This window comes from Crinia signifera, chromosome 2, assembly GCF_055691185.1.
Source record: "Crinia signifera chromosome 2, ASM5569118v1, whole genome shotgun sequence".
NCBI lineage: Eukaryota > Metazoa > Chordata > Amphibia > Anura > Myobatrachidae > Crinia > Crinia signifera.
The window spans coordinates 364,682,242-364,754,330 of record NC_139218.1 but is presented as its reverse complement, the minus strand read 5'-3'; the positions used below and the strand labels follow the sequence as shown (position 1 = coordinate 364,754,330).

The window sequence follows — 72,089 nt, the reverse complement described above, 5'->3', positions numbered from 1 at the left end:
TTTGTCCATCTAAGAAGGATTTTGTCAGAAAGAGTGAATGGGTATGGGTGATAGGGGCGACAGAACTTAGGTTGACCACTATAGGTCAACAGTCACAATGTCGACACATGAAATAGGTCAACATGTCATTAGGTCAACATGGAAAATGCAGACATGCAAAAGATTGATGTGAATTTTTTATGTTTTTTTGGTGTCTCTGCCGACATGGATACCATATAAGTGTACAATGACCCAACGCATGGCTCGCTTCGGACACACTATTATATTCTTACTCTACACCCACTTGGATGGTAAAGTATGAAAAAACCCCACCTTTTTTGGGAAAAAGCATGAAAAACTCACGTCGACCTTTTTCATGTTGATCTAATGGTTGTAGACCTGGTGGCCGCATCCCATCATAACATCTTTAGCGCTGGAAGCTACAGTAAAGGGTTATTCTAACTCACTGCTACTGTATATATATATATATATATATATATATATATATATATATATATATATATATAGTGACAGAATTATACTAAGCTGGGACTGGCCCTCTGGTATGTCTGACCCGACACTCACACTGTTCTATAGTTCTGTCAATTCAAAAGCCAACTCCTGCCAGATGTTTGCTGCTTGTACCACTTACATCTAGAACCTCTATCTTTGTGGAGGTACCACATGATGTCCATTACATCCGGTTGTGCTTAGACTTTCGCCATGGACTATCGATGATTTGAAATCATTGATGGTTTATGGCCTATGTCGAATACTTTTGCCATCGATGAGAGATAACCAGATGGTTTCCCTACATCGATGGCACAGCAAACCCAATTTTTTTTTTTTTTTCAAAGTGCCAGGACACAGAGTATAGCTCCACCCCCGACACCCATGAAGCCCCGCCCACGTGTTTTGATTGGCCCACAGGGCAATCACTCAAACATTATAGATGACCATCGATATGTAAAGTAAAACTATCGATGATCACCCATTGCATAGTTTTACACTATCGATGGCCAGTTGCACTTTTGCCATCGATGGCAACCATCGATGGCAAAGGCACCGATGGCCATCCCTAGTTGTGCTGTGCATACTGTAGGTAGTACGCAGACACGCTTTAAGAGAGGAAGGGCCCCGGGGACACCTCTATTGTAAATGTGCGAATCACCAGAAAATTACCATAATGGTTCATTTTCCCAGCGATTTTTGCTGGGAGAGCTGAGTACGATTAAATGGGTGCAATGTGTGGGGCTGCCTGGACCCAGAGCTCCTGTGCACCGCACACCTCACACCCTTTATGGATACGCCAATGGAAGTACATTCAGTGGACCTTCCCTATTACTCACTTTCCCAGGTCCCAACAAAAATTTGAATGCCCCGCCCCACCCCACCATGTTGCGGACAATCCACAATACTACAGGCTTCATTTAACTATAAAAGGAAGAATTGGTGAGAGCTGTTTCCTGTGTCACCACTTAGGGTGTGCTGTGCAATCAGTACGTAGCACGTGCTAACCACAATTTCTAATTGATTCATTATTTGTCGCTTGTTTACACAACAAAGAGCCCAATCCACATACAGTATATATAATCTACAGGGAGGCCACAGTCTCACTTCATCAGGAGATTGGCAGAGACCAGAAGGGAGTAAAGCTGGGTACACATATATACAATTGTCGGGCCGTTCTTTCGTTCTGGGTCGGACAGCCGTTCAATTGTATATGTGTGTACGCTGTCCCGTACGAGCGATAAACGGCAAAAAACTGTCTTGACCGTCCATACTCGGTCGGTCGATGGTTCTTTGCTGTTGAAGTCCCGCTGCTCCCGGCTGCAGTGGTACCCGTTCCGCCTCCACTGTATACTAGAGACGCAGAGATCCTTCTTCCTCTGCGTCTCTGCTCAAAATGATTTCTGGCCAATCAGGAGCCGACTTTCTCGGCTCCTGATTGGCCAGAAATCATTCTGAGCAGAGACGCCGAGGAAGAAGGATCTCTGTGTCTCTAATATACAGCGGAGGCGGAGCGGGTACCAGCAGCCGGGAGCAGCGGGACTTCAACAGTAGATGCCGAGGTGGTCGCCACAGGAGCAGGTGAGTAGGATTTCCTTCCCCAGGTACCCCTTTGGATTACTACGGATCCTGGACCCCAGACTCTTCAGCTCTGGAGCCCCGGACCCGGACCCTGGGACCTACCTACGGCAGGGCCGTAACTAGGGGGGGGCTGGGGGGTCACGCGCACCGGGCGCTGGAGGTGAGGGGCGCGCTGACAGGTATGTCCGTCCATCTCCTACTAGCGCGGCTGCAGGAAGCGCTGATGACTTCGAAAAGACTTGCCGGACGCTGATTGGCTGAATTCAGCCAATCAGCGTCCGGCAAGTCTTTTTGAAGTCATCAGCGCTTCCTGCCGCAGCGCTAGTAGGAGACGGACGAAGATGCGGCTGCGGGGTGAGCGGTGAGAGGACTGTGCGGGGAGGGGGGGGTCTCCGGCGCCAGGGACAAGGCGTCAGTTGTTCGGTCCCCCCTGTCAGCTGCTAACTAAGCAGCGGGGAATAAACGCTGTGCGCATGCGCACAGCGTCTATTCCCGCAGCCAGGGGGCTGGGGGCATGGCTAGAGGCTCACAGAGCCTCTGGGTCATGCCCCCATAGCGGCAAAATGGGGGCGTGGCCTCGCGGGAGAGCAGCGATTATAGGCCACGCCCCCAAATTAGGCCCCCAAATTAGGCCTCCGGCGCGCAGCAGCATCACTAGGAGGGGGGGGGGCACCAAAAGACTGCCTTGCCCCGGGCGCCGGAAACCCTAGTTTCGGCCCTGCCTACGGGATCAAGATAGGTAAGTATCAGTGTGTTTGTGTAATGTATGTATTAAACTTTTATTTTTCTAATGTGTCAGTGTGTATTTATTTAACTATTTTTTTTTCTGTGGAACTACAAGTGCCAGTGGGCCCTTTAATGCCCCGCATGCTGGGACTTGTGGTTCTCCAAGTCCCAGCATGCGGGGGAGGCTTGCTGGGACTCATAGTTCCACAGGAAAAGACAATAGGTTTTCATCTATTTTTTACACTGAAATCAGCTCGATGCCCACCGCCCAGGGGCATCGAGGACAGCACCAGGCTTCAGCCTGGTCAGGTAAGTCCTGGAGGGGGAGAACTCCTTTATTGGGGGGGTCCCCACTCCCCCAGGACCCCTGGCCAGGCTGACCGGTCAGAGGGCTGAATGCTTTGGCCGCGGGACCTTATATAATAAGTGTCCCCCGGCTGTGGCATTACCCTGCTGGCTGGTTTGGCCTGGGGATGGTTCTTAAAATACGGGGGATCCCTAGTCATTTTGTCCCCCGTATTTTGGGAACCAGCCCCGGACCTGGAGCCTGGGGCTGGTTTTAAAAAATCAGCGAAGCCCTATTTGTCGGGTTTCCTGATATTTTAATACCAGCCCCGGCTTTTTCAGCCTGGTGCTGGTTACGGCTGTGGGGGGGACCCCACGCCGTGTTTTTTTTAATAGGAGGGTGACTGCTATAATTATGCCCTATCCCAGCCCATTATGATAATTTTGGTCACATATGACATGTCACTAGCCAAAATCGGGAGAGTGTGTACGGTGGTACAATCTTTTTCTTGTGACTGTTTGGACGGGAGTACATCAGACGTAGCAAGTAAATTGTACAGGTGTGTACGAGGTGTGTACGCGCGTGTCGGCTATTGTTTGTGGACGGTCCGACGGGAGTACGGTCGGCCGAACGGTTGCAAAAAATAAGGATTGTATATATGTGTACCCAGCTAGGCTGCTGGACAGTACTAAACGTTACACAGGCCAATGTGACAAATAAACATATTATAACACAATATAGGAATGATTATAGGAAATGGTTATTTGACACTCACATTGACTCCTAAAACATATATAAAGTTGAAAGGTTGAGGCCACCATAGATTTCTCCTGTCTATTGTGTGCACTCAGCTAAACACACATATAATAAACACTATCGGAGAGAGATATAGGGACCACTGATCCCTAATAACAATGCAAACACCAAACTCATTGTTCTTTTGTTATAATTCAATAGATTATATTACAGAGTGAGCATGGAGCAGTTATCACCAGCTGGGTCTATGGACTGTCATCTTAAGGCCCCCATACATTAGGCCGACTTGTCCTAGGGACAAGTCGGACCCAATTTACCTGCGAGCCGCCCAGGAACTCCCCGGGAGGCTCACATACAATTTGGCACTTGATGTGCCATTTTTTACATGGGATAAATCGCATGCGATTTATCCCATGTTAAAAAAAAAACGGGGAGCTGCGGGCGGTGAGGAGTAGTGGGGGCGGGCAGCGGCAGTAGTGGGGGCGGGCAGCGGCGGCTGCGGTGGTGGGGGCGGCCAGCGGTGGTGTTGGGGGCGGCCAGCGGTGGTAGGCGGCCAGCGGTGGTGGGGGCGGGCGGCGGGTGCGGTGAGCGCTGCTGACCTGGCCGGGCAGTGTACTTACACATAGCAGCAGCGGGGACGGGCAGAGCAGTGGCGGCTATTATATTTTTAAAATACTTGTCAAATGACCGGCCACTCTCTGATTGGCCGGAGAGCTCTCCGGCCAATCAGAGAGCGGCCGGTCATTTGACAAGTATTTTAAAAATATAATAGCCGCCACTGCGCTGCCCGTCCCCGCTGCTGCTATGTGTAAGTAAGTACACTGCCCGGCCAGGTCAGCAGCGCTCACCGCACCCGCCGCCCGCCCCCACCACCGCTGGCCGCTGCCCGCACGCACCACCACCCGACCAGGTCAGTCAGCCGGTGCTCAGGGACCCGCTGCCCGCCCGGTGTCTGCATGCATATGCCTGTCAGGTGGCAGGCATATGCATACAGGGAGGTCGGACGTGATCGTATGTACAGACCGTCCGACCTCCCTGATCCGGTCCGATGCGCATCGGATCGGATCAGATATCACACACATACGATTTTGGGCCGATTTCATCCGATTATCGGCACAAAGTGCCGAAATCGGATGAAATCGGACCAAAATCGCATAGTGTATGGGGGCCTTTAGTACATAAAGGTAAAAAAAATAAAAAAAAAGACATCAGTTCAGAAAGAGCCTTGAGCTTTTTGCATGAATTAGGTGGCCCGTGCGAAAATATTGCATGAAAATAAAATACAATTAATTTTATTGCGAGGTTGGTGGTTTGTAGTAGGATGAAAGAAGAACCGGTTCATTTGTAGCCATTTGAAATAGCCGAGCAAAAGTGATCATTTCAAAAAGTATGTACTGCACATACTTTTTAAACTAGCTGTGGATCGCATTGCATCGCATGCAAATCGCATGCAGATCGCATGCGATGCGATTGCGTTCAAAACGCATGCAATTATTGCACCGTGTATGGGCACCTTGAGCAAGCGCTCAGCAAGATCACTCAGCACACAGCGATGTGTCAGCGCTGTGTGTGAGTGATCTGTCAGAGTCAGTGTACTCTGGTGAAAACCTGCTGGATGTTAATCACCGGGCGATTTTTAAGCAAACAATACAATGTGCAATTCTAAATTAACAATTCTTCAGAAGGGGAGAACGTAAGCTTCAAAATGGTACCTCATTTATTGATTTTAGTTAAGTATGAAGGAAGAAAAAGGGATCGTCACCAAAAATCACCTTCTAGAAATAATATATGATGGTGCACACTGATAGAGGTCAGTGCCACACTACACACACACACCAATGTCACCGGACCCTACACATGCACAGGGGTCAGTGCCAACCTATACACACACACATGTATCAGTGTCGGCTACACTAACACAGAGGGTCAGTGCCACCCTATCAGGAGCGGAGCGGGGGCGGAGCTGGCAGAGCACGAGCTCCAGGGCTCCAAGAGTTAATAGGGCACTGGAGCCGTGCACCGCAACCGCCACCTGTGCTGCTCGCCCGCCCTCTGTGTGCCGCCCGCCTGCCCGCTCTGTGTGCCACACTGCCGTCCGCTTGGACTGTGTGCCGCCCACTGTCTTCTGTGTGCTGACTCCTGCACCGCCCGGCAGTGGCTCACAATATCGGGTGGCGCAGGAGTCAAGACACACACTCCCTAAAGGCTCCATATACTCCCCGGTCTCCCCCCCCCATCTCTGCAAAAGGTACCTGTAATAATCATTGATGGGGGGGGAGAGGTGGTGGCCTGCTACAAATTGGGGGGGGAGCGACCTGCTACAAATTGGGGGGGGGAGGGGAGTGTGAAACATGCCCATACCTCCCAACTTTGGCAGCTCAGAAAATTTTCAGGGTGTGTGGCCTAATTTGGGGGCGTGGCCTATAATTGCGGCTCCCCCGCACCCATTTTGCCGCTATGGAGGCATGACCCAGAGGCTCTGTGAGCCTCTAGCCATGCCCCCAGCCCCCTGGCTGCGGGAATAGACGCTGTGCGCATGCGCACAGCGTTTATTCCCCGCTGCTTAGCAGCTGACAGGGGGGACTCCCAACAGCCCCCCCACACCGCGGGACACTGTCGCCCGCGGGTGGGACAGCGGGACAGGCCCTGACAATCGGGACTGTCCCGCTAAAATCGGGACTGTTGGGAGGTATGCATGCCCTTGCTCCGGGCATCGTGAAACCTAGCTGCACCCTATAAACGTACAGGGGTCTGAGCCCTGCCACACACATGCACACACGCACATACATGTCAGAGCCAGACTACACAACCTGCATCATTTGGAGTTGTGCTTTGGGTCATTGTTCTGTTGGAGGAGGAAATTGGCTCCAAATCAAGCGCTGACCGCAGGGTATGGCATCGCAAAATGGAGTGATAACCTTCCTTATTCAAAATCCCCTTTACCTTGTACAAATCTCCCACTTTACCAGCACCAAAGCAGCCCCAGACCATCACATTACCTCCGCCATGTTTAGCAGATGGCATCAGGCACTCTACCACCATCTTTTCACTTGTTCTGCATCTCACCCCCACGGTTTTACATATTAGGGCTCATTCACTAGCAATGCATTAAGGTGTAAACTTTGTAATTAAACACATCAACAAATCAGAAATCAGCTAACTAACACTAACTAATTCATTTACATCCCATTGTTTTCACATTTACCATTTAGTTCTTCATTAACAAAGCCCTTTAGACCTTGACTGACAAACACCAGTATCTAGGTACTTTTTCTAGCGATCCGCCCTCTGCACTGTCTCGCACCGGTGATATTGGCGTTATTGTGTGCTGCAGCCTTTTCTGTTGACGTTTATTGTGTTTCTGTGATACTGTTCAAATACGCAGAGCATTTACATTCCTGCATTACTGTGTACATCCCACATTGATCACTGCCTCACATTTCACTGGACGCATTGAAGTACAATAGACCCAATCTGAAGAATTTCCTTAATGCATTAGTGAAGTACAATTGTGAGAGAAGAAAGCTATCACGTGTCCCTTTATTACAATAAGCCATGAAAACAACAATGCTGCTCCAGACACATTACCTGGCCTTAGCTGTTTGCAAATATGTGGGTAATGGATGAAGGCTCCAGGGACTGCTGTGTACTAGAGGGTATTTGTATCTCATAGTTGCCTACCCTCCTGCATTCTGCAGGAGACTCCCCGAAATAACAGCAATCTCCCTCTCTCCCTAATTAGTCTAGCAATCTCCCTCATTTCCCATAGCCCACATTACACTGTTACATTATAGGTGCCTACCCTCCTGCATTCTGCAGGAGACTCCCGGACAATAACAGCAATCTCCCTCTCTCCCTCAATAGTCCAGCAATCTCCCTCATGTCACCTAGCCCACATTACACTGTTACATCATAGTTACCTCCCCTCCTGCATTCTGCAGGAGACTCCCTGAAATAACAGCAATCTCCCTCTCTCCCTCATTAGTCTAGCAATCTCCCTCATTTCCCCTACCCTACATTACACTGTTACATTTGTGGGGAAAAAAGGAATGAGAGATAGATACATTTACATTGAATCATCAGCGCCATTTCCCAGCACTTTACCAAGTATAGTATCTCTTACTAACTGCTTAGGGCTCATCTACATTTGGATATAAGTCATATTACAAGATTCCTCTCAGATGTAGCAGCGCACACCCACGCTTCTAGGTGCCACGTTCACAATCTCTTTTCACAATCTCTCCATATATGGAAGCAGACACGCCCTTTGGATGGAGCATGACACGTCCCCTCAATGGGGCACCTTGCAAAATTCTACTACCAACTATAATCTCCCTGAAACTAGTTTTCAAACGTCGGCAAGTATGTGTATCATGCACTATACCATACCTTCCAACATTGTCCAGCCTTGAAGAGGGACCCCTCGCGTGTGCCTGGTTTTGGGGGCATGGCCTAGCGATATGGGGCATGACCTATTACCACATGGCTATCGGCTCTCTGAGCTGCTGGATATGTCCCCAGACCCTCAGGCTGGAGAATAGATGCTGTGCACAGCTGGGAAAATAGTGACAGAGGGGACTCCCAACTGTGTCCCCCCCCCGCGGGACAGTGCATTCAGCGTTCCTGGGAAATCAGAGGTTTGCCGCAAATGCAGCGAGCCCGATGCATACAATATCCACCTAGCTGAAAAGAACCAGCAAGGTGGAAACGGCGTGTGAAGGGGGGCAGTTGAATACTGACGGCAAACTATTGGCACTGCTCGCCATCATAGCTCGCCGTCAGAGTATTGAATATACTATGGGGCATATTCAATTCATATATACTATGGGGTATATTCAATTCATTTATACTATGGGGTATATACAATGCCAAAGCGCGTGCTACTGTATGACTGTGATCAGTGCCAATAGCTTGCCGTCATAGCTCGCTGGTCAGTATTGAGCTGACACCCCCCCCCCCCCCCCCCTGCCACTTGCCATTTCCACCTCGCTGGTTCTTTTCAGCAAGGTGAAAACGGCTAGTGTGGCTTTCAAAACGGTGAGGCTCGCTGCTATATGCATTGGGCTCGCTACATTTGCGGCAAACCTTGCCGTTCCGGGGAAACGGCGCGTATTTTCACGGAACATTGCATATGGTGAGTGGCCGATGAGGGGGTTGAACGCGAGGTTGTCCTCACCAAAACCCATTCGATGCCGATTACCGACGACATTGAATATAGCCCTATGTGTGTGTTTTAGATGTTTACATGCCAAACAGTATTTTATACTGCACTTTTTTATACCATTATGTGTGCACCAGAAGTTTTGTAATTATTTTTTATTTTTGTAAGTTTTACCTTGTCCACAATACATGTTATGTGGTTGTTGTTGTTGTGCATAGTTCAGCAAACAAAAGCATACTATGCAAATACCATTTTTGAGTGAAACTTTACTTGTTGAACAACATATTTAACACAATAAACCAAACATGTTTCAGTGGTAACTTGTCATGTCTTTTAAACCATTGAGGGAAGGTTTCCCGGATGAGCTCTGCAGTGGCGTCATGCTCCCCCTCATTGCCTGTTGCATCCATTGTAGTGCCACCAACCTCACTGTCCTGCAAATTCCACTCGGGTAGGTAATGTTCATTTTGTATTTCAAAAATGTTGTGAAGGATGCAGCAGGCAGCAACTACATTGGGCATGATCTTTAAATCAACATCATTTCTTTTCATCAAACATCGCCAACGTCCCTTTAAACGGCCAAATGCATTTTCGACAGCCATCCGGGCAGAACTTCAGGTATTGTACTGTAGGTGATCATCTCGGGGGTTAATTGAACATGGGTGTATCCTTTCATTAGCCACGGGCGCAACAGGTGTGCTGTATCCCTTATTATGTGGACTGGAATCGCCATACCATCTTCGATCACTGATTTCTGTAAGTAAATAACATTATATAAGAATACTTGTTGGATACATACTGTAACCGCTTCCAGACCATCCCATCAGGTGGGATGCTAAACTCATCCCCAGTACATTGCACAGGTGACATGATAGATCCTATTGTTGAACTACAGACAGGCCCGGTGACAGGTGCGGGTGTTTCTAAGGTAAGAGTACCTGGTGAATGTGTATACATGTAGGGTCAGTTAGGGTTAGGTTGCAGGGTATGTGGGTCAGGATTAGGTTGCAGGGGTAGGGAGCGTCAGGGTGATGGAACGCAGGCTGCATGGTGAGGGAGTGCATTAGTGTGATATAGCGCAGGACGCCGGCTGTGTGGGCTCCACTTACTCCTTCCTGCACCCGGAAGCGGTGCAGGGAGGAGGAGGTCACTGTTATGGGCAGCACAGCAGGAGGCTGCCCGACACAAGTGAGGGTGGGGGGGCGCGCGTGGTGACGGAGGACACGAAGGGAAGCCCATAGGCTTCTATGGGGTTACGCCATCTAGAACTAGCGTTCTAGACCAGGGTTTTTGGTGTAAAAGGGGTGTAACAGTACTAATAGAGCACAGGGCTAGGGACCAACCTGTGTTATTTCTCTTTTCTAACTAATACCCCTTTTACACCACCGAAAAATCCGAGTCAGCGGCGGGTCAGACCCGGATCATCGGCGGTGTAAATGGGTATATCCGTGTCCATTTACACGGGTCCTCTACCCAGGTCATGACCTGGGTAGAACCCAGATTGGACCAGTGTAAATGCCGGTGTAAATGGTCCCGCTGCAGGTCCAGGCACCCGCAGCGGGTCCACAGGGGAGGGGGGTGGGTACCTGTCAGACTGAGGTCGGAGCCGGAGGGGATGATGTGCGCCGCTGCCGCTGTCCCTGGGTGCTGGGAGGAGGGGGGTGTCTGCAGCTGCTGAGGGGAGGTGGGGGTACCTGTCAGACTGAGGTCGGAGCCAGAGGGGATGATGTGCGCTGCTGCTGCTGTACCTCCCCCCGCAGCCGCGAAGTTCCTGCGGCGAATAGACAGTCAGTGTTGGGGGTCCCTCCAGCGCATGGGAACTAGTACTAGTTCCCATGTGCCGGAGGGACCCTCGATGCTGACTGGAACTTCGCGGCTGCGGGGGGAGGTACATCCACAAGGAAAGGCAGGGCTGAACCAGGTTCAGTGTAAATGGTGCAGACCCAGGTCCGACCCAGGTCGAATTGCTGTGTAAATGGGGTATAAAGCAGGGTCAGACCCTGGAAACTCCAGCATTCAAAGACCAGGGTCCGACCAGGGTTTTTGGTGTAAAAGGGGTGTAATGCATTGCAGTAATGATAAAACAAACCAGACAAAGAAACAAAAAAAACAACACATTAGCCACTGTTGGTGCAAGGTCTTCTGTTTTCTATTTCTGCCTCATCTTTTAGGGAAGACTTATACCCCTTTTACACCAAAAACGCCTGCTTCAAGCCGGGTGCGACCCGGTGTTTGCTACATTTACACCACCCGCAGACCCCCGCTGCCGCTTGGAGATGACGTTGCCGCCGCTGGGACCCGTACCGCTGCGCTGGGGGCAAGCTCAGCACTAAGGTAATCTGCTGGGCTGCCCCCAGCCCCTGTGCACCCCCCCAAGCCGTGGTCCGGGAGGTGAATGGATGCAGCACACAGGCATCCATTTACCTCCTCCACTGCCGCCGCTGCTGTTTGTACTCTGCAAACAGCATCGGCGGCAACGGAGGAGGTGAATGGATGCCTGTGTTCGGCATCCATTCACCTCCCGGACGACGGCTTGGGGGGGTGCACAGGGACTGGGGGCAGCACAACAGATTACCTTAGTGCTGAGCTTGCCCCCAGCGCAGCTGCCCAGCAGACAGCAGCGAAGCCTGTGTGTCCCCCCCCGTCCAACCTGCGGACGCTGCAGTCCGCAGGTTGCACGTCCCCCATTGAGGTAAATGGGAGCCGGGTCAGATGACTCGGCGTACCCATTTACACCGCCCTCCGCCCAGGTCCTGGCCGTATTCTACCCAGGTCAGGATCTGGGTAGAAGTCCCGTGTAAAGGGACACGGCATGTCCCATTTACACCCCTGCTGACCGGGGTCTGACCCGCCGAAGACCCGGAGTTTTGCGGCGGTGTAAAAGGGGTATTAATTATTAGAGGATGACATTAGTCACCCACTTCAATTATCCATCTCACGAGAAGCCCTTGACGTACACAGGTGAGGTTCGAGACAGCAAAACAGTGCGGCCTTTGTATAAGATGCTGCTGAAAAACTTCATCTGGATCACTGGGAGCACTCGCAGAATCTGGCTCCTGTGTAATAAGCCTGCTGCACAGGAAGAGACATTTGATCACACTACTTCCAGACTGAACACTGAGATTCTCTGTAGTGGAGACAAATGGCGGATTGATCTGATGGTGATGGCTTGAAAAGTCTTTGACTGTTTAAATGCACTGGCACCGCAGTGTACTAGATACCTTCCTGGCAGCTTTGGGTTTTAGCAGAGTTATTATAATTCTCATTAGCAGAAGGCAGCACCAGTCTAAGCTGAAATAAATGTTTAGTAAATTGTTTGTTACAATTGTATTTAGCTATATTACAAATCATAATGTTGTGGTTTTAGCCTGTAATAGTGTATGTGTAAGATGTGTGATTGTTACAATAGGTCAGAGAAGGGGGGGGGGGGGGGGGTGGCACCCAAAACTTAGCTACGGCACTGCCCTTGTTACAGCAGACCAATGGGTACTTGTGTATTATCACAGCATTTGCGTAGTGGGCTATTCAGGGTAGTGAAATTGCATTGCATCGCATGCCATTATTGTATGCCATGCGATGTGATCAGATATCGGTTTAGATTGCACATATAATAATGGCATTTAATGTGCTATACCATTAAATGACATATAGGGGGAAATTTACTAAAGGAAATTTGTAAAATATAGGTGTATTTGTATTCAAAAATTTTTGACATTTACTATCCCGAAAATATGGCAATTCATATTCGTATTGATAGCACATCAATACGAATACGAATTGCCGTATTTTCGGCATAGTAAATGTCAAAAATAAGTGTATTTCTGGATACAAATACACCTATTTTTCTTACAAATTTCCTTTAGTAAATTTCCCCCTTAATGTCATTTATTTAGCCCCCCCCCCACTATCCACGTCATCCCGAAGCATGGCGAGCGCAGCGAGCCCCGCGTGGGACAGCGGAACGTGTCTGGCCGACCTTTTCATACCCCCACTCGCCACGCTTTGGGCTCGGTGGCTCGCTACACTCGCCACACTATATAAAATCAACTCCACACCAACGTGGATAGTGGGGGTATGAAGAGGTCGGGCGGACACGTTCCCCCACCCCACACTTTGGGATGACATGGATACTGGGGGGGGGGGGGTGCGTAAATAAATGACATTATATGTGATTTAATGGTATAGTACATTAAATGCCATCACACCGCATGCCATACAATAATGACATGCAATGGGATGCGATATCACTACGTTTGCATACGTAGTCAAATCGGGCGCCGTGATAATACACAAGTACCGACCAATGTTGTACAGTGGTGTGTACGTGCGCAAATCCCCAATGGACTCTGGGGAACTGCAGAAGTGTGTTTTTACTAACTGCATATCATACTGAACAATGACCATAGAAGCACTTCCTTTATAACAAACAATTCCTGTATATTACAGGATAGCAGTAATGCAACTTCCACATCCACACACAGCTACACCCAGGGCCGGTGCTAGGGTGTCCGGCGCCCTCCTGCAAACCATACATTTTGCGCCCTTTCACATTGCCATTGCAACAAGCTGCAGCCCGATTGTGGGAGTGTATGCAACATGCGATCCTATGGAGGATCTCGGGTGCATGTACATGGATGCATACACCATCTCAGTGCTGTGTCTGCAAAATGTTGCAGGCACTAAAGGTGCCCATACACGCTGCGAGAATCACATACGTTATGGGCTAGATCGCATTGCATCACACTGGCATGCATGCAATGTGTGTGCGATGCGATCCGAAAGAAGTGCAAAAAGTATGTGCAGCACTCGTGACTGAGGGGGAAAGGAGGGGAGAGAAGGAGATGGAAGAAGAGGGGAGGAGATAAGGGGGGGGGAGTGTTGAGGACTGGCAGCGGCACTGGCACAGCACACTGAGAAGAGGGAAGGAAGGGGAGGCGGCGCTGCTGCCTGTTTGTCATTTGATTGACAGCGGACAGGTGCAGGGAGCCAGTGGCGGAACTACCGTGGGTGCAGGGGGTGCAGCTGCTATGGGGCCCGGCAGGTGGGGGGCCCGGGCCCCATGGACAGCAAGCAAGCACTCCCCTGCACACTGCCGTGACTGTCAATATAGAGTTCCGCCATTAGAGCTGCCGCTTCTGGCATTGTGCTCAGTGCTGGACTGGCCGGGGAAGAACTTGAGAAGCCAGGCAGGGGGGAGGACGCTGCCGCCGTCTGCTGCTACTGGTACCCGCCATGTGCTAGTAGCTGCTAGTGCTACTGCCGCACTGCTGTTTTGTACTGAGCGTACCTGCCGCCCTGAGATGGTGCCGACTCCCATCCCATTGCGGCTGTGCCCCCCCCCCCCCCCAGCCTCCCTCAGTTTGCCCCCTGTAATAACCCCTTTCTGCTGTTCAGGTCGCTGATGACAGCAGTGTTTTATACAAACTGCCAGTCCACCCCCTACTCGCACAGACAACAAGTGGCTGCGCTCCCTGCCAAACACCCGCCGCTTTGGCACATGAAGGCTGGCCCTCCCCAGCGGCTGTGTTCTTTGGCAACTCCCCAACCCCCCTGCTGAGGCACCCGGCGCATATCTCCCTACAAGCGCAGGCACCCAGGGGCCCCCCTGCACTCTTCTCATCAGTCAACTATATGCCAGGCATCCGACAGCTTTGGCCAACCGTGTGATGATGAAAAATGGTAAGTGTCTGTGTCAGCGTTCCTTCATGTGTCTGTATGTCACTGCCTGTCTGTTTCAGCATCAGTGTGTCAACATCTTTCTGTGTGTCATCATCTGTCCATGTGTTTTATATGTGTTAGCATCTATCTTGGTGTCTGTGTCAGCATTTGTGTCAGTGCCAAGTGTCAGCATTTGTGTGTCAGCTTCTATGTATGTGTCAGTGGTATATGGCTATGTGCTAGCATCATGTGTGTGTGTGTGTGTGGGGGGGGGGGGGGGGGGGCAGAAACTTTTTTGGCAGGGGGTGCAAAATTTTTAGTTACGCCACTGGGCCCGTCGCCGTGCACTATGACCCGCGGGATGTAGCGTCATCATCCCGCAGGTCTGCAGCAGCAGCTGCTGCTAGTATTAGCCGCGGCCCGACCACTTGTTCTGTTGTGAGCCTGAGGGAGAGACAGAGACTCTCCACGTTGTGCTGCCGCTGCATGCTCTGATGTTAGAGTTAGGACCCCTGAAAAAGCATAATATAATATATCTGGTGAGTTGGGCAATATATTATATTTTATTACTGTATTTTTCTGCATGTGTGGGTCGAATAATGTGTAATGGTGGGCACTGAAGTGGGTCGTATAATGTGTAATGGCGGACACTGAGGTGGGTCGCATAATGTGTAATGGTGGGTACTGAAGTGGGTCGTATAATGTGTAATGGTGGACACTGAGGTGGGTCGCATAATGTGTAATGGCCACTGTGTTGTGTTGCATAATGTGTAATGGTGGGCACTGAGGTCTGTTGCATAATGTGTAATGGCCACTGCGTTGTGTTGCGTAATGGGCATTGCATTGTGTTGCGTAATGTGTAATGGCGGGCACTGAGGTGGGTCGCATAATGTGGGAGGGGGGGGGGGCCCATTATAAATTTTGCTATGGGGCCCACAAAGTTCTAGTTACGCCTCTGCAGGGAGCAATGGGTTGGGGGCGGATCCGGACATGACATGTCATCCAGGTATTCACAGACAGCACTACATGAGTCAGCGCAAGTGTCCGTAAGGAAGAGGGGGCAGGTCACAGCAGGAGGACAGTGTGTGCACGGAGCAGGGAGCTGCTCAGCCTCTCCAAACTGCCGCCCGCTGTCAGACAGGCGCTGCGGGCGGCGTGCAGGAGGCAGTGACAGTGAGGGCTGAGGCAGCTTTAGCAGAGCAGGGAGGGATACGGCGCCTTTTCAGCATGGCGCCTCCCTGCTTTGCAGGAGCTGCTGAGTGGGTAGCGCCGGCCCTGGCTACACCTCCTTTTTCATATATGTTATAGGTGTTAAAAGCGGGGACAGTGTGCAACAAACAAGTGTAAAGGGCAACGGAATATGATGCGCTGTATAAGAAACTGTTAATAAATAAAGAGCAAACATGAACTCAAAATGGGAGGTAATATAGCATAATCCAGAATGGAACATACTTGCCGACTTTTAAAATTGCCTCTCCGGGAGAAGCCCGGAGAAGACAGCCGGATCTCCAGGTCAGGGGGCGGGGACGAGGGTTGATGACTCAAAGCCCCTCCCCTAATCCATTCAAACACCGTGATTCGCGGGTCTGTGATTGGGGCGGGGCTAAAATTACGCAGAATGACGCGGTTTGCGTCATTTTTAGTCCCGCCCCTTGCCGCGGACCCGCGAAAACCAGTTCTTAGTGCGGCACGGCAGGGGGTTGCCTGACAAATGCTGGAGGATTGCCAACCTTCCCGGGGGGCCGACCCGATTTTCAGGAGCCTCCCGGGAATCCCGGGAGGGTAGGCAAGCCTGGGATGGAGTATTATATTTCTCGTAGTGGAGACCATTGGGAGTAGTTTAGACCAGATCAAATGTAATATAGTATGGGCAGCTACAGTAAATTGCAGTGTAAAAATAAAGCAGCCAATATTTACCCTGCACAGAAACAAAATAACTCCTCCAAATGTAACTCTTTCTGCACATGTTCCATCTGCCCCACCTGCAGTGCAGCATGGTTTTATCCATTTTGAGAACAAGTTTGTCCTGTGATCAGATCTGATTTAGGCACATAGGGCCCGATTCAGACCCATACTTTTAGCCAATCAGAGCATTCAAATCTTCATAACACATAAACTAAAAAAAGTCCCGATAAATAGAAGCAACAATAAAATATGTGCAAACCTCAATGCATACAAAAAAAAACCCATTTCATACACCCATGGTACATTACATACTTTCTGTTTGCAGACTAACTTAAAGACACTGCACTGCAAATATAATGTATTCTAATATTGTACTATAATACATTTATTAATGCTTTATGTAATTTTACATTGAATCAACTTCTTTATGGCCATTATTCAGATCTGATCGCAGTACAAATTTGTTCTCAAAATGGGAAAAACCATGTGGACTGCAGGTGGAGCAGATGTAACATACCCTCCAACATAACCCATTCCATTAGGTACAAAATGCTCTGTTCCTGGACTTCCCTGTCAGTGGCAGTTACAGAGGTTGTAATCCAGCACAGTCCAATATTCAAAGAGGGAGGGGGGTCACATCAACTGCCAGTGAGTCCAGGACAGTGGCAGTAGGTGTGGCTCACTTTTTTGAATATTGGACTGTGCTGCAGCCCCAACTGCCACTGGTAAGGAAGTCCAGAAACAGAGCATTTTGTACCTAATGGAATGGGCCATGTTGGAGGTTATAAATGTGCAGAGAGAGATTTGTGCAAGTTATTTTGTTTCTGTGCAGGGTAAATACTGGCTGCATTATTTTTACACTGCATTTAGATTTCAGTTTGAACACACCCCACCCAAATTTAACTCTCTGCACATGTTACATCTGCCCCACATGCAGTGCACATGGTTTTGCCCATTTTGAGAACAAATTTGTACTGCGATCAGATCTGAATAAGGGCCTAGATAATAAAAGAAAGATAGGGGAAATAAATGTTTGTAGAAAAAGATGCTACACAGAACTATCTATACACACACATATTGGGCCTGATTCTGGTTCACTCGCAAAAGAAAATTCCAGTGCATATGGTTTTGTCCATTAGAGAAAGAATGTAATTTTGCGAGTGAACCAGAATCAGGCCCCTTGTGTGTGTATAGGACCAGTTTTTGCAGTGTCCACTTTAGTAATATAACCAGTAGCTGTACCAATAATTACACTCACATCTCTCAGGAAGAACCAGTTGTTGCAGCAGGAAGGACTGGTAACTCAAGTTACAAAGAAACTCAGGTCCACGGACATGGGAATCTAACCCATACTTGCCTACTTTTTATTTCACCTCTCCGGGAGAAGCCCGGAGAGGCAATACGTCAGGGGGGTGGGGGCAAGGCTGACATCACTTGGCTCCGCCCCCAATGCCGGAAAACGCTGTGATTTGCGGGCAGCGGAGAGGGCACTGTGCTTAAATGACTCGAGATGCTGCAAATGTGTCATTTAAGCCCCGCCCCCTCACTGCGGATCCGCGATTTATGGTTATGAAACCAGCGGGCAAGGGGGGAGCGGGGACTATCACTACAAAGTGGGAGACTTGCCCACCTTCCCGGGGGGCCGGGAGAAGGACACGATTTTCGAGAGGCTCCTGGCCATTCCGGGAGGGTAGGCAAGCCTGATCTAACCCAGGTCCAGTGACCTGGGAATCCATATCAGTATTCAACTAGCAAGGCACGGTTGGACATGGTAAAGACCTGGGTAATGCTGGCCACACATCAGACCAACTTTCCTCCAACCATCCAACTAGTTGGTTGGTTGGACTGAAAATCTGGTACTGTATGGGGGCAAATGCCAATAAGCAATTTGCTCACAAACTCAGGAGAATGGACAAAAACATTCAGTGAAATTGTTTAAATCAAATAGGTCCAACTACAGTACATTGTCTGAGTGACAGTTGTTGTCCATTTTCCGATTTGGGAAACAAATGACTTAATTACAAACTACATTTGCTCCTATCCAGTACCAGGTTTTTATTCCATCCAACCAACTAGTTGGATGGTTGGAGGAAAGTTGGTCTGATGTGTGGCCAGCATTAGACCCATGTTAAAGGAGGGGTGAACAGGTTCCATTCACAGCACATGGAGAGCCAGATTGACACTTGGAGATTATGGTAGAACAGTCCCGCGGGGTGAATGGGGTCTGTCTCAAATTATATATGTGTTCCAAATCCCGACACAAACTTTGGTTTTCGGTGTGAAAGTGTTATTATTTATATTACATTTTTCTATGCGGAAGATGCCCAGAGAAGAGATCCGTACAGGAAAGCTGCAGTGATTGGATGATATTTGTATAGTACCCAGGCTAAAATGACATGATCAGCATCATTAGGACCACAGGGCTGTCAGATCACCTGCATCACCGCATTATGCCCACTTCCTAATGAATGCAGGAGGGAGAGGAGGGGGGGAATGCCCCCAGTACGGGAAATACCAGGTCTTTGAGGAGGGGGTGGGGCTAAATGGAGCGATTTGCATCTTTAAACCCCCCCCCCCCCCCTGCAAATCACGCTAATTTAGGTAGGCAACCCCGTGTTACAAGCTGTGTTTGAAAATGACAGGTAGGATCTGGTGGTTTATCACTCTCCACTTTATCACTATTTCAAGCTTGGTGCATTTGCCGCTGTCCTTCATAAATATGCAGGCTTTTTCATTCCAAGTATAGAGAAGCTACAGCATGTGAGCCCCATTGGCGACCCCACGGCTGTGTGGCTTTAATTTAACGCTTATCTTTCACTGGCTCCATAGTCTGTGCGCAGACTCTGCCTTCTGCGGGCATTAGCCACGGGGACCTGTTTCACCAGCTTCTGCACCTTATTGAATATGCCCTATAGATTACTATTAATTATAGCTCGTGCATGTTGAGTTTTTTCCCGTTTTGTTTCATGCTTTCGTTACTCATAAAAAGCAGCTAAATGATGTTATCCTGTGATGTAAGTAAGACGTGTTCTTGTATGGCTTTGTCTCTGCGAGTTTTACATACTGTAGTACAGATAATATTTAAGAGACTACATTATGTATTAATTGGGCATTATATTAAAGCCCATTAATCCTCCAGTATTATGTTGACTTAGTAAACGATTGTTTAATGCAAAATGAGATTTGTGCAGATTGACAGCACCTGACAACATCAAGGCACCTATTACAGCGAACATCCTAATCCACGCTCGCTTTACCCTGGATTAGGATGTTGGGGCCTTAGGCTAGATAATGGGAATCATGTATGAGAAAGGCCATGGGAGATTATTTTTATTATTACTTTAATGACTTTAATATCATTAAGAAAATATAAAACAATGGCATAAAACGGGGCATGTTCAGACCTGTGTGACGCATCATTTCTGCGAATAAACAAGCTTGTTGTGTCTCCTTTAGTAATGTACAGTATAATAGTAATTGCAGTATAGGTGCCCAATGATTGCTGGGTGTGGATTGTTAGATAGACGGGGGGAAATGTACTAAAATTGGAGTTCTATTTCACATGAGATGTTGCGAAGGGCAACCAATCAAAATCTACTTCTTATTTATTTAACACACTTTCCTTTTTTTAATATATAGAAACACAGAGGACTGATTAAGCCTGAAGGGGCATAAACCACTGAGGGTTCTTAACAGGTTACACAGTGCTGTTGGTCACATGTATGTTAATGAGGATGGGCACAAGGCCTATCAGAGCAGGGGGAGGGTTCTAGACAGGGTAGGAAGGGATCACGAGTTATAGTGACAAACTCTCTGTCTGAAGAAGCCCCACCCACCCTTCCCTCTTTCTCTTCTTCTCCGGCGGCGGTAAAGAACGGTCATTCTTTAAGAACTCTGTGTGTGTGTAGGTAGTGGGGTGCACTCTCCCTCGACATCGATTGTCATGGGCCATGCTTTTGTCCGGGGGATGGCCGTCACCACCAGGCCGGGTGGCTGACCAGGGAGAGTGATCACCAGCGATGTATGTATGCATAGTGATCTTTAACCCCACCTTTCCTATAGTGACCGTTCTTTAGTGCCGCCACCATTTATAGTCATAGTCAGGGCCGGCGCTACCCACTCAGCAGCTCCTGCAAAGAGGGAGGCGCCATGCTGAAAAGGCGCTGTCTCCCTCCCTGCTCTGCTAAAGCTGCCTCAGCCCTCACTGTCAGTATGGAGAGGCTGGGCAGCTCCCTGCACTGCACACACACTGTCCTTCTCCTGCGACCTGCCCCATCTTCCTCACGGACACTTGCGCTGAGGCATGTAGCGCTGTCTGTGAATGCCTGGATGACATGTCATGTCCGGATCCGCCCCCCTACACATTGCTCCCTGCGCCCGTCAGCTGTCAATCAAATGATGAACAGGCAGCAGCGCCGCCTCCCCTTCCTTCCCTCTTCTCAGTGTGCTATGCCAGTGTCTCTGCCAGTCCTCAACACTCCGCCCCCTCTATCTCCTCCCCTCTACTTCCATCTCCTCCTTCTCTCCCCTCCTTTCCCTCCTCAGTCACGAGTGCTGCACATACTTTTTGTACTGCTTTCGGATCACATCGCACACACATTGCATGCATGCCGTGCGATGCGATGAGATCTAGCCCAGATTCTCACAGTGTGTATGGGCACCTTTAGTGCCTGCAACATTTTGCGGACACAGCACTGAGATGGTGTATGCATACATGTACATGCACCCGAGACCCTCCATAGGATTGCATGTTGCATACACTCCCACAATCGGGCTGCAGCTTGTTGCAATGGCAATGGGAAAGGGCGCAAAATGTATGGTTTGCAGGAGGGCGCCAGACACCCTATCACCGGCCCTGGTCATAGTTTTAGTTGTCCAAATAAATTTGACATTCTTTTGAAACGCCAGCACTTTGTGTCCGTGTCTTATTTTAGGTTAAGTTATTTAAGTTTAGAGTTAAGGTTGTGTTTAGGTTTGTCAACAGACAAGGTGTAAACCGGGAGGATACCCGATGGTGAGTTTATTATCACTGCATCATCACGCATCATGATGGGGGAAGAAACCCAGATCCACCACTAAAAGAATCTCTAAAGAGACTGCTATACAAACATACCATCTGTTCAGCCTGTGAGTTGGAGTACGCCCATACTTGCCGACTTTTACATTTGCCTCTCCGGGAGGCAAGCCGAATCTCCGGGTCGGGGGGCGGGAACAAGGCGGCTGACTCAAAGCTCCACCCCCAATCCACGCAAACACTGCGATTCAAGGGTCCGCGAGTAGGGGACGGGGCTAAAATGACGCAAAATGACATGATTTGCGTCATTTTAGACCCACCCCCTCCCTGCAGATCCGCGGTTTGTGGTAAACGCTGGTAATACGATCAGCGGCGAAGGGGGGCGCAGGGGCTCTGTCCGGCAAGCGGGAGACTTGCCCACCTTTCCGGGAGGCGGACCCGATTTTCGGGAGCCTCTGGGCCATTCCGGGAGGGTAGGCAAGCCTGCGTATGCCCATCACTGTTTTTATCCATTTAAACAGACACCTTGATGTGTGTGTTATATCTATTCATGCGGCGAGTGACGTACGCAGTGGACTATCATATTCACGCCCTAAACTCTACCCCCAAAGGGGAAATTCATACATTAAAGAAACTGCTATATGAATATACCAGCTATATAGCCTGTGAGTTGAGGTACGCCCATCATTGTGTCACCTACTTAAAAGATACCTTGATGTGTGTTATATCTTTGTTTAAGCTGTGAGTGAGTTACGCTGTGAATTGCTGTATTTACTTACCTACCTCATATCACGGTCTTTATGCACACCCATACACTGTGGACTATATATAAAAGTTTATTGTTTTTTCACTTAATTTTTTACACTGGGAATGTTCCCTCTACGGGTAAAACTTGACCTTCAATGGATGTTGCTGTGCAGTCTAAAGGAAACCCAATTCTGAAGAGTGGACACCGCTGTGCAGTGCAAAAAGAAACCTTGATGAGCTTGAAAACCTCCTTACTTACCGTAATTTGGGGTACGCCCACCATTCTACACTTATTGTTTTGAGAACAAATTCCAATTCAAAGTCTGAACACCAATACCAGTTTTTTGACATATTTTATTCGAAAAATTCACATTTCAAAAACACCCACAAGGGCTAGAACAGGTGTCAAAAAAAGAAACATCTGACGAAAGAACATTTCCTTTTATGCGCCTCTGAAGAGTATTCTCCAACCTTTATGTACTGCTTTCTATGTTAAGGTGTTGGTGATATTTTAGGATTATACCCTTTGGGCAGCATTCTTGCACCATCCACAATAACTGTATACATTATACTGTATGTAACCTTAGTGCTTTGTACGCATGTGCAGACAAGGGATGCGTATTTTATGCAGCATAAAGGCACTTTACATTCAGCAGCCTCAACACAACCACCTCAGTGGTCAGAACTATGACCATAGTTTGCTGGCTGGAGCTTTAGATGCACCATACTTAAATCTTATTGGATATGTGTTTCTATTACTGTTCTAAAGGTCCTGGTAGGAATGCAAATGCATTGTGACCTACTGTACTGTATATAACAGTGTGTCCTCTACTCCCTCCTAAAATCACCTATACATAGGGCCATAGCTATGGGTGGGCAAGTGGTGTCGCTGCAAAGTGTATGGGGCCTAGTTGGTGGCACTATCGGTGCCCTTTGGTACCTTCATTTGGCATGCAGCATTGGAAGACTCCACCTGCAGCATCCTTACTCAAAAAGCCTCTATCATGAAGCCACCCACCACATCTTTAGGACTGGTGCTGCAGAGCACTGTGGCACCTTACAAACTCTTGGAATCCGTCTTTGAGAGCCTCCTCCAGCTTCCCAGCCATTGATCAAACTTTCTGTAGGCATATATGCGGACTGATGTCATAAAGGGCAGTGATGTGACATTACACAATCATTTCTGGATCTACTAACAGTGCTACAATGGTCTATAATGAGGTGTAGGTGTAACTGTCTCCCCATTCCATAGAGAATCCAATTTAAACTCCCCCCCCCCCAACCTTACAAAGCCATCAACACCCCATCTCACTCTACACACTAACCTGCCCCCTCTTCTCTGTGAGTGGCTCATTTAACATGGATCACATATACAATGCGATGTGGACGTAATGTTACATATCGGTGTTATGTATGTCCCTGAACATGCAGGGACAGGGCTCCGGAAGAAGTCCATCCCTGCGATGGCTCACCGGTGCCGCATGCAAGGTTATCGCTGACCCACTGCCGACCCCGCTAACCGCACTGTCCCGCCGGAAGTGCAGTCTATAACCAATAGGCTACAATGGGCTACTCCAGTCCCATAATAACGGTAACCCCAGGAACTGATGTGATGCTACCCGATATTGATACATTGGGCAGCATCGCCTCCCCATAGAAACTTATAGGGGATGCAACTGTCTGAGGCAATGGAGGGAGTCGCAGCAGATATCAGAGTTTTCGGCTGTGGTCCCACGGGCTTACATTCGTTGATACTTCATATTTGCTGCTAATCGCCAAAAACTGGTGTTTTGGGAAATTAGCAGCAAATATTCAATAGTAAATGGGCCCTGGGACAGCTCACTGATAATCCCATCACTACTCCAGGTTTACTTCCTACCTATGACCTATGGATAACACTCCCTTGTGCAATCTGACTCCATAACAGCCTCCAATTTTTGAAATGATCCTTAAAAACTCACCTGTTCATCAAAGCCAACAGTCCTCTCACCTGCATCCAGGCTCATGGCCCCAGGCTCACTACCAAGCCAGGCTCACTACCACAGCCTCTCACCTACATCCAGGCTCACTGCCCCAGCCTCTCACCCACAGCCAGGCTCACTGCCCCAGCCTCTCACCCACAGCCAGGCTCACTGCCCCAGCCTCTCACCCACAGCCAGGCTCACTGCCCCAGCCTCTCACCCACAGCCAGGCTCACTGCCCCAGCCTCTCACCCACAGCCAGGCTCACTGCCCCAGCCTCTCACCCACATCCAGGCTCACTGCCCCAGCCTCTCACCCACAGCCAGGCTCACTGCCCCAGCCTCTCACCCACAGCCAGGCTCACTGCCCCAGCCTCTCACCCACATCCAGGCTCACTGCCCCAGCCTCTCACCCACAGCCAGGCTCACTGCCCCAGCCTCTCACCCACAGCCAGGCTCACTGCCCCAGCCTCTCACCCACATCCAGGCTCACTGCCCCAGGATCTCACCCAGAGCCAGGCTCACTGCCCCAGCCTCTCATCCACAGCCAGGCTCACTGCCCCAGCCTCTCACCCACAGCCAGGCTCACTGCCCCAGCCTCTCACCCACATACAGGCTTACTGCCCCAGCCTCTCACCCACATCCAGGCTCACTGCCCCAGCCTCTCACCTACATCCAGGCTCACGGACCCAGGCTCACTACCACAGCCTCTCACCTGCATCCAGGATCACGGCCCCAGGCTCACTACCACAGCCAGGCTCACTACCACAGCCTCTCACCTACAGCCAGGCTCACTGCCCCAGCCTCTCACCAACCTCCAGGCTCACTGCCCCAGCCTCTCACCAACAGCCAGGCTCACTGCCCCCGCCTCTCACCCACAGCCAGGCTCACTGCCCCAGCCTCTCACCCACATCCAGGCTCACTAGCCCAGCCTCTCACCCACAGCCAGGCTCACTGCCCCAGCCTCTCACCCGCAGCCAGGCTCACTGCCCCAGCCTCTCACCCGCATCCAGGCTCACTGCCCCAGCCTCTCACCCGCATCCAGGCTCACTGCCCCAGCCTCTCACCTGCATCCAGGCTCACTGCCCCAGCCTCTCACCTACATCCAGGCTCACTGCCCCAGCCTCTCACCCCCATCCAGGCTCACTGCCCCAGCCTCTCACCCACATCCAGGCTCACTGCCCCAGCCTCTCACCCACAGCCAGGCTCACTTCCCCAGCCTCTCACCCACAACCAGGCTCACTGCCCCAGCCTCTCACCCACAGCCAGGCTCACTGCCCCAGCCTCTCACCCACATCCAGGCTCACTGCCCCAGCCTCTCACCCACAGCCAGGCTCACTGCCCCAGTCTCTCACCCACATCCAGGCTCACTGCCCCAGCCTCTCACCCACAGCCAGGCTCACTGCCCCAGCCTCTCACCCACAGCCAGGCTCACTGCCCCAGCCTCTCACCCACATCCAGGCTCACTGCCCCAGCCTCTCACCCACAGCCAGGCTCACTGCCCCAGCCTCTCACCCACATCCAGGCTCACTGCCCCATCCTTTCACCCACAGCCAGGCTCACTGCCCCAGCCTCTCACCCACATCCAGGCTCACTGCCCCAGCCTCTCACCTTCATCCAGGCTCACTGCCCCAGCCTCTCACCTTTATCCAGGCTCACTGCCCCAGCCTCTCACCTACATCCATGCTCACTGCCCCAGCCTCTCACCTACAGCCACACCTACACCTACATCCAGGCTCACTGCCACAGCCTCTCACCCATAGCCAGGCTCACTGCCCCAGCCTCTATATGGCTGAATTCCTAATTCATGTCACATTCAGCCTCTCCCTTCCTCATTAGATTGTAAGCTCTGTTGAGCAGTGTCCTCCTGCATTCTTGCCTGCTCCCACCTATTCCACATTGTCCCTTCGGCATGCTCGATATGACACTTGTGATATATACACCTGCCGATCCTATGTACTTATGGGACGGATTTAGGTTGGCTCGATGGGCAGCATATATTTGCTGCCTCGCGAGCCCATAAATGCCGCCTGCCCATACGCCCACCCTGAATCCCCTTGGTACCATGCAAGGCGATGTGTGCGCGAACACATCCCCTCGCATGCAGCCGAAGGGGAGAGAAATAATCTGACGGTCGCTGACCTCCCTCCCCACAGTGAACGCTCCAGCGACTGTGTAAAGCCGTTTGCTGCCGAGGGTTTGCTCATGCGCAGAAATGCATGTGCAAACCCCGACCATCGGGATGGGGACGAATTCGGATCGGCCCTTGTAATATGCACCTTGAATATAACGCTTTGCTTGTCAGTTCTCTATGTTGGAAGTAAATAGCTTGCCTAGTATATAAGGGGATAATACATTCAAGATGTCACGTACTTTGAGGAAAACCAACCTTTTGTGTTACTAGGGGTACAGCTATGAATTCAAGTTGCTTGGCCCAGTGATGCCCAGCAGGGCCGGATTAAGCCTTCGGGGGGCCCGGGGTCACTTTTTTCAGGGGGCACCCTCCCAATTGTCATTACTGACTGCAAATTGCACGGGAGAATATTACGCTGTCCAAACAGAGTAAAGGCAATATATAAAATACCACATGCAATGCCTGTGTTTGTCCCTCTGTACCTTACTCTGTAGGAGCCCTGACAAACTCAGCGCTGCCTCTAATTAAAAACCCTCCCATGACGAGGCTGCTGCTGTCCTCCATGGGCATGAGAAGCATATGATGAGCTCCACCAAGCAGAGCTCAGCACAAGCCTCTCAGCCTCTGACCTCTTGTGCAAAGTCTCATGGCTCAACTCCCAGTAATGCACTGCACAATTGGTCATTAGGTCTACACCAACTAGGTCGACAAGCATTGAGTCGACACCACTAGGTCAACAGGCAGCAAGGTCAACATGGGTTTAGGTCGCCATGAGTCAAGGTTGACATGTGTCTAGGTCGACAAGTCATTAGGTTGACACAAGCATTAGGTCGACATGAACTAGGTTGACAATCAAAAGGCCGACATGGGGGTTTTCACTGTTTTTTTGAGCCGACATGTGCCGACAGGCGGTATTTCATGCCCTACCATCCACTAGGGCGTGGTGGGAGAATAAAATAGTGTGCCGAGCGTAGCGAAGCACCGTGCCCGAAGCGAGGGGATGAGGTGCACTTCAAACTGTGTCAATGTCGACTGTGTCGACATTTGGCCCAAAAAACAGTGAAAAACCCCATGTCGACATTTTGACTGTCAACATTGCCCACGTCAACCTAATGATTGTGTCGACCTAATGTCCTGTCGACCTACACCCATGTCGACCTTGACCCATGTTAACCTTGCTGCCTGTCGACCTAGTGGTGTCGACCCAATGCTTGTCGATGTAGTTGGTGTAGACCTAACAACCCACACCCTGCTCAGCACCATTAATCATTGTCACATTGGCAGATAGGTGAAGCTGCAGCTCTACCCCACTCCCATGCACAAAACCTTTAGCTAAGAAAAAAAAAACATATACATATTTCTTGAAAAATACATGCCAACCACAGGCCCCCCCCCCCCTTCCTTAATCCGGCCCTGATGCCCAGTTTCCTCAGTGATAGCTGAAGTGCTCAGGAAACTTACTGGCGTCTCATCCTACAGGTTGGCTGTTTGTAGATGATAAAATTATTTAATTAAACGTTGTCGACAGATGAATAAAGTGAGGAATATTAACTGATTGGTTTACGGAAATGATAAAGATTTGTCTACATGCACCAATCATTTTTTGCACGTCGCATGGTGTAACTTACATGTTCCGCCAGGGATAGCGATCATGGGAATATTGTGCTTATTTCTGAGCACAATCACCTTCTAGTTACCTCCAAAATCCCTTATTGGGGAAAATTTATTTGGGGGCAAGCTGTAGCATGCAAAAAAACTTTGCGGACATCTCACCCAATTTTGAATTACCCTGGGTGCACTCCCGAAACTTGTGGTATCCAGTTTAAGAGAAACTGCACGCAGGGTTTTCAGCTTTGTGAGTGAGTAAAATGTATTTAATTATTGGGATACGGTCGTATTGTCTATAACACTTAGGTCGACAGTCATTAGGTCGACACCATTGGGTCAACAGGTGGCAAGGTCAACAGGTCTAGTCTAGGTCGATATGGGTGAAGGTTGACAGGTGTCAAGGTCGACATGGGACAGGGTCGGCATGGGTTTAGGTTGACACAGTGTTAGGTTGACAGGTCGGAATGTCGACATGTTTTTTTTTACTGTTTTTTGAGCCGACATGTGCAGACAGGCGGTATTTCATGCCCTACCATCCACTAGGGCGTGGTGGGAGAAAAAAATGCAATGCGAGCATGGCGAGCGATGCGAGGGGCTGCGGTCCACTTCCAACTGTGTCCATGTCGACTCTGTGTCAACAGTCGGGTAAAAAAACAGTAAAAAAAACATGTCGACCTTACTATATGTGTCAACCTTGTCACCTGTCGACCCAACGGTGTAGATCTAATGACTGTCGACCTAAGTGGTGTCGACAATAGATCTACACCCTTACTTATTACCAGTTATTTACATAGTGCACACATATTCTGCAGCTCTTTACAGAGAATATTTTGAACATTTACATCAGTCCCGGCCCCAGTGGAGTTTACAAACTAGATTCCCCACAACATGTACACGCACACAGACATTCTAGGGTTAATTTGTTAGGAGCCAATTAACCCAACAGTATATTTTTGGAATGTGGGAGGAAACCGGAATACCAGGAGGAAACACACGCAAGCACGGGGAGAAGATACAAACTGTGCACAGTTAGGGCCATGGGGGGAAGCAAATCCATGACCTCAGTGCTGTGAGGCAATAATGCTAACCACTACACCGTCCGTGCTGCCCATAAAATGAAAAATAATGATATTTGGCACATGGTTCGCTATTCTGACAGAAATCGCCCCTTGCACATCTGTGATTGAATTGCGAATGTATTGCAGATCGCTATCCACTCGTAGATCAATGCGCAAACCCCAAACCATGAAAGAGGTTTTGTTATCTGTGCATATGTGAGCAGCTCTGTGGCATCCACTAATCTGCAATTGAGGTAGGCTGAGCAAGGCCAGTGACCCTCCTCAAAAAAAATTGCGTTTTTCCTGACACACCCAGAAAACTGCAGGTCTCCACCCACAAACGCCAGCTGCCTGCCAATCAAACTCCATCTACAATCCATACACACTATTTTACCTCACATATGTGCAATGCATACACATCAAGATACTCTGGGGGAAATTTACTAAGATGTGTATACTACTTCTCATGTGATGTTGCTATGGGCAACCAATCAGTATCTACTTATTTATTTAGCACCCTCTAAGATAGTAGACAGGATCTGATTGGTTGCCCATAGCAACATCACATGTGAAGTAGAATACACATCTTAGTAAATTTCCCCCACTGTGTGCTGCCAGACCTGCATTGTGACCAGTGCATGGAATATACCCCAAAGTACCATCTATGCTTTATTACAGGCTGCTCTGTTTAGCAACCCCTTCATATTATCTTACAGGAAATATATGATTGTTTATGGCTTAGAAAACCTGCAGGTGACAGCCCAAAAAATAAAATTAATGCCTAATTTATTCCGTGCTTGTTAGGTGTCGTCACCCGTCCCGATATACTAAGGGGGTAAAGTTATTAAGGTGACTGCCAGGTGGCTGTGCCAATGTAACATCCAGATGGAACCATTACTTTATGTACATTGTGCTACCGCGCCAGCTGGGCAGCCTAATACCCCGTAAACACGTGCTTCGATTTAGGGTCATTTTCCATTCGATTTTGCTTCTAGAAGCAAAATTTTATCGAATTTGATTAGAAAATTACCCTGAATTAAAGCGTGTTAACTGCCTCCAATACAGATTTGATCCCAATGCGGGGCCCCGCGGCACTGGGATCGGAAGCAGAAATAGACTTGACTGGCAAGTCTATTTCTGCTTCCACCTTCCAGATCGAAGGCAGTTACATCCTGCTCTATGCAGCATCCCCCACACTATGGACGAGATTCAGCAAGCTAAAAATGCCGTAAAAACCCAGTTTTCTGGGTTTTTACTGCATTTTCATATGCAGCAAAGCCCCATTGCTGGGACGTCGCTGCGGGGGGATAACGCCAGTTCCTATTTGGCGTAACCCTGTGGAAGCCTATGGGCTTCCCTTCGCGCCCCCCGCCGCCCCGCGCGCCCCCCCCCGATCTGCGCTGCACCCCCCTCACCTGTGTCCGGGCAGCCTCCTGCTGTGCTGCCCGGACCAGTGATATCCTCCTGCCTGCACCAATTCTAAATGCAGGGAGGAGGAACCGAAGTCCACACAGCTGTGTAAGGGTTCCGGCAGGGAGAGGGGGGGACCCGGTGCACATTGCCGGGCATCGCTTTTGCGTTAATAATCGCATATGTTACTGCATATGCGATTATTAACTATGCGAATGCCGGCGATGTGCACCGGGGATTATTGGTGAATCTCGCCCATTGTCCTGATCGATGCCAGCACCCGCCAGTCGATTTCGAATCGGTTCCGATGGCCACCACATCAAACCGTCTGTATGCCCCTTAAAGCCAAAGGGCGGGATGTATTAAAATACATCGCCGCCCTTCGCGCCCCCCCCCGCCGCGATGCCGCCGCATATGTACTAACATATGCGGCTGGCATCGCGATGCGGTGACGGAGCCCCCCCGCGATACCTGTACTGTGGTCTGCGGGGGGGCTCCGTCACCTCCCAGCCGGCTTCTGCAGCTTTCACGCCGGGGACAGCTAAGCAAGCTGTCCCCGGCGCTTCCTCCTCCCCCTGCAGCCGGAAGGACGTCCGGCTGCGTTGCTAGGGGGAGGAAGGGCTTACCTTCCGGGATCCAGGAGGACCTGCAAGAAGGTAAGCCCAAGGGAGGGGGGAAAGGGGGGGTCGGCGAGGCGGCGGGTTGCGGCGACGCGGCGGGCGGCGAAAAGAAGCCCATAGGCTTCTATAGGGTATCGCCACCCAAAGGTGGCGATACCCTGCCCTGCGAAACCGCTGCGAACGGGTTTTAGTACATAGGAAAATGCTGTAAAACGGGGGTTTTACCGCATTTTCCCTTTAGTACATCTCGCCCCTAGTCTCCTTCACACGCCACAAGCATTAGATGCTACATGCCAGTTGTATAACCTTCCTTACATGCACATGGTCAATGTGACTGGTAAGTCCCTGGGTGCCCATACACTCAGCATTACAAGGTGAGCTACATTGTACATGGGCATTAGCCTAGGGCACCTGGAACTTGTAATCAGGCTCCTGCTGGTGTGACCAAAGAAACCGCCATTTAAGAGCATGTTCTTTTTCTGCTGTACTTCATATTGATAAATTGCACCCTAAATATGTACAAACCATGACAATATGCTGCAATAAGGTCTAATATGAATAAATGGACCCCAATGGATATTCATCAACAGGGTTAGACGTTATAATTGTCATTTTGTATCGCATCTATTTGCCATGCAGCGATGTGAAGCTGCACCGCTGCCTACAGTAGCCGCAGACGTTCCACCCATATCGCGCAGCTGTGCGGAAGCGCTGCAGGGATCCCTGCCGGAGCGGCAGCCTCTCACACAGGTACTACAGAGAAGATCCCTGCAGGAGCGGCAGCCTGGCTGGCACAGGTACTAGGCAGCTTAGTACTGGGCTCATAGGGCGACGCATCTTCGGGTATGCAAATAGGGTGGGCCGGGCCTGAGAGGTGGTAATAAATAGTACATGGCAGCTGAGTGTGCAGGAAAGTTCCATCCAGCCAGGAGGAAGAGTGTGAGTGAGGAGGTGCCACCTCCAGCCTGAGCTCCTGGGATAGGATTGTTGCTGGCTGCCCAGTGCCCTGAGCCGGAGCCCCCTCTGCAGTCAGAGTACATACTGTAGGTAAGTCCCTGCCTCCCCATTCCAGGTCCCTGAGTGTCACCTGCACACACTGTCCTGCTCCGAGTACACTGCAGGCAGACAGCTGAGTAACCTGCTGTGTACTGTACATAATAATCTGCTTAATCACCATTGTATCTATACACTCTGCTTACATGGCCGGAAAGTATTGTACACACGTCCAGGACAAACATTGTCACCAGAACACAATTATCTCGTGAAAATGTGTTTATAAATATTAAGCACATGGAGACTCCAGTCATAGGAAGGACACTTCTCATAACTGGTCAGTGGCCATTTCATACAGCGGGGCATGGATGCTAAGGTACTGACACTGACACCTGTTCTATACATTGGGGGTATAGACTCCGTATCACACTGACTGACTGCTATTATTATATACATTGGGGGTATAGTATCCGTATCACACTGACTGACTGCTGTTATTATATACATTGGGGGTATAGTACCTGTATCACACTGACTGACTGCGGTTATTATATACATTGGGGGTATAGTATCTGTATCACACTGACTGACTGCTATTATTATATACATTGGGGGTATAGTATCCGTATCACACTGACTGACTGCTATTATTATATACATTGGGGGTATAGTATCCATATCACACTGACTGATTGCTGTTATTATATACAATGGGGGTATAGTATCTGTAACACACTGACTGACTGCTGTTATTATATACATTGGGGGTATAGTATCCGTATCACACTGACTGATTGCTGTTATTATATACATTGGGGGTATAGTATCTGTATCACACTGACTGACTGCGGTTATTATATACATTGGGGGTATAGTAACTGTATCACACTGACTGATTGCTGTTATTATATACATTGGGGGTATAGTATCCATATCACACTGACTCACTGCTGTTAATATATACATTGGTGGTATAGTGTCTGTATCACACTGACTGACTGCTGTTATATTATATACATTGGGGGTATAGTATCTGCATCACACTGACTGACTGCTGTTATTATATACATTGGGGTATAGTATCTGTTCCACAGTGACTGACTGCTATTATTATTATTATTATTATTATATACATTGGGGTTAAAGTATCTATATCACACTGACTGACTGCTGTTAATATATACATTGGGGGTATAGTATCCGTATCACACTGACTGACTGCTGTTATTATATACATTGGGGTATAATATCTGTTCCACAGTGACTGACTGCTGTTATTATATACATTGGGGGTATAGTATCTGTATCACACTGACTGACTGCTGTTATTATATACATTGGGGGTATATTATCTGTATCACACTGACTGCTGTTATAATATATGTTGGGGTATAGTGTCTATCACACTGACTGACTGCTCTTAATATATACATTGGGGGTATAGTATCCGTATCACACTGACTGACTGCTGTTAATATATACATTGGGGGTATAGTATCTGCATCACACTGACTGACTGCTGTTATTATATACATTGGGGGTATAGGATCCGTATCACACTGACTGACTGCTGTTATTATATACATTGGGGGTATAGTATCTGTTCCACAGTGACTGACTGCTATAATTATTATTATTATTATTATTATTATATACATTGGGGTTATAGTATCCATATCACACTGACTGACTGCTGTTAATATATATACATTGGGGGTATATTATCTGTATCACACTGACTGCTGTTATTATATACGTTGGGGGTATAGTATCTGTATCACACTGACTGACTGCTCTTTATTATATAAATTCGGGGTGTAGAATCCGTATCACACTGACTGACTGCTGTTATTATATACATTGTTGGTACAGTACTGTATCTTTATCACCCTGACTGCTATTATATACATTGGGGGTATAGTATCTGCATATTACGCTGACTGACTGACTGACTGCTGTTATATACACAGTGACTGACTGCTATTATTATTATATACATTGGGGTTATAGTATCCATATCACACTGACTGACTGCTGTTATTATATACATTGGGGGTATAGTATCTGTAACACACTGACTGACTGCTGTTATTATTATTATATACATTGGGGGTATAGTATCTGTAACACACTGACTGACTGCTGTTATTATATACATTGGGGGTATAGTATCTGTAACACACTCACTGACTGCTGTTATTATATACATTGGGGGTATAGTATCTGCATCACACTGACTGACTGCTGTTATTATATACATTGGGGGTATAGTATCTGTAACACACTGACTGTTATAAACATTGGGGGTATACAGTACCTGACTGCCTGCTATTATTATTATTATTATTATATACACTGGGGTTATAGTATCCATATAACCGTGACACTGTTAATATAAACATTGACTGTTGACACTGACTGTTATTATATACATTGGGGTATAGCATCCATATGATTACTATGTACGGTATATTGGATGTTGGTAGTTATTAGTGTTTGGATTACATTGTGACTATATACAGTACATTGTGGCTGAATTACCCTTTGCATGAATGCCAGCAAGTCCCTGACTAACGTCGCTGGTCCTTCATGTATGGCTACTGAAAGCTTAAGCAGCTGGATGTAAGGTATAGCCCTGCATCATATACAGGCACGAGTAGCGCAGTCTGTGGTATGTACAGAGCATAACTATTTATTTCATCCCTATGTAATGGCATTAATCTGGGTGCAGACAGTTTATTTTTAGATCTGCAACAATTACATTGACCCAATATATTCAAATGCTGCTAATAATGATTTAGCATTCCAGTATTATGTAGACGTTTCCATGAATGAGGTAAACAGCTGAGAGTCTCCAATTTGGCAATAATCTTGGTATTGGTTGGTTTGACGGCAAATTCTCCCCTATCCTTTACTGCACATGCACCCACCTCAGGCTGGGCATGGTGCATAATAATGCAAATCATTAATAAGCAATTAATACAGTAATAAGGTCAACAGTTATGGTTTGCTCTCTATTGGAGGAAGTCAGCATGAATTGCTAATTAGAGAATTAGAAATCAGGCAATTATCAAATACCTGCACATTCACATTACGTATACATGCAGAAAATGTGCACTGAATGTGAGAATGCATCGCAGTCACAGTTTAAAAAGAAGCCAGCGATTATCGGCAGAAACATGGCATTTTTTAAGTGTGTTTGGAAAAACCGTCAAGGGCTTTTTGGGGAGGGCCTCTGACATCAGCGATGACCACTTCCAGCCTGTTTCTGTCACAGATTAGGGGAACCCTAAAGGTGCCCATACACCAAGCCGATTTGGTCCGACTGTGACGAATCAGGTCGTGAAATCGGGCCAAATAGGCTCGGTTTGATGATCCCTCAGGTCCGATGCACTGTCCCGTGCACATCGGACCCGAGCAGGTGGTCGGACCTGCTGACCGTCCGACCACCCATCCTGGGAACTCCTATGCGTGCAGCAAGGGGTGGGCTGCTGGGTCTGGCCAGCTAGTTGGGTGGCGGGGGCGGGTGGCGGGGGCGGGCAGCGGCGACTGGGAAGCGGCATGGGGCAGGCAGCAAGTCCTGACTCCCTGCGGCGCTGGTCAGTGGGTCCGTCAGATGGGAACTGAGTGAATAGCGATATTCGCCTGGCGATGGCGCGGGAAGCGCTGCTAAATTTGAAAACACTGGCCGGACGCTGATTGGCTGAACCTCGAAGTGGGCATAAAGTGAGCGTGGAGAGTGCAGAGAGCCATGCGAATGGACGCGGTACACTTATACAGTGTCCATGTTGACCTATGTCGACATAGACACCCCAAAAAATTTAAAAACATGTCTACTTTTTGACCTGTCGAAATTCTAAATGTCAGCATTTTGACCGCATCGGCATTTTAAATGTCGGCATTTCGACCCTGTTGGGATTTTGGCCTTGTCGGGATTTTGCCGATTGGCCAGTGGTTGTCGGGATTTTGACTGTTGGGAAATAACTGAACCCCACTATAAGCATTATTTAGCAGTTTCCATATCATGGCAAATGGGAGATGTTTTCCAATTGGTCCTCTGTCCTGCCAGTCACGTTAGCCTCTACGGGTTCCTACATTTTCCATGAGCATGCTTACACACAGGAAATGTGCTATGCATAGACATAATACTTCCCATATAACCAGGCCGACAGGATTCATTTGTTCTGTGTCACTGCTGTTGTTTATGCAGCTGATGCACTTGTGAATGTTACTAATGACCCTTATAGGACACCATTTCCATTGGAGCGTCAGTGGTCCTTTATGAATGCCATGCATCGGCTGGCAGGACAATTCCACTAGGTCTACAGAAGATTCCGTGAGTGCCCATAAACTATGGAGCACGGTGACAGCTTACATCCTGGAAGCGTGCTGATCCCAGTACATGTTGCAACATAGCTGAGGCGCTCATTACAAAACTCAGCTCTTATTAGGGTGTATATTGACACGCCTGGATTATAATGTATAGAACCAGCCTATTTAGGTCACATGGACCAACCCATCCCAGGACTGATTTAGTTCTGTGTAATCATCACATATCTGCGGAGGAGAAGTCAGTTCTGGATGCTACTGTTTATGCTGCTTTGTAATGCGTTACTAGTCATTGTACCTTGTGCTATATATAGGGGTCTGGCATCCAGTGGTTAAAACAATTGAAACTCTTTTGAGCCCTTTGGGGGTAATCCCTCTATAGTGGCCTCTTGGAGCTGGACAGCCACAATTTACCAAAGAAAAGCATTGAAGCCCATAGCCACCCATTCACGGGAATAAATAATATTTAAAAAAATTATAATTATCCCGTACTGCGGTCCATCGCAGTCTCTCCACATGCTTCCATACAGTGAATGGCTGTCAGCACTCTGATTGGTAGATAGCTCCATCCATTCACCAGTCCAGGATGCTGGCAGCTATTCACTGTCTGGGAGGTGGGAAGAGAATACTGACTTGCCGCTCTGATTGTGTGTAAGTTACGGTGACATGTACATCAGTGGCTCTCAGCCTCCAGTTTTCCCAACAGGTCATGGGCCTGATACGCTAAGCTTCACAAGTGATAAAATGAAGAGTGATAAACAATCAACCAATCAGCTCCTATCTGACATTTTTAAACACAGTCTGTGACATGGCAGGTAGGAGCTGATTGGCTGGCTGTTTATCACTCTCCATTTTATCACTTTTGAAGCTCAGTGCATCTGGTCCCATGTCTTTTGAATTTCGGTTTTTGAAGCAGGTGGGAAAATAACTGACCCAGCAAAATCCATTTACTCACCTATGCGTGATTACAGAGATACACAAAACATAACGTGTTGGTGGTACTTAAGGTCTAAATAATAATTGTGTATTCAAAGGTAAAAGATTGCGACCGATTCATTACACACGCTGGGCTTGATTCACATGTGTTCCCAGTTGCATGCACAGCTGCGATTTTGTACACAGTGGGCTTGTGAAACTCGCTACGTACAATAGCGGCAATTGTATGCTGTCTCCGAATGAGCGTCTGACCGTAGACACCGGGGGGGTCTCTAGCTGCGTATGCCTTCGCCGTAGCTAACTGCGGCACACCTAGAAACCAGTCCTATATGCCTGTGTTTCTCTAACCACCACCTGTTACACCCGCCCCCCTCAAGCGCTACCTGTCACTCACTTTGCATATAAATGGTCAGATCGCTTAGAAATAGCCCTCACATCGCCCCGTGTGTAGGCCCGTTTACACATAGCGCCTCTGGGAATGTGAAACCTTGTTTATTATAGTATTAGTGACAATGAAATGATAAAGCTTTGAAGTCTGTCCTGTTGAAACAATAGTATCTGAAAAGTAAACCATAGCATAATCTCTGATATAATTGTGTACCCCATTACTTTAATACAAAAGCTATTTGAGTTTGTCTTACCACCGCACCCCTAATAAATGTCATTGTTGTATTATATTATTCCTATGGACAGAACGCGGTGTGTTAGGGCTGTACCGTCCTGAGGTCATTAATCATGTATATTTAATTATCTATATGTGTGTGCGTAAGGAGAAGAGCTGGTTCTCCCATACTTAAACCATAACTGGTTGGGTCCAGTTATTATCCTTAGTCATGTTGTGTCACATTTACTCACCCAAATAACATAGGTAACAGTTCTAGAGCAGATTTGTACAGGTGATTTTTGTTCCATTTTTTTTTGTATATTACTAAAAATATATAAAAAATGTTATGTGTTGTTGACTAATATCAATTACCACAGATTACATTTGGTGGTATAGTACGGATGGTGTAATGGTTAGCATTACTGTCTCACAGCGCTGAGGTCATGGGTTCGTTTCCCACCATGGCCCTAACTGTGCGGAGTTTGTATATTCTCTCCGTTCTTGCGTGGGTTTCCTTCGGGTATTCTGGTGTCCTCCCACAATCCAAAAATATACTGGTAGGCTAATTGGCCTAGAATGTCTGTGTGTGTATATGTGGTAGGGAATATAGATTGTAAACTCCACTGGGGCAGGAACGATGTGAATGTTCAAATTTATTTTAGTTTAATAGTGTACGTAAAAGGTGAAAGTGAAGGTGTGCTATATTTCCTGAGTCATATGTTAACCATACAGTAGATATATAAATATCTTCCAAATTAAAGAAAAACCTGACATCTCAGCGCAATAAATACTGGCTGGGAAGTAATAACACTGTATCGCCATCTAGTGGTCAATGTCCTAACACTTTCACTTGATCTTTGGACTTGCAGAGGACAAACCAGGTTTAAATATTAATTGACATTGTTATTGGAAGAACAGTGCTACTTTTTCACTAGTTACTGAATAATAGTAACAGTGCTGCTTGTATTATTTAGTCTACCTATCTACCAGTCTGTGTGGAAACAAAGAGAAGAATATAATTGTATCCGCTTGGTAACTAATCTAGAAAAGGTACATTCAGTAGGGGACAATTAATTAAAATTAATGTCAGTGCTGGCGACTGTGCGCACCCAAATGGAACAACACTTGAATTGCTCCTGCAGGCGCCAGCTAGTGGCTGCCGGCTTGCACAACAATTTAATTCTCCCCATAGAGGTGAGGAGCAGCTTTGGCGGTTTATTATATAGGATTCCTGCATTGAAAGTAAAAAAAAAAAGACAGAATTCAAATAAACTGAACATAGGAATGCACTTTTGTTAGTTAATGAGAAGTAGTGATCTTTGTGTTTTGGCTAACATTTCGTTTCTTCGGCATGAAAGCTGTGGACACATGGGCCAATGTGGCGGCTGCCAGGACCTGGCAGGGTGCTGGAGTCGGCTGGCAGGAAGGGAGGGGCAGCGTGATGGGGGCCATGATGCATTGTGCAACATGGCCTTCATTCCGAGATAGGAAAAATAGACCGTGCTGCGCAGTCTATTTCTTCATTCGGTTCCGATGCCGTGGGGGCGCATATCGGGATCAAATCGGTATCGGATGCTGCATAGAACAGTGCGATTTGCACTATGTGCTGTGTGATTTTGACTCAAATTCACTAGTGCAAATCGCACCATGTCCACAGCTTTAGGCTCAGATTCTCTAAGCTTCAGAAGGGATAAAATGAAGAGTGATAAACAGCCAACCAATCAGCTCCTACCTGCCATGTCACAGACTGTGTTTAAAAAATGACAGACAGGAGCTGATTGGCTGTCTGTTTATCATTCTCCATTTTATCCCTTCTGAAGCTTAGTGCATCTGGCCCTTAGTCTGTATAGCAGGGATTCCCAAGTACAGTCCTCAAGATGCATAACAGTCCAGGGGGCAGATGTATTAAGCCTGGTGAAGAGATAAACTAGAGATAAAGTGGAAGGTGAGAACGCACAAGCCAATCAACTCCTAAATGTCATTTTTCAGATAAAGCTGATTGGCTGGTGTGTGATCAACTTCTAGAGCAACTTCTAGAGCCTTGAGGAACTAGTTGGGCTCGTCTGGCGTATAGTGTATCACAGATTGTAACAGTGGCTGCAGTAGTATTTACATCAGTAATTCTTTTTTTATGTTATCATAGCATGGTATGTCCCAGTGGCCAAAAAATGAAATGAGGACCCAGCAGTGATATTTGGGGCTCACAGATTCTGCCCTTTCTAACGATGTCAGTGTGTGTATATCTTCCCTGAATACCCGAAATATATCCTGCTGGTTCCTAGATTAGATAGAGTGGTCCCTGAATTCTATGTTATTGTGTCCAACCCCTATATTACGGTGTCAGGGTTTGGTATAACGGTATTTCATCCAGAGTATATTAAACAAAACTTTTCTTGTCCTTCTTTGAACTAATGTTTCTATTCTGTCTTCCAGAAACGCCAATCAAACAACAACATGGATTGGGGAACCCTTTATGAAGTCATCGGAGGAGTCACAAAACATTCCACCAGCATTGGCAAGATCTGGCTGTCGGTGCTCTTTATATTTCGCATTATGATCCTGGTGGTGGCCGCAGAGAGTGTGTGGGGGGACGAACAAGCGGATTTCACCTGCAACACTTTACAGCCTGGGTGCAAAAATGTCTGCTATGACCATCACTTCCCAGTGTCCCACATCAGGCTCTGGTGCCTTCAGCTCATCTTTGTGTCCACTCCAGCACTGCTTGTTGCAATGCACGTGGCCTATGTGAAACATGAAGAAAAAAGCAAATTGCGTAAGAAGGGACCATGCGATGCCAAGGACCTGGAGGACATAAAACAGCGGAAAGTTAAGATAGTCGGTACGCTGTGGTGGACCTATACCACCAGTATCATGTTCAGAATCATCTTCGAGGCTGCCTTCATGTATCTCTTCTACTTCCTCTACACCGGCTTCCATATGCAACGCATGGTCAAATGCAGCGATGACCCTTGTCCAAACGTGGTTGATTGTTTCATTTCTAGGCCTACAGAAAAGACCGTATTTACCTTCTTCATGATTGCCGTATCCGGAATTTGTATGGTGCTCAATGTGGCGGAATTGTGTTACCTCATCATCAAGGCATCGGTGAGAAGGTCCGCGAGGAACCTGAGGAAGCATAACAAACACATCAATGACAAGGAAGAGAAGCAGAACATGATGAATGAGCAGAAGGAACAGTGATCTAAGAACCCAAGTCAGTTTGTCAATACTCTGACCCATCCCGCCATTCGCTGCAATATGCAAAGACAAGAAAGAATTGTTAAGCATGGTAGACATGCAAATAAAGTTTTGGCATATAAAAGTAAAACCTAAAAAAAAATAACACAACTGTAATGGATCCTGAATTACATGCCGCAGGATTCCCTTGACCAGAACACTTCTAGTTTGTTTTACAAGTCTAATGGTTGGTTTGTATTTGCTATTTATGTGACACAAAGAGAGATACGTTACTGTACGTGAATTTTATTTGCACCGACCAATGTATTTTTTGGGCTATGGATTCCCATGAAACACTGCCAATTTTCTCATCAAGAGAAAGACAATCAGCTGTGTGCAATGAGGTGGGAGCTGGGCAATATCCATTGGTGAGGATAGCCTTTCCCATCGACTCCTCAAATATCATTAGTATTAATATTTTCATCAATGTAAAAGACTTGCACTAACATGACATTGCCAGGATTATTAATCCTACCCAGAGCTGCCTCTGTGACAAGTATCCGTGCCTATGAACTTTAATGCTGCCTTCAGAATACACTGCTGCCTTAGTGGACCCTGGCGGTGTAGGAGTTAACTCTTCTATTACACAAGTATGAACTTAGTCTGTATCTAATGCCACAGTTATTATGCAATGACAGCCTATGTGCGCCTAGTGTACATGCCTTTATTTAGTTATACAGGTTTCTTCCACTATGAGAACTGCAAACAAAGGACAGTCCAGCACTGATACTGGACACTGGCCATTCTCCTGTATGGAGATAGAGGTCATGAGCAGATGTCAATGTAATCAACTGTATTTCCAGCAATAGGTCACTAGGTGGCGCACTACGTGTACAAATGTCAATGTAAAACTTTTTTTATTGTATGTTTTAGTTTGAATAAATGATTTTTACTATTCTTTATGGGTTGTTGGTCGAGATTTCAGTTTTATTTTTTTATAGCGTTCTACATAGGTCAAATAAGTCTTTCAAGTGTTTTAGTCACAGTAAGTTACACAACTGTACATAAATCTGTCATGCTTTGGTTACACATATAAAAAATAAAAAAAACATACACGCTCCCGCAGTAACTTTGGATTAGCCAGACGGCAATGCATGATGTCATTTAATGTCAGCTGAGAAGCTCTTGGTTCCGTGTCAGCCCAAAACCTATAGGAGAAATGTACTAAGATGTGTATTCTGCTTCACATGTGATGTTGCTATGGGCAACCAATCAGATCCTGTCTACTATCTTCTAGGCCCCTCCAGATGTTGTGAAACTACACATCCCAGCATGCTTTGCCACAGTTTTGCTATTAGAGAATGCTAAAACTATTGCAAAGCATGCTGGGATGTGTAGTTTCAAAACATCTGGAGGGCCAACGTTGGACATGCCTGTTCTAGAGGGAGGGTGCTAAATAAATAAGTAGATTCTGATTGGTTGCCCATAGCAACATCACATGTGAAGTAGAATACACATTTTAGTAAATTTCCCACACAATGTCACCTGTGGGATTAAAACGGACCACACAGACACACCTGCATCTCTAATTACAGTTATTAGCCAAGGATGCCCACAATATGCCATCTGTGGCATCACCCATGATCCCTGTATGTACAACTTGTACTGAGATTGAATACTCTTGTCTGGCATTTGTTTTGTGTGTGTAATATACAATGTACATGCAACCAATCAGAGATCAACAACAGCCAACATTGTTCCTACCAATATTCCACCAATAGGGAATGATTATTAATCATTGTGTATTTCCGCTGTAGGACCAGCTTGTAAAGTCATCAGTTCCTGCAAGGGTTAATGCTATGAATTGAATATAACACGGAATGTGATGTGGTAGGATACAATGATCATGAGTGGAAATCTATAGATTGATAGTTAAGTAAGAGTCTGACCTTTACAGTATAGGCTGTGTCTCCTCCCTGCCCCAATATGTGACATCCAGGGCTGGGGTGAGGTTTAGAAGTGGCATGGAGGGGCGTGACCAGCCTGCCCTAACTTCATGGGTTCAGCCATGCATACTCACAGAATGTGACAGCAGAGATGGATGAAGAGGAGACCCTGGACTCTATGGAATCCAATCGTGAACATTAAGACAATTCTCCCACCGCCAAAATACTTTCCTGAATCGTTTTTTTTTTTTTTTGTACCCACCTTGGCTGTTACCAAATGCCCACAGGAGAAGACCTATGAGCAGAGGAGGCTGGCTGCGGGCAGGACTGTTTGGTAAGAGAGCAGATGTTGTGTGCTGGGCCAGTGGGGGTGCTGGTTGGTGGAGGGTACCTGAGCTCACCCACATTGTACCCCTCACACCTGCACACTGCAGCTTTGTAGTGTGTGCGGTAGAACCTGATGCTGTGATGTCTGGGGGGAGTCTTTGGTACTCCAATACTGTTGCTACAAGTGATTTGTATTGCAGGTGATGTCTATGTGTATGGTATAACGTGTGTAGAAGTTGGTGCAGAGTTTGGGGCTGCAGCTGTGTCCTGCCACTGTGCACAGCTTATGTTCAGCACTACACTTCCAGCCAATTCTACGCTCACATGAGAGGCTCGAATTCCACTGAATAATGTCAGCAGCAGCAGCAGGGCACACCGCTGGCAGCTCAGAGCAGCCACTTGTACAGGAGGACAACCAGTATCAGCTAAATGACAACCAACATCGTGGCCAGACATACTGTCCCAAACATAGAATGTGTAGTAACGTTGTACTGTAATAGTGTTATAAACAACACACACACACACACACACACACACACACATATAAGTACACAAACATGATTATATATATATAGTAACATTGTACAGTAATAGTGTTATAAACACATGTACACACACACATATACATACACAACATTATATGATTATATACAGTGACATTGTATAGTCATACTGTAATAGTTTTATTAACACACACACATGCACAAACATTATATTCTAATATTTAGTAACATTGTACAGTAATAGTTTTATAAACACACAGACACACACAAGCATATATGATAATATATCATTTTGTATAATTTTGTATATAAATAGTTTATAATATACACATATTTATATATAAACATATATACGCTCATGTACATTATTTAGTCATAATATACATAAACATATACATAATAAATATATATATATATTTCATCTATATATATATATATATATATGTCTAGTGTCTGTGAGTCTCTGAAACACTGCCATCTGTTGGCAGAGAGTGAAACTACATCTCTTTCTCACATATGCACAAAGAGAAGGTATATATACACACATACACACACACACACACACACACACATATATATATATATATAGGTAGATATATATATATATATATATAGAGAGAGAGAGATCTAGATATATATATATATATATATACACACATACCCACATTAATTTACACATATTCAATATGATGGAAAATGCAATGAAGCATTTGAAATGTTGGAATACTTCCGCCTGGTGTGGTTAATTAATGCATTGAAATTTGTGAGTGTCGCCCTCTGTTTATCTGTATACATAATGTGCATGTACTGTATATAGTGTTTTCAGGCTGTACTAATAGAGAAGTGATAGGCATTGGTGGTCAGTGATCACTGTTGGATGATAGCATGCTATGTGTCTGGATGTATATGGCCGCTTATGCAGTACTGTGCTTGTGCTGGGCTTCATGTTGACAGTTGATCTAATTATTTGATCAATGATTGCTCTTTTGGTACTTGTATTATGGGCCCTCAGTTGTTCTATATTGACGCCTTCTATCCCTGGGGACACCCGCACGCCGTTACCTATAGACCCGGGAGGAATAGCTCACTTTATACAGCATGGATGATGTGAAACCAGCAAGTATTAGCAGTACAAATGAGTAATTGTACGGCTCTGTCTGATCTGCCCCCAACCACTGTAAGCATCCGTTGACCTGGCAGTATTTCTCCTGGTTCAGCACTTCCAGACTGCTGAGATAAGCATGTCCCAGGGGGGGGCACACAGACATGTAAAGCAGGGAGGATTTGCTACCTACATTTGTTGTTGATGCAACTGCATTCATATATTTCATGGGCTCCTGCTGAAAGGGAGACTACCTGATTATGTATTACCCTGCACAATAACACACGTGTCCCACTATGCTGCTTGTAGGCTTTGCTCAGTGCTTTCATACGCCTTTATATGACATCATTATCGATATACAGAGAAACTTTAGTATCAAACTCTCAGAGAGAGATAAAGGGGGTGATTCTGGTTGACTCACGCCCCCTCCCCCCTCCTTGCCGAGTTCCGCACATCCCTTCTACTTTGCAAATAGATGTTTTGTATAAACATCCATTCGCAGGGTAGCGTACAGGGGCAAAATCAAATCGAATGATTGTACTCTGCTCGCAAATCTAAGTCAATCTTGACTGACATATTTGCACCGTCCAGGTGCGAGAACAGGCAGGCGGCTGACATTACAGGACATCGTATTTAGTATTAAACATAAGAACCATTTAAAAAAATGATTGAAGACAACTACCAATTGCTATACTGCTAGTAGATTAGAGGATAGAAAAAAGAATGTCTGTGGGTGGTGCACTGGGAGAGAATATAAAATATAACTTTTATTGATGTACTGAACTAAAAAAACTGCGAGAATATAAAAGCACACAAATAACGTATAGAAACGTGAAAAAAAAGATTTAAAAAAAGGATATAACAATCCTGACGTGGTGGGGTTCCAGTGTCTATAGTCTTTTTAAATATACTTAAGAAGAATGCGTGGTGCGTTTAGGTGGAGCTACCGCTGGAAGCAGTGGTGTAGTCACCTATATTCCACACTGTACCAGGTTACTGCAAATTATGTGGTGGGGCTATATATTTAAGATAATGAACTGTGTAATCCCTGCTGTGGAGGGGAACCGTGTCCCTGATTGTCAGTTCGAACTGGCAGAAACAGTATACAGATATCTAATTAGCGAGTCCTATTTCAAAAATGTATGCTGCGGTAGACAAGATGTGGTCAGCGTCCTGCCGCTTCTGTCACCCTGTTAACAGTGTTGGAATATAATTAATTGTGGCTGGAATACAATATCCCTATGATGTCACAGATAGCTAGGGTGGAAAGATGCCCACCCTGTGTAAATGATCAGCTGTGGCATGCTGCTGTAGTTAGCTAGCGCCTACTACGTAGTTGGTGGTATAATGTATGCCACAGCTAATGACTGTCTCCGTCCCAATGTAAGCGTCCGCCGTTACTAAGAATGATGCGGTTAACCGCTAGGACCGGGTGACGGAGAGGTAGCGCACCACTATAAGCTAATAATTTAAGCTATGCATTCAAAATACAATTTCAAAGTAAAGACGTGATCACGGATGCCCCTACCCACATTAAACTCTGACACGCGTTTCGCTTCAAGCTTTCTCAGTGCTTGCTGTGAAACGCAAGTCTGCTATTCACGTGAGTTGGGGCATCCGTGATCACGTCTTTACTTTGAAATTGTATTTTGAATGCATAGCTTAAATTAATTAGCTTATAGTGGTGTGCTACCTCTCCGTCATCCAGTCCCAGCGGTTAACCGCATTGTTCTCAGTAATGGCGGACGCTTACATTGAATCGGCTGTGGGACGGAGACAGTCATTAGCTGTGGCATACATTATACCACCTACTACGTAGTGTATCAGCGCTAGCTAACTACAGCAGCACGCCACAACTAATCACTTACACATGGTGGGCATCTTCCCACCCTAGCTATCTATTGTATCCCAACCACAATTAATTATATTCCAACACTGTTAACAGGGTGACAGAAGCGGCAGGACGCTGCCCGCATCTAGTCTCCTGCAGCATAAATTTTGGAAATAGGACTCGCTATTTAGATATCTGTATACTGTTTCTGCCAGTTCGAACTGACAATCAGGGACACGGTTCCCCTCCACAGCAGAGATTACACAGTTCATTATCTTAAATAAATAGCACCACCACATAATTTGCAGTAACCTGGTACAGTGTGCAATTTAGGTGACTACACCACTGCTTCCTGCGGTAGCTCCACCTAAATGCACCATGCATTCTTCTTAAGTATATTTAAAAAGACTATAGACACTGGAACCCCACCACGTCAGGATTGTTATATCCTTTTTAAAATCTATTTTTTCTCGTTTCTATACGTCATACCTCCACATAATACTCCACATAATATTGACCTTGGTCAATACCCTTACTAGGAGGTTAACAACACAGTTATTATAATTTTCACTTCCAGTGCAGTCGACATTCTCCTTTGTTTTGTTGTATACTGCTAGTAGCTTATACTATCAAACAGGTATTATATTATACAGGTTTTATACCTCTTTTGCACCACACAAATAACCCAGGTCCATCCCGGGTTGATGCCTGGTTGACCCGGGTCTCTGTGTGGTGTGAAAGCACCAAAAGGAAAAACCCGGGTCCTGCAACCCGGCCTTCTAACCCGGGTTAAAAGAAGGGTTTTAATTGGTTTGGAGCCAGGATGCTGGGCAGAACCCGGTGCCGTTTACACCATAGAGAGGAGGCACTGTCCGCTCCAAGTGCCGCCTACTTCCCCACCCCCGATGATGCATCACCGCTCTGCCCCATGTGATGTCAGCAACTCGGCTTATTGCTGAGGGAAACTTCACCTTGCAAATGCCAGGTTGCTCCCGGGATGTACCCGTGTCCAAATCCCGGGTTCGATGTGAAAGGGTATAACTGTTCTATATTTACCATTTGTTTTTCAAGTGGTCTTAAAAAAAAACCAAGTCTTTTCATGAAGATTAAAATTCTGCAATAGTATTACCTGTACTAGAGAAGAGGTGCAATATGTGATCTTGTCAATATATTATAGGGTATTAACGATCATAGAGAGATACATTTTGATAGTTGAAGTACTAGCCAATCAGCTTCTTCCTTAATGGGCATACACACGGGGGGATTTTTTGGCTATTTTCTAAGTGATCTGTCCGGATATCTTAGAGATTAAGCAAAAATCGCTCCGTGTGTACACCCTATGGCGATGCCCAGTCCCGCACGTCTTAAATATCTAGTCGGATTGCCTAGCCCTAGCAAGTGCATAAAGAACACTGGTCTGCGCACATTGCTATTTGCGTATGGTCGATCTAGCCACAGGGAAGTTCAAGGGAAGCCGCTTCCCTAGATCGCTTAGCACACATCATTAAGCACAAGCTGCCCCGAGTGTATGTCCCTTTGCATTTTACAGGCTGTGTTTGAAAAATGCCAGGAACTGATTGGTTAGTACGTTATCTCTCTTTATCTTATTCTGAGCTATGATAAATAATAATTTCATTCTGATTGAAATAATTTGGTTGAGTTTGTTTTGGATGCGAGCTTGAGAAATGACTGGAATTTAGGATAGAACCAACATTGTGGTTAATGGATTCTTCCTACAATAATATCAGTGAAAACCCTGCAGCATTCATAGTGCACCTACAGTTTTCATGGGTCTATTTTCTAAACATTGGAGAGAGATAAAGATAATGGAGATATAGGATCTTGTTCAGGTTTCTTCGCTCCCCCTCGCATTCGCACTGGGAAGCGATGTTTGCCTAACGCGCACTACAAGTTCGCAGTCTCATTTACACTGGCCAGTCTGGGTGAGAGCCGTGGGGAGGCGGCAGATGGGCGTTCCCTTGATAATGAGGCAGTGATGCGGCTGCCGGGAGCAGGCAGCTGACATGACTGGATGTCAGCTGCCTGCCATGTTCCTCCACAGGGAACACGCAAAGCTAAAACACCTGATAGTGTCTTAGTTTTGCCTGCTCGTTCCACATCATTCGATGGTCACTGACACCCTGCGGCCTATGCTCTATCACACTGACCCACTTCCTCACCCAGCGGCACTGCTGGCACACAGTTACTGAAATGCGAATTCCAATAACAGCTACCTACTTTGAATCAGGCCTATGACTTTATCTCCATAGGGATCTACAGTTTGGCCCTCATTCTGGTTGAACAGCAATGCTGCGATTTGCTGCACCCGCTCGTACAATAGGCTGAACATGCTCATAACATCGCTCCCCTGTGCGAACACGCAGGGGAGCGAACAAACTAGAATGAGGGCCTCTATCTCTGTTGGATTGCGCACTTTGGTGGAAATTTACTAAGATCGAATGGGTACAAATACATATATTTGTACCCATTCAATGTCAAATTTGAACAGTAAATTAGCTTCAGCTGAATTCGGCTGATTTATCATATTTATATACAGCAAGCTCAGCTGAATTCTGGTTCTGAATACAGCATCAATTGAACACGACCATATATGGCAATGAGTCCTATGCTGGTGCAATCATGCATACCTCCCAACTGTCACGATTTTAGAGGGACAGTCCAGATTTTCGGGTCCTGTCCCGCTGTCCCACCCGCGGCAGGCATTGTCCCGCTGCGGGGGGTGGCAGTTGGGAGACCCCCAATCTAGTAGAATAGACGCTGTGCGCATGCGCACAGCGTCTATTCTAGTATGAAAATGAGGTTGCGGCTAATTAGCATAAGCCGCGCCCTCATTTGCATACACCCGCCCCCTTTTCGGGCGCTCGCACGGCTTCGCCGCGCGAGTGTCCCTATTTCATACCGACAGAAGTTGGGAGGTATGATCATGTACTATCATTCGTACTGCTAAATTCAGGTAGTAATTCAGCAGAAAATGTGACTGGAAAATACTCCTCATTTTCCAGGTGTATTGGGCTGAAGCCTGCACGGATCAGCTAGATTCTCTGTGTAAAAAAATAGAAGAATTAATAAAAAATTAATTAAAGAAAATGGCGTTGGGTCCACCCACCAGCTACATCCAGCTCCGGACTCATTGAGCTGGTTGCAGAAATATAGGGGGAAAAAAGCTTGGGTCCCACTGTATTTCTATAACCATCCAGGCTCTTGGCCCGATCCTGGATCCCAAAATACAGGGAGAAAAGTAGTAGGGGTCTCCCGCATTTTGGAAAACAGCCAGCGGTGTCTTGCCACAGTCGGGGGACACGTTTTACATAAGGTTCCCCGGCCAAAGCATGATCACCCTGGTTGGGGTCACGTTGCGGTCAGCCTGATTTGCCAGTTCACACCATAGAAGCCCATATTAAGTTCAGAGCCAATCAGGTTCGGAGCTCTCCTGGAGCCCGCATTTGATTGGCTGAAGGGATTCCCTCATTCTCGGGGAGGAATTGCAAGTGTCAACACACTTTGTTTTTTTGTTTCTTTTACACATCCGTGGATGCTAGATGGAATGAAGAGGATGCGATCTATGCTCGATGAATGGTGAGAATAATTTTTTTTCACAGGTACCCTATGGATTATCTACTGGAGAAGAGGACAGGCCAATGGTGGATTCTAGGTATGTATGTGTGTATGTAGTATGTATGTATTAAACTTATACTTTTATTCCATCAGCCCGCCACCCACAGCACAGGGGTGGCAGGGACAGCCCCGAGCTTCAGCCTTAGCTGGGGTTCCACTGGAGGGGGGGGGACGGGGACGGGTCCCCACTCCCCCAGGAACCCGACCTGGGCTGACTGGCCAGGCTGATCATGCTTTGGCTGGGGGACCCCTTACTCCTTTTGTTCCCCATAATTTGGGATCCAGGACTAGGTCAAGGAGCCTGTTGCTGGTTATATAAATAGAGGGGGACAGCAGCTCCCCCCTCCCCCGGTATTTCTGCAACCAGGACCAGCTCAATGAGTCCAGGGGTGGTTATAGTCAGGCATGGGGGACCCCACAACGTTTCTAATTTATTTATTTTACACATTTTTTACACAGAGGAGCATCGCACAGATCCTCCTGATCTATGCGATGTTGGCGAGTTGAACATAGTTGGCTGCCGGTAAATTTGTATTCTCTGTTCGTATATACTGCTGATTATGGCTGATCCCTGTCGCACCCATTCGTATACAAGATCAGCCATAATCGGCCTTCTTAGTTTATTTCCCCCTTTATCTCTGTTGGGTTGCGCATTATATCTCTAAAAAGTTGCACATTCTGTGTCTGAGCTAGACCTGCAGATATCTACCCAACTAAACGTACACCCCCCTGCTGCCTTAATCCCCCTGGGGCCAGAAAAATTTGGCCTGTGCAAGCAGGTTTACCCCCCCCCCCCCGCAATCTGAAAATTCTATTTCCTCTGTACGTTATGAAACGTAAATCAGGACTTACATTTCATCTTGACGCGTTCTGCCAAACTGTCATGTGACTTCATCCGCCCGCCCCAAAAAGGCAGGTGCATGCCTGCTTTTGCTGGGGTCCGCTTAGTGTTTCTATAGGCACTCCCACCGTTTATTTTTTGGGCACTCCCATGAAATACTGGGTGGACTGAAGGCACTTGGCGACCATCGAATGTTTTCGGGCCCCCACATGAGGCTGTGAATTTAGGTTTATGCAAAAGTGCTGCGGGGAAATTCAGCGAGCAGTGGGGGGCGAGCGTTCAGCAGCATGGTGGGCGGTGCTACAAGGCTCGCATAGCAGTGAACTAATGCTGCTCCGCGAGCCAAGTAAAATGAGGGGGCCTATTTCCCTGTAGGATTGCACACTCGCCCCTGTAGGATTACACACTCTATTCCTGTAGGATTACACACTCTTTCCCTGTAGGATTACACACTTTCTGTATGATTACACACTCTTTCATAGGTGCCGATTCTGTGGGTGCTCAAGGGCCCGAGCACCCACGGAAATTGATGAGCACCCACGGGCCTGAGTCCCTCTGCTGGGCCGCCATATTAACTTGCTAATTTGCGGCTGAAGCATCCACATTGCCGGACCCGCCACCTGGGAAACAGTATGACGGGAAGAGTGTATTCTGTCCGCGGAGTACCTGCACTGTGGGGCTATTTATGTACCTGCACTGTGAGGGCATTTATGTACCTGCACTGTGGGGGCATTTATGTACCTGCACTGTGGGGGCATTTATGTATGTGGAACTCTGTTGCTGTAATTTAAATATTGGAGACAGCTGTGCTCCGTAATATAAATTGGTATTATTTTGTAGCCACACCCCTTCCCCATGAAACCACTCCTCTATATTATTGGCTTGAGCACCCACCAGTAAAAACATAAATTGGCACCTATGCACTCTTTGTAGGATTACTTACTTTCTGTAGGATAACACAATATTTTCCTGTAGGATCACACACTTTCTGTAGGATTACACACTCTCTCCCTGTAGTATTACACACTTTCTGTATGATTACACACTTTCTGTATGATTACACACTCTTCTCTGTAGGATTACACACTCTCTCCCTGTAGGATTACTTACTTTCTATAGGATAACACAATATTTTACTGTAGGATTACACACTTTCTGTAGGATTACACACTCTCTCTGTAGTATAACACACTTTCTGTATGATTAAACACTTTCTGTATGATTACACACTCTTCTCTGTAGGATTACACACTCTCTCCCTGTAGGATGACTTACTTTCTGTAGGATAACACAATATTTCCCTGTAGGATTACACACTTTCTGTAGGATTACACACTCTCTGTAGGATTACACACTCTCTGTAGTATTACACACTTTCTATATGATTACACACTCTCTCCCTGTAGGATTTCACACTTTCTGTAGGATTACACACTCTCTCCTTATAGGATTACACACTCTCTCCTTATAGGATTACACACTGTCTCCCTATAGGATTACATACTCTCTTCCTGTAGGTTTACACACTCTCTCCCTGTAGGTTTACACACTTTCTGTATGATTACACACTCTTCTCTGTAGTATTACACACACTCTTCCTGTATGATTATTTACTTTCTGTAGAATAACACAATATTTTCCTGTAGGATTACACACTTTCTGTTTGATTATACACACTTTCTCTGCAGGATTACACACTTTCTGTAGGATTACACACTCTTTCCCTGTAGGATTACACACTCTCTCCCTGTAGGATTACACACTTTCTGTATGATTACACACTCTCTCTCTGTATGATTACACACTCTTCGCTGTAGTATTACACACTCTCTTCCTGTTTGATTATTTACTTTCTGTAGGATAACACAATATTTTCCTGTAGGATTACACACTTTCTGTTTGATTTTACACACTTTCTCTGCAGGATTACACACTTTCTGTATGATTACAAACTCTCCGTGGAGGATTTACACATTCTTTCCCTGTAAGATTACACACTATCTGTTTGATTAAACACACTTTTCTCTGCAGGATTACACACTTTCTGTATGATTACACACTTTCTGTATGATTACACACTCTTTGTAGGATTACTTACTTTCTGTAGGATAACACAATATTTTCCTGTAGGATTACACACTTTCTGTAGGATTACATACTCTCTCCCTGTAGTATTACACACTTTCTGTATGATTACACACTCTTCTCTGTAGGATTACACACTCTCTCCCTGTAGGATTACTTACTTTTTGTAGGATAACACAATATTTTCCTGTAGGATTACACACTTTCTGTAGGATTACACACTCTCCACTCTCTCTGTAGTGTAACACACTTTCTGTATGATTACACACTTTCTGTATGATGACACACTCTTCTCTGTAGGATTACATACTCTCTCCTTGTAGGATGACTTACTTTCTGTAGGATAACACAATATTTTCCAGTAGGATTACACACTTTCTGTAGGATTACACACTCTCTGTAGTATTACACACTTTCTGTATGATTAAACACTCTCTCCCTGTAGGATTTCACACTTTATGTAGGATTACACACTCTCTCCTTATAGGATTACACACTCTCTCCCTATAGGATTACACACTGTCTCCCTATAGGATTACACACTCTCTTTCTGTAGGTTTACACACTCTCTCCCTGTAGGTTTACACACTTTCTGTATGATTACACACTCTTCTCTGTAGTATTACACACTCTCTTCCTGTATGATTATTTACTTTCTGTAGGATAACACAATATTTTCCTGTAGGATAACACACTTTCTGTTTGATAATACACACTTTCTCTGCAGGATTACACACTTTCTGTAGGATTACACACTCTTTCCCTGTAGGATTACACACTCTCTCCCTGTAGGATTACACACTTTCTGTATGATTACACACTCTCTCCCTGTATGATTACACACTCTTCTCTGTAGTATTACACACTCTCTTCCTGTTTGATTATTTACTTTCTGTAGGATAACACAATATTTTCCTGTAGGATTACACACTTTTTGTTTGATTATACACACTTTTCTCTGCAGGATTACACACTTTCTGTATGATTACGCACTCTCCCTGTAGGATTACACACTTTCTGTATGATTACACACTATTTCCCTGTAGGATTATACAAACTTTCTCTGCAGGATTACACACATTCTGTAGGATTACACACTCTCTTCCTGTAGGATTACACACTTTCTGTATGATTACACACTCTCTCCCTGTAGGATTTCACACTTTCTGTAGGATTACACACTCTGTCCCTATAGGATTACACACTCTCTCCCTATAGGATTACACACTCTCCCCTATAGGATTACACCCTATAGGATTACACACTCTCTCCCTTTAGGATTACACACTCTCTCCCTATAGGATTACACACTCTCCCTGTATGATTACACACTCTCTTCCTGTCGGATTACACACTATTTCCCTGTAGGATTATTTACTTTCTGTAGGATAACACAATATTTTCCTGTAGGATTACACACTTTCTGTTTGATTACACACTCTCTCCCTGTATGATTATACACTCTCTTCCTGTAGGATTACACACTCTTTTCCTGTCGGATTACACACTCTATCCCTGTAGGATTATTTACTTTCTGAAGGATAACACAATATTTTCCTGTAGGATTACACACGTTCTGTTTGATTTTATAGGTTTACACACTTTCTGTAGGATTACACACTCTCTCCCTGTAGGATTCCACACTTTCTGTAGGATTACACACTCTGTCCCTATAGGATTACACACTCTCTCCCTATAGGATTACACACTCTCCCCTATAGGATTACACCCTATATGATTACACACTCTCTCCCTTTAGGATTACACACTCTCTCCCTATAGGATTACACACTCTCTCCCTGTATGATTACACACTCTCTTCCTGTCGGATTACACACTACTTCCCTGTAGGATTATTTACTTTCTGTAGGATAACACAATATTTTCCTGTAGGATTACACACTTTCTGTTTGATTACACACTCTCTCCCTGTATGATTATACACTCTCTTCCTGTAGGATTACACACTCTTTTCCTGTCGGATTACACACTCTATCCCTGTAGGATTATTTACTTTCTGAAGGATAACACAATATTTTCCTGTAGAATTACACACGTTCTGTTTGATTTTATAGGTTTACACACTTTCTGTAGGATTACACACTCTCTCCCTGTAGGATTCCACACTTTCTGTAGGATTACACACTCTGTCCCTATAGGATTACACACTCTCTCCCTATAGGATTACACACTCTCCCCTATAGGATTACACCCTATATGATTACACACTCTCTCCCTTTAGGATTACACACTCTCTCCCTATAGGATTACACACTCTCTCCCTGTATGATTACACACTCTCTTCCTGTCGGATTACACACTACTTCCCTGTAGGATTATTTACTTTCTGTAGGATAACACAATATTTTCCTGTAGGATTACACACTTTCTGTTTGATTACACACTCTCTCCCTGTATGATTATACACTCTCTTCCTGTAGGATTACACACTCTTTTCCTGTCGGATTACACACTCTATCCCTGTAGGATTATTTACTTTCTGAAGGATAACACAATATTTTCCTGTAGAATTACACACGTTCTGTTTGATTTTATAGGTTTACACACTTTCTGTAGGATTACACAATCTTTTCCCGTAGGATTACACACTTACTGTTTGATTATACAAACTTTCTCTGTAGGATTACACACTTTCTGTAGGATTACTCACTCCCTGTAGGATTACACACTTTCTGTATGATTAAACACACTCTCTCTCTGTAGGATTACACACTTTCTGTATGATTACACACACTTTCCCTGTAGGATTACACATTCTTTCCCTGTAGGATTACACATTTTCTGTTTGATTATATACACTTTATCTGCTGGATCACACACTTTCTGTATGATTACACACTCTCCCTGTAGGATTACACACTTTCTATTTGATTATACACTCTCTCCCTGTAGGATTTCACACTTTCTGTAGGATTACACACTCTCTCCCTATAGGATTACACACTCTCTCCCTATAGGATTACACACTCTCTCCCTGTACGATTACACACTCTCTCCCTGTATGATTATACACTCACTTCCTGTAGGATTACACACTGTTTTCCTGTCGGATTACACACTCTTTCCCTGTAGAATTATTTACTTTCTGTAGGATAACACAATATTTTGCTGTAGGATTACACACTTTCTGTTTCATTACACACTCTCTCCCTGCATGATTTCCTGTCGGATTAGACACTCTATCCCTGTAGGATTATTTACTTTCTGTAGGATAACACAATATTTTCCTGTAGGATTACACACGTTCTGTTTGATTTTACAGACTTTCTCTGTAGGATTACACACTTTCTGTAGGATTACACAATCTTTTCCCAAAGGATTACACACTTTCTGTTTGATTATACACACTTTCTCTGCAGGATTACACACTTTCTGGAGGATAACACACTCTTTCCCTGTAGGATTACACACTTTCTGTATGATTACAAACTCTTTCCCTGTAGGATTTACACACTCTTTCCCTGTAGGATTACACTCTCCCTGTAGTATTACACATTCTTTCCCTGTAGGATTACACATTTTCTGTTTGATTATACACACTTTCTCTGCTGGATTACACACTTTCTGTAGGATTACACTCGCTTTCCCTGTAGGATTACACACTTTCTGCAGGATTACACACACTCTCTCCCTATAGGATTACACACTTTCTGTGTGATTACACACTCTCTACCTGTAGGATTACACACTTTCTCTTAGTGGAATCACACATTCTCTCCCTGTGGGATTACACACTCTCTCCCTGTTGGAATACACACTCTCATCCTGTTGGAATACACACTCTCTCCCTGTGGGAATACACACTCTCTTCCTGTTGGAATACACACTCTATCCCTGTTGGAATACACACTCTCATCCTGTGATTGCACACGCTCTCCCTGTGTGAATACATACCCTCTCCCTTTAGAATTACACAATATCTCCCTGCAGGATTACCTACTCTCTCAATGTAGGATTGCACTCTCTATTTGGGATTACACTCTTTCTCCCTGTAGGATTGGATACTCTAATTGTGGGTTTGCAAACTCTCTCCCTGCATGATGACACAATCTCTTCCAGTAGGAATACATACTCTCTCCCTGTAGGATTACCTACTATCTCCCGATAGGATTGCACTTTCTTCCTGGGATTACACACTTTCTCACTGTAGGATTACACACAGTATTTGTCAGATTACACACTCTCTCCCTGTGGGAAGACACACTCTCTCCCTGTGGGAATACACACTCTCCCTATGGGATTACCTACTCTCTCCTTGTAGGATTGCACTTTCTTCCTGGGATTACACACTTTCTACCTGAAGGATTACACACTCTATTTGTGAGATTACACACTCTCCTCCTGTAGGATTACACACTATCTCTCTGCAGGATTACACACTCTCTCTGCAGTATTACCCACTCTCTTTGTGGGATTACAAACACCCCCTGTGGGATTACACACACTCTCCCTGTGGGATTACACTCTCCTTGAAATTACACACTAAAGGGGTAATTTACTAAGAATACAAATACGATTTTTTTGTTTTTGTATTCTTAATACGAATGAATACGAATGCATACAGCTGTTATAGCCGTATGAAAATTCGTATTCCGGAGGGAATTTAAAAAGCAGTTAAATACAACTGCTTTGTATTTTCCAATGGAGTATTCATTCATATTAGCATCCGTATATAAAGCCGTTATACAAATTTGTATAGGCAGCCTGCACGGAACAGTCAGATCCGTGCAGGCTGCAGTGTATAAAAAAACTTTTTTTAAAAATACATTTTTAAACGGCGTGGGGTCCCCCCTACAGCCGTAACCAGCCCCAGGCTCAAAGAGCCGGTCCTGGTTGTAAAAAATCAGGAAACAATTTGAGTAGGGTTTTACTGATTATTTACAATCAGCACCAGGCCCCAGGGCTGGTCCTAGTTCCCAAAATATGGGGGACAAAACAAGTACAGGTCCTCCGTATTTTGAAAACCAGCCCCAGGCCCAACCAGCCAGCAGGGTAATGCCACAGCCGGGGGGAGACTTTTTATACAAGTACCCCTGGCTAAAGCATTCATCCCTACCGACCAGTCAGCCTGGGCAGGGGTCCTGGGGGAGTGGGGACCCCCCAATGAAGGGGTCCCCCCCTTCAGAATTTACCTGCCCAGGCTGAAGCCTTGTGCTATCCCCGGTACCCCTGGGCTGTGGGTAACGGGCTGATTCAAGTGTAAAAAAAATTTGAATAAACCATTGGGTTTTGCTGTGGAACTATGAGTCCCAGCAAGCCTGGAACACAAAGGGGGAATTGGAGAACCACAAGTCCCAGCATGCTGTACAGTTAGCCTGGGCAGGTAAGTCCTGGAGGGGGGACCCCTTCAATGGGGGGTTCCCACTCCCCCAGGACCCCTGCCCAGGCTGACTGGTCAGTAGGGATGAATGCTTTGGCTGGGGGGACTTGTATAAAATGTCTCCCCCGGGCTGTGGCATTACCATGCTGGCTGGTTGGGCCTGGGGCTGGTTTTTAAAATACGGGGGACCCCTACTTGTTTTGTCCCCCGTGTTTTGGGAACCAGGACCGGCCCTGGGGCCTGGTTGCAAATAATCAATGAAACCTATACCTCCCAACTTCTGTAGGTATGATTGAAAGCCAAGCTTCCCAATAAGACTCAATGCTTATGAGTAATTAATTAATGTGATTAAGGTTTAAATATCAGAGTTGGATAAGGAAGAAAAAAGGAGTTGAGGAAGAACAGGCAAGCAGGGGGCTGGAGGTAACTATGAAATGAGGTTTAGGGGGAAATTTACTAAGAAAACTTTTCATACGAAAATACGATTTTTTTTTGGCGTATTAGTATTTTTGGCATTTACTATGCCAAAACTACGAATTTTCGTATTTGTATTGATGGGACATTCGTATTTGTATTTACAAATATGAATGATTACACCATCGATAGAATACGACAGAAATCACCATTCAAAAGGAAGGTGATTCCTGATTTACTAAGCGGCCGTATAGAAAATACGGCCACTAATTAGCGTAAAACGCCCGCGAATGGCTGCGCAAATACTGCAGGAAAATACACTTCATTTTCCTGTCATATTTGGCAGAAGCCTGCACAGATCAGTCAGATCCGTGCAGGCTTCAGTGTAAAAAAAAAAAATAGAAAAATAAATAAATAAACGGCGTGCCGTAACCAGCACCAGGCTGAAAGGGGCTGGTAATAAAAAATCAGGGAACCCAGCAAATAGGTTTTAAAACCAGCCCCAGGCTCCAGGTCCGGGGCTGGTTCCCAAAATACAGGGGACAAAATGAATAGGGGTCACCAGGCCAAACCAGCCCCAGGCCAAACCAGCCAGCAGTGTAATGCCACAGCCGGGGGACACTTATTATATAAGGTCCCGTGGCCAAAGCATTAACCCTACCGACCAGTCAGCCTGGCCTGGGGTCCTGGGGGAGTGTGGACCCCCCCAATAAAGGGGTCCCCTCTCCAGGACTTTCCTGACCAGGCTGAAGCCTGGTGCTGTCCTCGATGCCCCTGGGCGGTGGGCATCGAGCTGATTCAGTGTAAAAAAATAGAATAATAAACTATTGTCTTATACTGTGGAGCTATGAGTCCCAGCAAGCCTCCCCCACAAGCTGGGACTTGGAGAACCACAAGTTCCAGCATGCGGGGTATTAAAGGGTCCGCTGGCACTTGTAGTTCCACAGTATGAAAAATAGTCAAATAAACACACACTGACACATGAAAAATAAAGCTTTATTACATCCAAAGCCCACACATACTGATACTTACCTATCTTGATCCCGTCGGTAGGTCTGGGGTCCGGTGCTCCAAGGTCCGGTGCCTTGGTTCCTGGGTCCGGGGCTGCAGAGTCTGGGGCCTTGGTTTCGGGGCTGGTCCAGGGTCCGGGGCTCCAGGGCTGAAGAGTCCGGGGTCCAGGATCCGAAGTAATCCATATGGGGACCTGTGGAAGGAAATCCTACTCACCAGGTCCTCTGGCGAATATCCCGTCTTCTTCTCTCCGCTGTAGTCCAAATCGCGCATCACCCGGCGGTCACCTGTCACGGACTGAGGAGAGACACAGAGAACATTTATCTTCCGCGCTTCTCCTCCGAATGATTCTATTGGCCGCCTAGCGGCCAATCAGGAGCCGAGAAAGTTGGCTCCTGATTGGCCGCTAGGCGGCCAATAGAATCATTCAGAGGAGAGGCACTGAACATGAAACATCAGCATCTCTCCTCAGTCCCAGCAGGTACCGGCCGGGTGATGCGCGACTTGGACTACGGTGGAGAGAAGAAGACTGGATCTTCGCCAGAGGACCTGGTGAGTAGGATTTCCTTCCGAAGGTCCCCATATGGATTACTTCGGATTCTGGACCCCGGACTCTTCAGCCCTGAAGCCCCGGACCAGCCCCGGAACCAAGGCCCCGGACCTGCCCCGGAACCAAGGCCCCGGGTCTGACTGATCCGTGCAGGCTTCTGCCAGATACGCCAAGAAAATGAAGTGTATTTTCTGGCGTATTTGGCCGGCAATTAGCAGCCGTTTACCGCTAATTAGCAAATTAGGAATCACTATTCTTTTGAATGGTGATTCCTGTCGGATTCTATCGGTGTTATATGCATTCGTATTTGTAAATACAAATACGAATGTGCCATCAATACGAATACGAAGTGCTGAATTTGGGGATAGTAAATACCGAAAATACGAATGTGTAAAAAATAGGTGTATTTCTGGATATGAATACTAGGGCGGAGGGAAAAAACTGAAATTGAGAAATTCAAAATCGGCTAGTGTGGGAAAGTTGTGACTTGACCTGAAAAAGAAACGTGCAAAAGCTTTTTGATCTGAGTCAACATCTTCTGTTCTGGCAAGAGGCCTGAAGTTTTTTGGTGAAAATGACGAAAACTGTGAAGATGCTCCAATCTAGTTAAAATTATGCCATGATGTCTTAGAGTGGTTTATTTATATACTTTAGCTTGGTAAAAGAGAGTACGAGCTTGTCCTAGTGAAAAGAAACTCGGTGGGAAAAAAACAGGGTAAATCCCTTTTGTTTGCCTTTAATAGAATAGTGCACCTACGTGTCTTCTAATGTCCAACAAACTCTTTACTGAATACTCCAGTAAGTTCAGTAACAATGCATTACACTCTGTTCTTTAGGTGCAGGATTTAAAACACTTCTGTTTATTTTCTTTACTTGTGGCAGTTTATTTTAAACATGCATTGTGAAAGGACTGCATTACAGTATATAGTTATGCCAAAGATAAGCCAATATATTAACAGTTAAATACGTTGAAGTGTATTATGATGTAATAAACAAATACATCTAATGTTTAGTGATATTTAAAATGATACATTAAACAGTTTACACTGTTACTTGTAATACTTATTGTAACAGTTACTGTTTTCCAATAACAGACTGCAAAAGTTAGTTCTTATTAGCAAGATCTGACAACCAGACACTCTTATTGATAAGACACAATGGGGCAGATGTATGAAAGATCGTTATTGGGGAGAAGGGGTATCAGCGCACGTAATGTGCACTGATGCCGCTTCTCCCCCATGTATGATGTAGCCAGCATGCGGTAAAGGACAGGGGCGTTATCTAAATGATAGCAGGCTGAATGCATGAACTGTTTAGATAGGGCTTCGCCAGCAGCAGGCTGGCAAAGCCCTATCTAAACAGCAGGAACAGCGCTGTCCCTGCTGTTAGCTCTGGGCTGCGCTGGGGATCTCACGTGAGCAGAGAGATCCCGCGCATGCCCAGTCGAGCTGGCCGGGGGACAGGAGACAGCGCACAGATGTAACATGTGCAGAGTGAGTTAGATATGGGTGGGGTGTGTTTGAATAAGGGCCAAAAGGCAGTGATACAACAGTTCAAAATCCTAATTACCTTTTCACTAGTAATGTCCTACCAACCTTCTATATAACAGGACATTAACACATAAGAAAAAACTGTTGCAGTCTGTTATTGAAAAACAGTAACTGTTACAATAAGTATTACAAGTAACAGTGTAAACTGTTTAATGTATCATTTTAAATATCACTAAACATTAGATGTATTTGTTTATTAAATCATAATACACTTCAACATATTCAACTGTTAATATATTGGCTTATCTTTGGCATGGATTCGGTATGGAATCCCGGTGGTCGGAATCCCGGTGGTCGGAATCCCGGCGTTCAAAATACCGACACTGGAATCCCGACCGCTGAAATCCCGCTCTGCACGCTAATTTATTCTCCCACTATGGGTGTCGTGGACACCCACGGAGGGAGAAAGTATCGGGATTTCGGCGGTCAGGATTCCAGCGTCGGGATTCTGAACGTCGGGATTCCGACCGCCGGGAAATTGACCCCATCCCCTTTGGCATAACACTGTAATGCAGCCCTTTCATGTTGCCAGCATAGGGGATGCAAACTGTTTTTCAGACTGTTTTTCAAACAAAGTAAAGACAATAAACAGAAGTGTTTTAAATCCTGCACCTAAAGAACAGAGTGTAATGCATTGTTACTGAGCTTACTGGAGCATTCAGTAAAGAGTTTGTTGGACATTAGAAGACACGTAGGTGCACTATTCTATTAAAGGCAAACAAAAGGGATTTACCCTGATTTTTTCCCCCACCAAGTTTATTTTCCTAATCGCATCAATTACAGAGCATCCTCTCCCACAACAACAACAAAAAAACACGTTCCAGAGAAAACACACAATATTCACAATTGAAACCATGAAAATGGGTCATTTATCAGGGATTTTTTCTCTCGCCAAAGTCAGTCACTTTGCACTAGGACAAGCTCGTACTCTCTTTTACCAAGCTAAAGTATATTAATAAACCAGTCTAAGACATCATGACATAATTTTAACTAGATCGGAGCATCTTCACAGTTTTCGTCATTTTCACCAAAAAAGTGAAAGTTCAGGCCTCTTGCCAGAACAGAAGATGTTGACTCAGATCAAAAAGCTTTTGCACGTTTCTTATTCAGGTCAAGTCACAACTTTCCCACACTAGCCGATTTTGTATTTCTCAATTTCAGTTTTTTCACTCCGCCCTATTGAATACACCTATTTTTTTATGAAATCCTCTTAGTAAATTTCCCCCTAATTCTCTGGATGATTACACTCTCTCGCCCGGTAGAATTGCACACTCTATCCCTATAGGACTGCATACTCTCTCCATGTGGGAATACGCACTCTCTCCTTGTAGGTTTACACACTTTCTCCCTTCGGGAATATACACTCTCTCCCTGTAGCAATAGGGTTACACCATCTCTCACCATTGGAATACACGCTCTCTCCCTATGGAAATACATACACTCTCTACCTGCGGGAATACACACACCTTCTACATGTGGGAATACACACTTTCTCCCTGTGGATATACACACTCTCTCCCTTTGGAAATACGCACTCTCTCCTTGTGGGAATATGCACTCTATCCCTGTGGGAATACACACTCTCTCCTTGTGGGAATACACACACTTTCTCCCTGTGGGAACACACACACTTTCTACCTGTCCTAATACACACTGTCTACCTGTAGGCTTACATACTCTCTACCTGTAGGATTACACACGCTCTCCATGTGGGAATACACACTCTCTCCCTGCGGGAATACACACACTTTCTCCCTGTGGATGTACACACTCTCACCCTGTGGAAATATGCACTCTCTCCCTGTGGAAATATTCACTCTCCCTGTGGATATACGCACTCTCTCCCTGTTGAAATACACTCTGTCACTGTAGGATTACACACTCTCTGCCTGTAGGATTACACATGCTCTGCCTGTGTGAATACACACTCTCTCTCTGTCGGATTGCCCACTCTCTACCTGTCGGATTACACACTCTCTCCCTGTGGGATTACACACTCTCTCCCTGCGGGAATACACACACTTTCTCCCTGTGGGAATATACACAATTTCTCCCTGTGGGAATACACACTCTCTCCCTGTATGATTACACACTCTATCCCTGTGTGAATACACACTATCTCCCTGTCCGATTACACACTCTCTACCTGTCGGATCACAAAATTTCTCCCTGTGGGAATACACAGTCTCTCCCTGTGGGAATACACACTCTCCCCCTGTGGGAATACACACACTCTACCTGTAGGATTACACAATCTCTACCTGTAGGATTACACACTCTCTCCATGTGGGAACACACAAACTTTCTCCCTGTGGGAATACACACTCTCTACCTGTGGATATACGCACTATCTCCCTGTAGGATTACACACTTTCTTCCTGTGGGAATACACACTCTCTCCCTGTCGGATTACACACTCTCTACCTGTAGGATTACACACTCTCTCCCTGCGGGAACACAAACACTTTCTCCCTGTAGGATTACACACTCTCTTCCTGTGTGAATACACACTATCTCCCTGTCCGATGACACACTATCTACCTGTCGGATTACACAATCTCTCCCTGTGGGAATACACAGTCTCTCCCTGTGGGAATACACACTCTCCCCCTTTGGGAATGCACACTCTCTACCTGTAGGATTACATAATCTCTACCTGTAGGGTTACACACTCTCTCCATGTGGGAACACACAAACTTTCTCCATGTGGGAATACACACTCTCATCCTTGTGGATATACGCACTCTCTCCCTGTAGGATTACACACTTTCTCCCTGTGGGAATACACACTCTCTCCCTGTCGGATTACACACTCTCTCCCTGTCGGATTACACACTCTCTACCTGTAGGATTACACACTCTATCCCTGTAGGATTACACACTCTCTCCCTGTAGGATTACACATTCTCTACCTGTAGTATTACACACTCTCTACCTGTAGGATTACACATTCTCTCCCTGTGGGAATACACACTCTCTCCCTGCGGGAATACACACTCTCTCCCTGCGGGAATACACATACTTTCTCCCTGCGGGAATACACACTCTCTCCCTATAGTATTACACACTCTCTCCCTGTCGGATTACACATTCTCTACCTGTAGGATTACACACTCTCTCCCTGTAGGATTATACACTCTCTACCTGTAGGATTACACACTCTCTCCTGTAGGATTACATACTCTCTACCTGTAGGATTACACACTCTCTCCCTGAGGGAATACACACTCTCTCCCTGCGGGAATACACACTCTCTCCCTGTGGATATACGCACTCTCTACCTGTAGGATTACACACTCTCTCCCTGCGGGAATACACACAAGTTCTCCCTACGGGAATACACACTCTCTCCCTGTCTGATTACACACTATCTCCCTGTCGGATTGCACACTCTCTACCTGTAGGATTACACACTCTATCCCTGTAGGATTACACACTCTCTCCCTGTAGGATTACACATTCTCTACCTGTAGTATTACACACTCTCTACCTGTAGGATTACACACTCTCTCCCTGAGGGAATACACACTCTCTCCCTGTGGGAATACACACTCTCTCCCTGCGGGAATACACACTCACTCCCTGCGGGAATACACATTCTCTCCCTGTAGTATTACACACTCTCTCCCTGTCAGATTACACATTCTCTACCTGTAGGATTACACACTCTCTCCCTGAGGGAATACACACTCTCTTCCTGTGGGAATACACACTTTCTCCCTGCGGGAATACACACTCTCTCCCTGTATGATTACACACTCTATCCCTGTGTGAATACACACTATCTCCCTGTCCGATTACACACTCTCTACCTGTCGGATTACACAATCTCTCCCTGTGGGAATACACAGTCACTCCCTGTGGGAATACACACTCTCCCCCTTTGGGAATACACACTCTCTACCTGTAGGATTACAGAATCTCTACCTGTAGGATTACACACTCTCTCCATGTGGGAGCACACCAACTTTCTCCATGTGGGAACACACACTCTCATCCTTGTGGATATACGCACTCTCTCCCTGTAGGATTACACACTTTCTTCCTGTGGGAATACACACTCTCTCCCTATCGGATTACACACTCTCTACCTGTAGGATTACACACTCTCTCCCTGCGGGAACACAAACATGTTCTCCCTGTGGGAATACACACTCTTTCCCTGTCGGATTACACACTCTCTCCCTGTCGGATTACAAACTCTCTACCTGTAGGATTACACACTCTATCCCTGTAGGATTACACACTCTCTCCCTGTTGGATTACACATTCTCTACCTGTAGTATTACACACTCTCTCCCTGTCGGATTACACACTCTCTACCTGTAGGATTACACACTCTATCCCTTTAGGATTACACACTCTCTCCCTGTGGGATTACACATTCTCTACCTGTAGGATTACACACTCTCTCCCTGAGGTAATACACACTCTCTCCCTGTGGGAATACACACTCTCTCCCTGCGGGAATACACACTCTCTCCCTGCGGGAATACACATACTTTCTCCCTGCGGGAATACACACTCTCTCCCTGTCGGATTACACACTCTATCCCTGTAGGATTACACATTCTATCCCTGTAGGATTACACACTCTCTCCCTGTAGGATTATACACTCTCTACCTGTAGGATTACACACTCTCTCCTGTAGGATTACACACTCTCTCCCTGAGGGAATACACATTCTCTTCCTGTGGGAATACACACTCTCTCCCTGCGGGAATACACACTCTCTACCTGTAGGATTACACACTCTCTCCCTGCGGGAATACACACACGTTCTCCCTGCGGGAATACACACTCTCTCCCTGTAGTATTACACACTCTCTACCTGTAGGATTACACACTCTATCCCTGTAGGATTACACACTCTCTCCCTGTAGGATTACACATTCTCTACCTGTAGTATTACACACTCTCTACCTGTAGTATTACACACTCTCTCCCTGAGGGAATACACACTCTCTCCCTGTGGGAATACACACTTTCTCCCTGCGGGAATACACACTCACTCCCTGCGGGAATACACATACTTTCTCCCTGCGGGAATACACACTCTCTCCCTGTAGTATTATTACACATTCTCTACCTGTAGGATTACACACTCTCTCCCTGTAGGAATACACACTCTATCCCTGTAGGATTACACATTCTATCCCTGTAGGATTACACACTCTCTCCCTGTAGGATTACACACTCTCTACCTGTAGGATTACACACTCTCTACCTGTAGGATTACATACTCTCTACCTGTAGGATTACACACTCTCTCCCTGAGGGAATACACACTCTCTTCCTGTGGGAATACATTCTCTCTCCCTGCGGGAATACACACTCTCTCCCTGCGGGAATACACACTCTCTCTCCCTGCGGGAGTACACACACTTTCTCCCTACGGGAATACACACTCTCTCCCTGTAGTATTACACACTCTCTCCCTATCGGATTACACACTGTTTACCTGTATGATTACACACTCTCTCCCTGTGGGATTACACACTTTCTCCTTGTGGGAATATGCACTCTCTCCCTTTGGGAATACCCACTTTTTCCTTGTGGGAAAATGCACTCTCTACTTGAAGGATTACACACTCTACCTGTAGGATTACACACTCTCTCCCTGTGGGAATACACACTCTCTCCTTGTGGGGATATGCACTCTCTCCCTTTAGGGAATACTCACTCTTTCCTTGTGGGAAAATGCACTCTCTACCTGTAGGATTACACACTCTCTCCCTGTTGGAATACACACTCTCTCCTTGTGGGGATATGCACTCTCTCCCTTTGGGAATACACACTCTCTCCTTGTGGGAATATGCACTCTCTCCCTGTAGGAATACACTCTCTCTCGCCGACCATCGAAAGATGTGGAAGGAACACGCATATAAAAGTGACTTTCAAGTAACTTACATATGCGTGCACGCTGGGATGGATATGGGCGCACAGCTGACATCCGGTGATGTCAGCTGCCGGCCCCCCGCACCCGCATCACTGCCTCATTACCATGAGAACGCCCAGCGTTCTCATGGGAACGCCCATAAAACGCTGGGCGTTCCCATATGGTAATGAGGCAGCCCGGCGCATCCCGTATGTACGGCCGCTAATACGAATTCGTATAGCCAGACTGCACGGATCAGTTAGATCCGTGCAGGCTGCATTGTGTAAAAAAAAATTAGAAAAATAATTAAATAAATTAAAAAAGACGGCGTGGGGTCCTCCCCACAGCCGTAACCAACACCAGGCTGAAAGAGCCGGGGCTGGTAATAAAAAATCAGGAGACCCGGCAAATAGGGGTTCCCCAATTCTTTATAACCAGCCCCAGGCTCCAGGGCCGGGGCTGGTTCTCAAAATACGGGGGGACAAAATGAGTAGGGGTCCCTCATATTTTAAGAACCAGCCCCAGGCCCAACCAGCCAGCAGGGTAATGCCACAGCCGGGAGGAGACTTTTTATACAAGTCCCCCCGGCCAAAGCATTCATCCCTACCGACCAGTCAGCCTGGCCAGGGGTCCTGGGGTATTTTGGGAACCAGCCCCGGCCCTGAAGCCTGTGGCTGGTTGTAAAAAATCGGGGAACCCCTATTTGCGGGGTTTCCTGATTTTTTATTACCAGCCCGGCTCTTTCAGCCTGGTGCTGGGTACGGCTGTGGGGGGACTCCACGTCGTTTTTTTTTTATTTTTTTTTTTTAAACAATTTTTATTGTTTTACAAAACAGAGTAATCTAGCTTAATACAAATAGCAGATAGCAAATGACATGAATTGAGGTACATAGTGTTGTGACAAGTCTTCTGGAAGCCAGATATACATAATCTTCATATAAGAGATGATATTGTTATCACTTATCAGAAAAACCTGCCCTCTTGAAAAATAGCATTACTTATATCTAGACATGAAAAACTTGTTAATCAAGTCCAATGGTCCTATTGTATCGTCTTTAAAACAAAAAACGTATCAATAAACATAGTATTGTCAATCATCTTGTCTGAGTTCCTTAGTCTCTTTTTGTTTATGCTTTATCATCAACGTATCTAGCATCCTCAAAATATTTAACCAATATCAAACTTATACCTCTCTTCACTCAACATAATTTTATTTATATCGAGATAGTATTATTCTATACTTCAACTTGTAACTAATAGTAAATGGGTGAGATAAGGTAAGGACATAACAAGAAGGGAGGGAGGGGGGGGGGGAAGGGGGAAACACAAGACAGAACCAAAAAGTTTTTCATGTATAACGTAACATTCTCTTTATATAATTTATTGTTTGGTATATAGATCTCCAAATTAGTCATATATCTCATAAGAAAAAGATAAAATCTATAATTGTCGGAGAAGAAACCAGGTAGTGGACTCAAATATTTTTTGTATTTGCATCTGAGTTTGTTGTTCAAGACTCAGTATGTATGTCTCCCACTTTTTGTAAAAGCGTGGAGCTCCTTTCTCAAGATCTGATCTCATTGCTTGTCTTTCGAAGAACAAAGTATTTAAAATGGCTTTTTTTAGCTCAGCAATAGATGGGGCCACTCTATGAATCCAGTGTGTAAGGATCAGTTTTTTTGCTAGGGTAAGAATAATGGTCAATACAGGTATGATCTGTGATTTTCTGGGACCGAGGTCCCAGACTTGGAAATATAGAAATAGGCATGCAGTCGGATGCTTTTGTAGTTTCAATTTATAAATATTATTTATATAGTTAGTTACTTTATCCCAAAAGGATCTGATTTTTCTGCACTCCCAAAAATTGTGGAAGTAGGAGGCGCTAGACTTTTGGCATCTATAACATGCCCCAGTATCTGTGGGAACACAGTGCGCCCTCTGCGCTGGGGCCATATATGCCCTATTTACAAATTTGGAATGGGTTTCTTGTAAAGCAGCCGACTGCAGATGCTTCATTGTAGATAACAGTTTATCATATAGAGTGTTTGGTTCTGGAAGGTCAGGGATATCCAGAAGCCATCTAGCGTGTAATTTTTGAAGTTGTATATCTTTCTCTGCCATAATAAGCTCTGAGTATAAATACTTAATCCTATACCCCAACACACATTCAGGACGTAACAAAGATACTATTGGATCTGTCTGGGTGGACAAGCTCATAGGGGGTGGCTGAGACTGCGCAAAATGTCTCGACTGGAGGTACATAAAGAATTGTCTGTTAGGTAAACCAAATTTTTCTACCAGATCTGAGAATGGGCGTATTGAACCACCCGGATCAAATAACATGCGAACATTAGATATACCCTTTTCTTTCCAGTCTAGATATTCGACACTCTCAAGTCCCGGTAGGAACTGCGGGTTTCCCCATAGAGTTGTAAATGGGGATGAGGTATATTGCCTGTGCAACACTTTATTGATTTGCCTCCAGGACCTGTAAGTGTCTTTGAATAACACGAAATCTCTGATTGGTTTAGGTATTAGTTTTTTTGGAGCATGCAACAGCGCCGCTGGGGAATAAGGATAAAATAATTGTTTCTCAAGGGAGGGGGAGGTATATTCTGATCTAGCTGTGAACCAATCAGTAATATATCTAAAATGGGCTGCCTGGGTGAATGATTGTTTGTCGGGCATGCCAAAGCCACCATCTGCTTTGTTAAGTTTTAATCGAGTATATGGTATCCGTGCCCCCTTTCCCGCCCATGCGAACTTAAGAAATAAGGACCTGAATCTCTGCAAGTCTCCATTTTTAAGCTGTAGTGGCAACATCTGAATGAGGTAGGATAGTTTGGGAAAGGCTATATTTTTAATTACGGCTATCCTGCCCGCTAGAGACAAAGGCAATCCCATCCACCCAACCAGAAGTTTTTCAATTAGTGTGTATGAGGGATTAAAATTTGTATTATAGAGATCATTTAGTTTTTTAGGAATTTGGACTCCCAAGTACTTAAGAGAGTGTGTACAGATAGTGAACTGTGACGCGAAAGAGGGGGAATTAAAATATGCCGAGGAAGAGTTCAATGGCAGCAAACGCGATTTTTCATAGTTCACCCTAAACCCTGAGAAGACTGAAAATCGAGATATAATCTCTTGTATAGCAGGGATCGAAGTCTCGGGTTTAGCTATAAATAAAAGGATATCATCCGCGAAGAGGCTAAGCTTGGCCTCAGCACGGTTTACCATTATTCCATTAAATTCTTTTGAGGCTCTTAGCGCTATTGCCAGTGGCTCAACTGCCAGCGCAAATAGTAAGGGTGACAAGGGGCAGCCTTGTCTGGTGCCTCGAAACAATGACACCGGTTTGGATAAATAATTATTTGTTAATATATGAGATCTCGAATCTGAGTACAATAGTTTGATAGTACGAATGAAGTCTGCCGGAAGCCCAAATCTCTCCATAGTATCGAATAAATGTTTCCATGTGACCATGTCAAACGCCTTTTCAGCATCTAATGAGAGTAGGGCATAATGTTGTGGGTCACCAGCGGACTCCACCCATTGCATGGCCGTAAGGGCTTTGCGGACATTAAGGACTGAATGCCTGCCCCAAACAAATCCTGTTTGGTCAGGGTGTACCAGCGAGGGGAGCTTAAGCTTAAGCCTATCTGCCAATATTTTTGCAAAAATTTTGTAGTCTGAATTTAGAAGAGATATGGGCCTGTAGGATCCCGGGAGTAAAGGGTCTCTGCCAGACTTATGAATAATTTTGATAAGGGCCGAATTAAAATATAGTGGGGGAGGTGTGCCTTGTAATATGGAGTTATATAATATGGACAAAGGTTTTGCGATTTTAGGGGCCAGTAGTTTATAATATTCGTTAGATAGTCCATCTGGGCCTGGGGATTTACCTAGTTTAAGCGTTTTAAT

The 72,089-nt window shown here is 46.1% G+C and overlaps 1 protein-coding gene across 2 annotated transcripts; it reads left to right on the top strand.

The window, feature by feature from the left end:
- Positions 1 to 32,009: 32,009 nt before the first annotated feature.
- LOC146058014 (gap junction beta-2 protein-like) lies at positions 32,010 to 42,114 on the top strand. Of its 2 annotated transcripts, none has more exons than XM_083169938.1 (2): positions 32,010 to 32,160; positions 40,409 to 42,114. In XM_083169938.1, the coding sequence occupies exon 2, from the start codon at positions 40,430 to 40,432 to the stop codon at positions 41,174 to 41,176; it is 747 nt and encodes a 248-aa protein (XP_083026064.1). In that variant the 5' UTR covers positions 32,010 to 32,160; positions 40,409 to 40,429; the 3' UTR covers positions 41,177 to 42,114. The 2 variants fall into 2 exon arrangements, with proteins under 2 accessions (XP_083026064.1, XP_083026065.1); XM_083169939.1 differs by having other exon boundaries at positions 32,016 to 32,156.
- Positions 42,115 to 72,089: the final 29,975 nt, after the last annotated feature.

What these genes read in the sequence shown, in the direction of transcription:
- LOC146058014 (XM_083169938.1), top strand. Translation starts at nt 40,430, where the DNA reads ATGGATTGGGGAACCCTTTATGAAGTCATCGGAGGAGTCACAAAACAT.